The 67,000-nt window shown below is 44.7% G+C and overlaps 3 protein-coding genes and 2 long non-coding RNA genes across 5 annotated transcripts; 3 read left to right on the forward strand and 2 right to left on the reverse strand.

Moving 5' to 3' along the window:
* Window positions 1–4,264: 4,264 nt before the first annotated feature.
* LOC123988588 lies at window positions 4,265–6,707 on the forward strand. The gene is made up of 3 exons (XM_046289195.1): window positions 4,265–4,985; window positions 5,234–5,454; window positions 5,520–6,707. The coding sequence occupies exons 1-3, from the start codon at window positions 4,265–4,267 to the stop codon at window positions 6,705–6,707; spliced, it is 2,130 nt and encodes a 709-aa protein (XP_046145151.1).
* A 2,426-nt stretch (window positions 6,708–9,133) lies between these two features.
* Window positions 9,134–11,819, reverse strand: LOC114881709. Its single transcript, XR_003790316.2, has 3 exons — window positions 10,859–11,819; window positions 9,709–10,216; window positions 9,134–9,227 (listed from the first exon to the last, which is right to left on the reverse strand). It is a non-coding gene; the product is annotated as an uncharacterized LOC114881709 (long non-coding RNA).
* A 500-nt stretch (window positions 11,820–12,319) lies between these two features.
* LOC114881708 lies at window positions 12,320–15,143 on the forward strand. Its single transcript, XM_029198553.2, has 2 exons — window positions 12,320–12,675; window positions 14,510–15,143. Exons 1-2 carry the CDS (start codon window positions 12,554–12,556, stop codon window positions 14,763–14,765), a joined length of 378 nt encoding a protein of 125 aa, XP_029054386.1. The 5' UTR covers window positions 12,320–12,553; the 3' UTR covers window positions 14,766–15,143.
* Window positions 15,144–25,052: 9,909 nt separating this feature from the next.
* Window positions 25,053–28,862, reverse strand: LOC123988589. The gene has a single exon (XM_046289196.1). The coding sequence runs from the start codon at window positions 28,860–28,862 to the stop codon at window positions 25,053–25,055; it is 3,810 nt and encodes a 1,269-aa protein (XP_046145152.1).
* An 18,590-nt stretch (window positions 28,863–47,452) lies between these two features.
* LOC114881251 lies at window positions 47,453–49,188 on the forward strand. The gene is made up of 6 exons (XR_003790239.2): window positions 47,453–47,620; window positions 47,963–48,196; window positions 48,294–48,465; window positions 48,583–48,762; window positions 48,880–48,991; window positions 49,071–49,188. It is a non-coding gene; the product is annotated as an uncharacterized LOC114881251 (long non-coding RNA).
* The last annotated feature ends 17,812 nt before the right edge of the window (window positions 49,189–67,000 follow it).

Here is a 67,000-nt window from a genome sequence, read left to right on the forward strand (position 1 = left end):
TGCCAGAAACCTGCAATCCGCTCAGCAGCGAAGACCGAACGTCAGCTGAGGAGGGGTCGGTACAGTCATAAACAAGAATCGAAGCCGAATGGTGGGGTACCGAGAATCAGAATAGCACGAGGTAAGTTTCTACTATTGAACGATTCTTGGTTATGACTGTACCGACCCCTGCTCAGCTGACGTTCGGTCGTCGGAGCTGAGCGGATTGCAGGTTTCTGGCGCTTTTTACTCGAATTTTTAAACGCTAATAACTGGAAAACAAAGCCGTAAACGCTACTTCGTTATTCTTGATTTTCGTCTTATTTTGATCCGTAGAATCACCCCTTAAAATATTGCCCACCTGTTGTCGAACCTGTCGATCGAAAACTCGATCTTCATTTATACGGAAAAATGACTGGTTGAATAACGCATTTTAAGAAAATGTAAGAGAATATACGAAAAAGAATAACGCAAAAGATCAGAACGCAAAATCGTGACTCTGCTCGGAATGCGAAAAGTAATATACACACGACGGTTACAAAATTTCGTTGGTCGTCTACGATTCAAACGTCTTTCGCCAAGGACGAGTTATTGTTCGCTCGATTTGTTTCGGAAGCATACACCGAAATCACGACGCACGAAGGTCGCGTGATCGTGGAGCGCGTAGGCAAAAAGGAACGTTTAAAATTAACCGTGCAACGAGATATTAGTTTTTACGCACCTCTTAATTCGCAGAATGGCGAGCCAGTGGATTCCGTGGATGCTTCCGGTCCAGCGAGGTTTTCACCTGCGAACCTCAGATCGACAGGGGCACTGACTTCACGATTTCAAAGGATGAGAAAGTCGCGCACTAAGTCCCGACCCTCGACTCCTTTGCAGATTGAAATACGTGAATTTAAGAGTATCCGATAACCATGGATTTGCCGGAATCCGTCAACGTTCTTCCTGTTGTACGAAGCGTACTCAAGGAAGAAATTACGACTGCCAAGAGCGAGATCACGGCCCTCCAAATAGCAATGTAAAATTGCCAGAGCACACGCAAAACGAGGATGACTCGACTAGGTTTCCCTAAGAATCAACGACGTTTCGGATATGCCTGCGTAGAGCGATCTTTCAAGGGTGCTGAGTCCCAAGATAGAAGGCCACTACTAAATGAAAGGGAGATGTCCAAGCTCGGGCTCTAGTCACAACTTGCTGGATCGCAATCTTAAGACGGTTGTCTCTTGGAAGAGAGCCGTAGGCGAAAGCTTCCGTTCTGCTTGTCGTTTGGGACCAGAGTGTCGATCGATGGATCGACACTGAGCTCCTTCGATCCGGCGTTCGAAGGAGGGGATCCGCGCACGCGCTCCACTGTGAAAAATAAGTAGGGATAGCACATACCATCGCTATAGTACCGATCTCCCAAGAAAAACCTATACTACTTATACTATACTATGTAACTGTACGAATGTACGGTTACAATATGTCTTCTTCGCTTAGTGGGGGAGGATGACTTTAACTCTTGATGCGTGAGAGCGGAGGTAAGACTATCGCTGATGAGTCGGAGATCGCGGAATTGGATGGTGGGACATCCGACCTAGAGTTCAACGAATTATTGGTATAGAATGGTGGGATATCCGGCAGTGAGTTCGACAAATTATTGATATAGAATGGTGGGATATCCGGCAGTGAGTTCGTAGGGTTATCGTTATCAAATGTTGGTCTTCCAACACTATATTTTATCCTTGTTGAAAAAATAACATCGCTGCTCGGCCGATCACTTTATGATTTGCCGCTAGCTCGGATCTCTCACTCGTTTCTCGCGTTCTCTATCGTCCCGTTTAGAGAACAAAGTCAAGCCGAATAGCATATCTGCTTCGAAATAAGCAACTACTCGGTCCCGAGCCAGTTGCTTATTTCGAGGCAATCCTGTATAAGTTTAAGAACCCCTGATGTAGACAATATTATTTTTTACATAACAAAAAGCTGGTTTTTTTCAGTTCCTTATTAAGGGTGTAGACACGGGTAATGCAGCGAAGTGACATTACCGGCAAAAATGGGCCTATTAATGGGTTTACGGGAATCGGTTATTTGTCCTTATAAGAGAACACATAGGGCTGGGTGAGGACTCATTCGAAAGAGGAAGGTCCAATGCAGGGCGGTCAACTTTTGGTTGAACGAGATTATGTCCATATTTAATAATATCAGTGTCCAAAGTAGAAGAAAAAATCGACAAAATGCAGTTTCAGAATCGAAGCATTTTTAGGCCACTAAAAGAGTTCGATGACTCAAACGGTGAGTTGACCGCCCTGCATTGAACCTTCCTCTTTCGAATGAGCTCTCACCCAGCTCGAGATCTTCTCATATAAGGATGAATAACCGATTCCCGTAAAAGCATTCCCAAAGACGAGTTCCGCCATTATCTGGATACTACAGAGCAAGTCACGTACAGGCCCTCCAAGCTCCACTCTTGTGAACTTGATGCAAATTTTAACTCGGCGCAGAAAATCCAGGCACCGCTGATGTCGCTTCTCTACATGCATACCTTGTATCACTGATTTTAACATACACAACTAAAGATATCGTGACGTCATGTTCCCGCGAAATTTGTCGCCGCGTTTTTCAATTGTTTCAAAATTTAAAGAGACTGAAGAAATATGGCGCACAGTGGGTGACAGTGGTGACAGAATTTCCAGGTTAGTGAATTCCATTATTATAACTATTACTATTATTATTGTCATTACTACTGCTATTATAATTATGACTATTATTATTATTTAAAAAGATGTTTTTTTAATTTTTTCTACGTTTTTAGGTTTTTCAATAACTTCTGCTGATGAGATGCAGCAACAGGAGGAGAAGATAGAAATTAAGTAAGTACAGAATTTTTTAAAATTGTTACTGAAAGCATTAACTGTTTACATTGCTGTTTTAGTAATATATTTAATTTTAATTATTAAAATGTATCTTAAAAGAAGGAAAAAGAAAATATGCAGCATCAGAGGGTGTATTAACGAAAACAGCAGGATGTTCTTCTTCCCCCAAGAGAGAAAGGATAAGAAGAGGATGGCACAGTAGGTGGAAGTATGTGACAACCCAAAGTCTGTGCTTCCACCTGAAAACTGAAATTCCAGGTGGTCTGTAGCAGCTACTTTAAAGAAAAATACTTCATGAGGAAAAGATTAACATCAGCAGTTCCAACACTGAACTTATTTGGTAATAACTCTTATATACTTTTTATAGCATATGTAAATAATTGTTAATGAAATCTATTATTACAGAGGCTGTAATAAATATTGCATATCAGAGGCTGCCTCTATTAAAATAGAGAAGAAATGAAATGAAGAAGAAGATTGTAAGTATTCAGTTTACATATACAATATATAAAACCATTAACATAGTATTAATATATTAAGTATAATCTGTGAGCAGAGTGTGTGTTTTATTGTATGTATGATTGTGTATGATATATATATATATTCATTATATTTTTGTAAAAATTTAATATATTTTCTTTATTATACATATATTGTTGTCATTTTTCCCCTTTCATTAGTTTTATTTTTGAAAGTTTTGAATAAGTAAGACCATGCACACGTATATAGGGACCATATGCTTGTGTGTGTGTACCTCACCGATATCATCTATATGTGTTTGTATCGACACTAGCGCTGCCTGGATTTTCTGCGCCAAACTAATTTTAGTTACAGCATTAAATACGGGAGTTTGGAGGGCCTGGTTACGTGACAAATTTAGTTAAGCTAGTGGTTAGGAGATGGCGTCTACTCAGGAGGACTTGTGGCGACCTCTGCTGATGGTCGACCGTCTCGCCGAAGCGTACACTTCCAATAAATATACCGCGACATCTACTTCCGGGAAAAGCGTCGTTTTCCCGTTCCGGATGGAAGTTTTTCATTCTCGTGGGGACGTTTGAAGCGGTAGCTTTGTGTTTTGAGAAACTTTGTATTCCGTTCGTGGGTGTTCGCATCAGAGAATTTAAATGCGTTGTTGAGCATTCTAAGCTGTGTCAAGTGCATTAGGACCAGTTAAATATACATCGTAATTACAAATTTATAATAATTGACAATTAATAAAACTCTATATGAAAAGCGGTAGTGAGCTTGTTTTCCATCAATTGATAAAGTAGGAATCCTAACTCCTAAGGAATCACTTATTCCTACAATTGGTGACCCCGACGTGATCGTCGTAGTGCAACCGTTATTAAGCGCGTGAAATCAAAGCAAAAAAAAAACAGTAAATGCCGCTGGAACATTCACCCACGCGAGAGGACGGACAACAAGACAAGATGGCGGACCAAAAGGAAACGGTAAATGAGCCCGCTCCTGAGGCATCCATCAATTCAGCTACCTTACGACGGCTACCGCCGTTTTGGAAGGAGAATCCGGCTGCATGGTTCATCACAGTGGAGATGACCTTTGATCTGGCGCGAATAACCAGCGACGATACGAAGTACCGTTACGTGGTGACGAATTTGGACCACACCGTACTGCCCTTCGTCATGGACGTATTGGCCTCTCCACCGGCGCGTGGTAAATACGAGGAGATAAAGAAACGGATCATCGAAGCATTTGATGAGTCCCACGAAACCAAATTGAGGAAGCTGCTGCGAGGAAGTGATGTGGTGGACGAGAAACCCTCGCATTGTTTGCAGAGACTTAGAAATCTGGCTGGTGGGCAAGTCGGAGAAAACGTTCTGCGTACGCCCTTTTTGGAGCAATTACCGGAGAGCATGAGAACTGTTCTCGCTATTAGCGATACGGCGGATCTGCAACGGCTAGCGCTCCTAGCTGATAAGATTGCAGAGATGTCTGTGCCGAGGGTGGCGGCCATTGAAGCATCAACCCCTGTGATTCCACCACCGTCCACCAGGATAGAGGCGCTGGAGGCTAAGGTGGAGAAGCTAGTCTCGATGGTGGAGACGCTCACTACGCGACAGTCCCGCCAACCCTATAGGTCCCAGCCAAGATGGCGGCCACGCGGTAGCCCTGGAAGGGGGCGATCTGGAAGTCGGTCAACTTCACGCGAAGGGAACAACTACTGTTTCTACCACCGGAGGTTCGCTGAGAGGGCCCATCGATGCGTCATTCCTTGTGGATGGCCAGGTCCACCACCTACTGGAGCTTCGGCTAACCCTGCCACGCAGGGAAACTGATTGCGCAACCCCGGATCGAGATGGCGTCGGATGGTCGCGACAAGAACTGCCGTCTCACTATTAAGGATAGGAATAGTAATTTATATTTTTTAATTGATACAGGGGCGGATATCTCCGTATTGCCGCACAGATCGGTAAGAGGAGAACCCGCCATTACTGACTCTAAGATTTTTGCGGCGAATGGCACTCCGATAAGTACATTCGGATCGCGGAGGTTGACTCTGAACCTCGGATTGCGTCGTCCGTACACGTGGGAGTTCATTGTCGCGAAGGTTCAACAGCCTATTATCGGTGCTGATTTTCTCAAGCGTTTCGGTCTTCTGGTTGATTTACGAAATAAGAGACTGATCGACGAATTAACTAAAATACAAACCACTGGTTTTTACAGACGGCGACTCAAACTTCATTGACGACTGTTGACATAAACAACCCGTACAGACGACTGTTACAGGAATTTATTGCTATTACTCGGACAGTACAAAAACAGGAAGTTCCCGCCCATCAGGTACGTCACCACATAGTAACCAGGGGCTCACCGGTCGCGGAAAGGGCGCGAAGGTTGCCCCCGGAAAAATTAAAGGCAGCAAAAGCCGAAGTTGACCACCTTATTGCAGCAGGGATTTGCCAGCCTTCTAGTAGTCAGTGGGCAAGTCCATTACATATGGTCCAAAAAAAGAATGGTGGCTGGAGACTATGTGGTGACTACCGGCGTCTAAACAGCATTACAGTCCCTGACAAATATCCAATTCCTCACGTGCAGGATTTCGCACATAGACTTGACGGAACGACAGTTTTTACTACTTTAGATTTAACGTGGGCTTATCACCAGATACCAATCAATCCAGAGGATCGAGCGAAAACCGCCATCATCACGCCATTCGGGCTATACGAGTTTAATGTGATGACGTTTGGGTTAAAGAATGCAGCACAGAGTTTTCAAAGATTCATGGACGATGTACTCAGAGGTTTGAACTTCGTTTTCTGTTTTGTGGACGATATTTTGATCGCCTCTGCCAATGAGCTTGAACACGAGGAGCATCTGAGGTGTGTTTTTGAAGGGCTAAAGGCTTACGGGTTATCGATTAATTTGTCGAAGTGCGTTTTTGGGGCACATTCCGTACAGTACCTGGGGTACCTGATAGACTCCATGGGAGCCAGGCCTGTACCGGAAAAAGTTGAAGCCATTAAAAATTATAATAAGCCAAAGACAATAGCCGATTTGCGCAGATTTTTGGGCATTTTAAATTTTTATCGAAGGTTCATTAAGGATGCAGCTGCGATACAGGCTCCACTTCATAAATATTTGGAAGGAGCAAGGAAACGCGATAAGCGAGTTATTCAATGGACGCCTGAGGCTGAGGAAGCCTTCGATAAGTGTAAAGGCTCATTGGCGGATGCAGCACTGCTGGTACATCCACGCGATAACGCACCTTTAATGTTAGCTACAGACGCTTCCGATATTGCTATGGGAGCGGTTTTGCAACAGGAAGTTAAAGGAATGTGGGAACCACTAGGTTTTTTTCAAAGAAGTTTACACCCCAAGAGTCAAGGTACAGTACGTATGACAGAGAATTAACAGCAATTTTTAAAGCAACCAAATATTTTAGACACATGTTAGAAGGACGTGACTTTACCATACAGACGGACCATAAACCACTGACTTACGTTTTTGCACAGAAATCTGATAAAGCCTCACCTAGACAATTACGTCAACTTGATTATATAGGACAGTTCACTACTAGGATAGTTCACATTTCGGGAGTAAATAATTCAGTGGCTGATGCTCTATCACGGCTGGACGTTGTCAGTATGCCAGTCGTGGTGAGTACACAAGAAATAGCCCAACAACAGGAATTAGATACAGAGCTTACACGTATTCTGCAGGGTGGTTCTTCATTAGACCTGAAACAGCTTAAATTAGATGGTTCCGAAACTATAGTTTACTGTGATATATCCACCGACAATATCAGGCCTTATATATCAGCAGTGTTAAGAAGGCGCATCTTTGATACCGTCCACAATCTTGCGCATCCGAGTGGTAGAGCTACGAAGAGGATGATTGGCAGTAGATTTGTTTGGCCAAAAATGAATAGAGATGTAGTTCGGTGGGCCAGAACTTGTATTAATTGCCAAAGAAGTAAGGTTGCCAGACATACGGTCAATGTTCCTCAAAAGATGGTTGTTCCAGAGGGTAGATTCGACCATGTACATTTAGACATTATAGGACCTCTGCCTATAGCGAAGGGTTATAAATACTGTGTAACGATGATAGACAGGTTTTCCCGGTGGCCTGAGGCTGTGCCAGTCAAGGATATTTCTGCGGAAATCGTCGCCTCAGAATTCTACGCCGCATGGGTGGCGAGGTTTGGAGCCCCGGCCACTATCACAACCGACAGGGGAGCTCAATTTGAAGCTCAACTATTTTCTGCGTTAACGGTTCTTGTAGGGTGTAAAAGAATCCGCACCACTGCTTACCATCCAGCGTCGAATGGCATGGTAGAGCGGTGGCATAGGTCCCTAAAAGCGGCAATAATGTGTCACGAGTCACAGGACTGGGTCGCGGTGCTTCCCACGGTGTTATTGGGACTGCGATGTAGTTTTAAAGAGGACATAGGTGCATCGGCAGCTGAATTATTGTATGGTGCACCCCTTAGATTACCTGGCGAATTTTTTATGGACGTTCAACCTCTTGACAGTTTTAATATTAGTAAATTCCGTGACGCCATGAGACAAGTACGACCAAAACCCACGGTGCATCACGCACGCAAATCGCACTTTGTATCTAAAGATTTATATTCGTGCAGTCATGTTTTTGTGCGCGTTGACGCTGTTAGAAGGCCCCTGGAACAGCCATACGAGGGCCCATGTCGCGTATTGCGGAGAATATCCGACCGCACCTTCCTTATCGAGTTACGAGGAAAGGACCAGGTCGTTTCGGTGGAACGGTTGAAACCGGCATTTATAGAAATATTAGAAGAGTCAACGCAACCCTTAAGGACCTATTCGAGGGTGTCGTCTGCTCTCCCTAACGGGTCGAGAGACTCGGAAGGGGGTAGTGTGGCGACCTCTGCTGATGGTCGACCGTCTCGCCGAAGCGTACACTTCCAATAAATTTACCGCGACATCTACTTCCGGGAAAAGCGTCGTTTTCCCGTTCCGGATGGAAGTTTTTCCATTCTCGTGGGGACGTTTGAAGCGGTAGCTTTGTGTTTTGAGAAACTTTGTATTCCGTTCGTGGGTGTTCGCATCAGAGAATTTAAATGCGTTGTTGAGCGTTCTAAGCTGTGTCAAGTGCATTAGGACCAGTTAAATATACATCGTAATTACAAATTTATAATAATTGACAATTAATAAAACTCTATATGAAAAGCGGTAGTGAGCTTGTTTTCCATCAATTGATAAAGTAGGAATCCTAACTCCTAAGGAATCACTTATTCCTACAGACTGCCACCGTGGAATCATAGGAAAACCGAAGCGTTTGCCTGATACATATGTCACAGTAAAAGCGTGATGCAGGCAATGTATCTATTTTAGTAAGATTGTAGGTTAGGTTATATGTATGTTACGGACGGCTTATTTTAAAGGTCATCAGTTATTTGAAATCACTGTGGAATTTATATTGTCATTATATGGCAATATTATTTAAAATAAAAAAAGAGAGATTAGAACTTTTTTACTAATACTGGTATTATTGATTTACTGATATCATATTTTCAAAGCGTGCAAGTTACACCTAATATTTCAAATTATTTCTCTTATTATTATTCTTTTTTATTCTACTGACTATTGCATAAAACATATAGTAAACATATATGTATGTATATAAATATGCGTCTGTCATGTATGAAGGAAGAAGGGTGTATCAAAAAAAGGGTGGGCTGACGAATGATGAAAAACACTTTATTCTTTATTTCATTTAATTTATTTTATATTATTATAAAAAAATATATATATATTATTTGAAAATCAGTAACTGCTTGGCACTTCCGCCCCTTCCTCCTCTTCCACCTTTTCCTCCTCGTCCTCTTCCTCCTCTTCCCGCCCTTGATCTTCCTCCATACAATTTCTCCCGGTGGGTTCTTTTTAATTCCTTTATCTGTAATACGAAAAATAAATATAAATCTTACTCATATACTCATGCAAATACTGACCTACACTAATCGATCGTAACTGATACATACTCAAATTTTCCGAACCCACGTGCAACTGTTCAGGCATTATCGCAGTATGATAAAGTACATGGCAAAATTTATACATTGTTTAAAGTGTATAGAATTAAAACATTAGGATCATAATTCTGCAACTATATTACATATCAACATGTCTCAAGCCCTGTTTCATTCGGAAGAAGTCAAATTTATATGAACACCAGAAGTGTAATAGTCGTATATTTATGATTATAACCAAAACCGATCTCGGTATTTTAACTTGCTAAACTGGAAAAAGTCTATAGATCTTGCCAAGTACTTTATTATATTGCTATAATGCCTAAACGTTTTCACACTTTCATAACAATATAACAAATGCGTAAATCCAGTATCATCGTTTTGCGTGAGACCGCCTACGTATCTACGTACCTCTTTTTTGTATTGAGCTACGAGCTCTTTAAAAAATTCGCAATTGTCGCATTTAGATTTAGACGAGCCGGAACTCAGTGCTGGCCGGCTCCGGTCACGCGGAGGAGTTCTCCTCTCCGACGTACCACGGGACCGGCTCTGGTCCCGTCGGGGAGACCTTGACAGCTCCCGTAACGGACTCCGCTGTCCCGAAGATGGTTTTTGGGAGCGGCTCCGGTCCCGACATGGAGTCCGCATTCCCGAAGATTTTTGGGACCGGCTCCGGTCCCGACATGGAGTCCGCATTCCCGAAGATTTTTGGGACCGGCTCCGGTCCCGTCGGGGAGACGTTGACACGTCCCGTGACGAACTCCGCCGTCCCGACGATGGATTTCGGGAGCGGCTCCGGTCCCGAGATTGAGTCCGCCTTCCCGAAGATTTTTCGTCGGGGAGACCTTGACGGGTCTCGTGATGTACTCCGGTCACGTCCTGCAGTAGTTTTTTTATTACTCACTTCTTTGGTACTCATCTAAAAACGAGTGACAGTGAAGAAACAGTGAAAGTATTGGATGTAATTTGAAAGGGAAGTAAAGAAGTACACGTTTATGAAGTTTGTACATTCTGGTATAATATAGGCTTCTTTCAGTCAAAATTTAGCACAGTTAGGGAATCTATACATTTCTAAATGCTGGAATTTCTACTTTTGAGGTTCAGAAATTGTTTAATTTTCATCACTTGTCTTCAGTTTTAACTAAAGGAAACCTATATTATACCTGAATGTATACACCTTTTATAGACATATCGCGGGTAAATTATAACATTCCACGTGAAAATAAATACACGAATCTTTGAGCGTAAGAAATACACGTACACTCAAATAATCACAGTTGATAATACATTTTGCACAAAAAGCTACAACAATATTATGACGGTAATGAAACTTTATCCGGAATATGTCTAAATACACTTTCGGGTTCAAAGTAAAATGTAGAAATGTGTCAGTTATTATGAAAGTGGCGTCAGTTCAAAAAATACAACACACTACAAAATGCACTAAAAAGTATGACCAAAATTAATGAAATTTAATAAACGGAAAATTTGGAATTCAACCACTTTCATATTACCGGCACATACCGCAAAAGACAGGGGTAGTAAGCGTGAAGGTACTTACGATGTTGACTTATTGTTAGTGACGGTCACTGTTTTTCTGACGATCCAGCCCTTGCTGTCCTCAAGGGTGGACAGGGCCCAAATTGCCTTTCTCACTCACTCGATATTTTGTATTTCACTTCACCAAGGACAGGAATACGTCAGCGGCCCGCGTGAAAATTCGAATGCGCAAAGGTTTGAAAACGTGCGGCGTGCCCGCGCATACTTGCGGGGTGTTCCTTCGCCGTTAGCAAGTGGAAAAGGATAACTGTAGAACGAAATATGAATTCTTCCCTAATAAACTGGTTGATACGTCAAAAGTATACGCACAGGATAATAAAAAATTATTTCCTCTGCACATTTTTGCATTAAAAAGTATCCCCGAAAGTACATACTCTAAATGTAAATGTATCAGTATGTGTTGGCGAAATTCCCCAAATTGTCGCAGAACACGAAGTTAGCAACGAAAGTATTTTGTCGATGCGTCGTTATCGATAGCGGCAGCACCTCTCGGGCCCACTTTGTTCACGCGGTTCCCTCTCCACGCGGAACCGGCACGATCGACGCCATGATTGATTTCCTTCTTCTTGTTCGATCACTCGACTCGTGCACACGTGCTTCGCACTCACGCTTTCTTACAAGATATAACAGTCAAATTGTTGCGTATTTTGCGTGGTCAGAATGGTCAGAAATAACACGCCTGCGTAACGATCACGAATAAATTATATTTGACACGAAAGTATTTACAATAGTCACTTGCGAGTTCAGGGAACACACGAGTGGTCAGAACTGTACACAGAGTTATACAACGTTTTGCGTGGACAGAGAAACACTTAATTATTAAACTGCGTGGGCTCAAACTTAATCACTAACTAAACTATTGAATGTAAAACTACGAAATGCGCGGGCTGGACTATCAGCGTCGCGTGGACAACGAAACTGTACTTGTACAAATCGGCGAGGACAGCGTGATACGTGTTGACACGTTGAGCGATCGTACAAGAAGGACGAAATCTGTCATGGCGTCGATCTTGCGGGTTTCACGTGGAGGGGGGACCGCGTGGACAAAGTGGGCCCGAGAGGTGCTGCCGCTATCGGTAACGACGCACCACCGAAATATTTTCGTTACCAACTTCGTCGTTCGGCGTAGAATTGGAGAATTTCGCCAACACAAATCGTACACGCTTCTCAGTTCCCGCGACGCGGAATCATTCTGACCACGCCGTATTATTGACAAGTGTCCACGCGTCTTATTATTACGTTAGTTTACGTATTGTAAATATTGTGTATGTTCTGAACGCTCTGACCACGCGCATCACGTGTTTGTGATCTTTGTACATACATTGTTGTAAATTTCTTGTGTTATAAATATACTGTTTGTGTTACGTCAAGGAGAGTCAGTTTCTCTGACCTCTCAGACCACGCAAATCGCTGACAGTATGTAAATGTATCTATGGAAATGTATCAGTATACACAACTCCTAATGAGAAAGAGAGGAACAGGACGCATACATCCATCCTGTTCCGTTCTGTTTATCTTTCGTTCTGCGTCTCAGCATCTCTGATCTGTGAACAGCATTAGCTGATCAGTTTTTTGTCGCTTGCACTACGCTGCAGACGCAGAAAGAAATCGAACTGCGCAGGTATTGAAATATCTAATTATTTCATTTTTGCGTAATTCAAAAGTGCAGTGACAATTAGTGTGTGTGACCATTACCATGGAAGTACCAAACAAGGGCACAGATAAACGAAATAAGAGCTATTTGAAGAGTACCACAAGAAAGGACAAGCTGAATGTATTTACAAGGCGTTTGTCCAGAAATAAGAAACGTCGAGAAAGGTAAGTTACGTTTTATGGTATAGATTTGTATAACGTTACATTTTGTGATGTAGTAATAGCACGATATTGTTTTATGTTATAGTCACAGTGAAAATCGTTCACCTACAACTACGTTTCATAAATTGCAATAGTTATTTGATTTTGTAACTTTACCGTATCGTTCTCGAACCGAGACTTCAGCCCGAGAGAGAGAGAGAGAGAGAGAGAGAGAGAGAATGCGCGCGAATGTGAAACACTGTGTTGTAAAGTATCATTTGAAATCTGGCGCCCACCGACGTCGAGGTGCCGAAATCACGGCACACGCACCTTATTGTGGTGGGAGAAGACCCATATAATATCACGCGAAGCGACTAATCGCTCTCTTCCGCCAAGGATCGTATCCAAAAGGACTCAAGCACCGAAATCATTGATACAGCAAAATCGAGGACGATCGACGACCGGAAGGGCCCACATCGAGAAGGCGATTTCCCAAAAAAGATAAGTCAAATCTGGGACCATAAGATTGTGTTCTACCGGCAGGATTGGCGTAATTTCTCGAATCATTAAAGTGTGTTTCTCGTGTTCAAATTCTCGATAATAGATCAAACAGTTCCTTGTTTCAAAAGACCCATCGGGTTAGCACGTCGTCATCCATCCGTAACTATTTTGTAAACTGCGTTCGTCTAAATAAAATAAATCAGATATCCGCCCATTAACACGATGGTTTGAAGTGATTATTTTATTTAAACTAAATGTAAAAATCTTCGAGTCCCAAACTAAAAGGGGTTCGTTACAGTGTTAAGTACACATGTTTTATAACTCGCGATAATTTACATTTAGCAATACTACCCTCATTCGGAAAACCCCGTAACCTTCATTAATAACCATAAAATCATAATTAACCCCGCAACCCTTTTCAATTGCATTGTCTACGTTCTGACCACTCCTGTCCCGTTATACTTTCGATCGCCGATCCCTATTTTTATGACTTCCACGGTCAAAAATGCCTCAAGGGTGAAAAATTCCAAAGAACAACCATGAGTTGGAGACGACCACCGACACTTCCCTTTCCAAACAAATTCTACCCAATAGGAATAAGTTCGCAACTTGTCACCGCCCAAATCAGGGCTTAAGAAAACTACTTAAACCACGAGCTGTTAGAAATTAGATCAGAATTGAATCAGACATCAAATTGTTACTCACTTGAATAAATATATTTTAACGGAAGAAAGGCAAAGCAAGCAGTTGCTACATTATTTAAAGTTCAGTGCAGCAGTACCCACGAACTTAACACACTGAATGAGTGATCGCATGTATTTCAAACAGAGCGAATGATAGGTTTGATGAGGAAAGAGCGAGATAGAATGAGTGGGAGAATGAGAGAGAAGCGTGTGTAGCAATCGGCAATTATAAAAGACGGAGCGATCAGATTTAGAGCGAGTGGCAAACCAAACAGTTTCCACAGTAGCAATTCTTGTAAAATCAAATCGTAATTAAAATTTATAACAAGAATCTGAATTTAGGTATAATTATTATCTACAACATATGTAATCCTTTCTCATTCTGGCATTAGTGTGATTCTACGTTCATTCGGAAGCGCTTACAATTAGTGCCAAAATGAAAGAACATGTTATATTCTATCTCTTTTCAAGAAATAACATCGCTGCTCGGTCGATCACTTTATGGCTTGCCGCTACCTCCGATCTCTCACTCGTTTCTCGTGTTCTCTATCGTCCCGTTTCGAGAACAAAGTCAAACGGTATAGCATACCTGCTCCGTAATAAACAACTGTTCGAGCCCGAGCGAGTTGCTTATTTCGAGGCAACACTACTCATTACTAACACTTTCCTTGCAGGCAACAGTTAAAAAAGGCAGCATGTCTCACGGTAAGTGAAGGTACCGCAGCGGAAGCAGGTACCTGTGCAGGTACCTCCGAAAGAACAATCCCAAGTACATCTGCTGCGGATGATTTTCTTACGGACAGATTATATGAAGAAAACATAGAAAATATAGAAAATGTTGAAGAAATGGAAACTATCGAAGAAATTGTACAAGAAGGAGATTTCTATACAGAAGAACATGAATTGAATACCACCGATGAAGACGAATAAATAAATTGGGTGGTAGAGAAAGCCGAACCACAACAGCCAAAAGAACCAATTTCTGAAGGAATAGATTTTGCTGATTTTGCATATGTATTCGAAGAAATAAAAAATCTTGCAAAACATTCACCTATTGGCTGTGGCATTGAACATTTCGAAATAATTGGATGTCAACAATATGGCTTAGAAAAAACGTATAATGTACAGTGCCGAATGTGCAATTACGTAGGACACATTCCGTGTCTTCGAAAGAATGATGGCATTATGGATATTAACCATGCCGCTGTTTCTGCAACAATGGTTACGGGAGGCGGATATAATCAACTGGAGGAATTACTCTCTGGTGTGAACATGTCTTGCATGACAAAAAGGATGTATGAGAAATGTCAGGAATAGTGCTTGCAGGCTATAATATACCGTGGATTCTAGTTGTCGCAGATGGCAGCTGGATGAAAAGATCGTAACGCGGAGGAGACTAAAATTCTCTTTCTGGCGTAGGAGCCATCGTGGGATATCATACGAAAAAAGTGCTGTATATCAGCGTTAAAAATAAATTTTGTATGATTTGCCAAACAGCAGCAAAAAAGAAAGAAGCAGCGCGCGAACATCGTTGTTTCAAAAACTGGGGTCGTCAGCAAAGTTCAACCGGTATGGAAAGTGCTGCTATCGTCGAAGGATTCAAATGCAGCATAGAAATGCACGGCCTAGTATATTCTATATTAATTGCCGATGGCGATAGCAGCGTGTACAAGAAAATATTGGACAATGATCCATATAAAGATTATATGGTGCATATACGAAAAATAGAATGCACCAATCACCTGCTACGGAATTTCAGTAGGAAAATAAACGACATCGTAGCAAAAGGCCGCTACTGGAATAAAGAAAGCTGCAGAATACCGGTTCAAAGAAAAAATCAGAATAGTCGATCAAATAAAAAATTTGAAGGAGGACATGAAAAATGTACCGAGTCATGTTTTCGGTGAACACAAGGAGTGTCAGAAGTTAGCATATTTCTGCACCAAATATTCTGATCCAAACAGAGTAAATTATGGTCCACGATTGAAGCAAGGTGGTATATATCAAAGCATTGAAAAAGGGATGCAGCCAGTTTTCGCTCAAGCTGAAAGTTTGTTGTACGCTTTAAATAATAATGCTGTAGAAAGCGTTGATAATATAATTGCTAAATTCATCGGAGGAAAAAGGATAAACTTTGGACGAAGAGGCTCATATCAGGGTAGAGTCTTCGCTGCTGTCGTCCAATTTAACACTAAAGAGACCTTTAGTAAATTGAGTATGGCAATGAATAAAGAGCCTACAAACATCGTAAGAAAGATGGAAAAACGTCGGAAGCGTGCAGCAGAAATGGCATCTAAATATAAAAAAGAAGCGAAAGCATCCTCCTTCAGAAATCCGAAACAATCGTACGACCAGGATTACGGCCCCAGTGTAGCAAAACCAGATATGGAAGAGACTGTATACTCTTCCGAGTATGAAAGGCACATGGCCATACTCCATGAGTGGCAGACGATGCGGCACACAATCGAAGCGGAAACTCGCGATCAAGCGAAAAGTTAAAAGTGGATAGCTTACAGGAGAAAATTATTAACCGCATCAAATTTCGGCAAGATATGCAGATTACGAAAAGATACACCGCGGGTAAATACTTTGATGAGTATAATGTATCCGCAAATACCGAATTTACGTTCCCTCGAATACGGAAGGGAGAACGAGGCAAACGCCTTGAGGCAATTAGAAGACGAATTAGGAATTTATATTCTACCATGTGGCCTCTTCATCGATGCCGTTGTGCCTTACTTAGGTGCAACCCCTGACGGCATCGTAGACGATGATACCATCGTCGAAGAAAAATGTCCTGAATCGGCGAAGGATTTATCGCCTGCTGAAGCAATAGAGCAATTTCTTGCAATACGGCGTATTTTCCGGGGTGATGAAATGAATAAAATTCATCACTACTATTATCAAGTGCAAGGACAGTTGCACATAACGAATAGACAATGTGCTCTATTCTGTTTATGGACGCCGAAAAGAATGAAAATTGTAATAGTACCAAGAAATGATACATTCTGGGCAACAGAGATGGAGGAAAAACTGAAGAAGTTTTATAAGGACTGCATGTTGCCAGAAATCATAGATAGTAGATTCAATCGACACCAGCCGATTAGAGAACCTCCGTACATAAAAACAGGAGGAGCATGTACAAGTACACAAGTACAGAGTGACTAATACACCGACGAGTGCATTCAGCCCATATGAAGAGCTATCAAAGAAGAAAATGCAATACAAAGTGACTAATGCACCGACGAGTGCATTCAACTCATATGGAGAGCTGTCAAACAAGAAAATGCAATACAAAGTGACTAATGCACCGACGAGTGCATTCAGCTCATATGGGGAGCTGTAGAATAATAGAAGTACGAAATAATGTAAGTACGTAAAAGAATGTAAATATGAACGTATTTGGAGAGTGAAGAGGATCGTCTATGACGGGGGTAGTGGTGGGTCTCTTCACACTCTCCTAATAATTTATACTTGCAGCTACTTTTCCTTACTTTGCACAGGAAGAGTACAATGTATGACAACGTAAGTATGACACTTATACTTTTGGGATACAAGTAGTTGGATGAATTGGAAATCATCATAAATTTCATATATGAATTTGTTTTAATTATTTTCAGTGACCAGTATCAATGGTGAAAATCCTGTTCTACGAAGGGAGGAAAGGAATCGGGTCTTCGCAATGCAAGCATAAAGATAAGTAAATCACATACATTTACATGTTTATTGTATGCAGATTGATTAGAACTGATTTTAACTTTTTATCGTAGGTTCAATGACAATTAAAAATCGAAGTCGCGTATTTAGGGCACATGATCAGTAAATGTGGAGTCCGACCTGATCCCAAGAAAATCGTTGCCGTAAAGAATTTCCCGCGACTGAAGAACGCGAAGAATATCAGACAATTCTTGGCAGGTTACTATAGACGTTTTATCGAAAATTTTGCGGGAAAATCAAAACCTTTATCAGATTTGTTAAAGAAGAATGCAACCTTTGTTTTGGGGAAAGAACAAAAGAAAAGTTTCGCCGCGTAACGGAAAGCGTTGGGCCGTGCACCAATTTTGCAATATCCTAATTTCGATAAACCATCCACCCTCACTATAAATGCCTCGAATTATGCAATAGGAGCCGTTTTGAGTCAAGAAAGGAATGGTCATGATTTACCGGTAGCTTATCTTTCTCTTAGGTTAACCAAGCCGGAACAGAATTATTTTACAACGAAGGAATGTTTAGCTGTCTTATACGCAATACTCTATTTCCGACCGTATTTGTATGGCAGGAAATTCACGTTAGTAAGCGATCACGAACCGTTACGATGGATCAAGGATATAGGATCCCGGTGAACGTTTAGTACGTTGGAGATTGAAATTACGGGATTACGAATACGATTTCGCTCATAAAATTAAATACCAACGCCGATGCCCTGCCGCGAAATCCAATTAACATCGATAAGTTAAACAGTTCGGACGAATTTTCACTAACTTCCTCTTCTGATGAGGAACAGCCTACAAGACCGCTGGTCTTGGAGAGATCCCCTTGGGCTGCTCCCCTCGCGAATAAAAACGAATCTCAATCGGTGATTAAATCGATCAAAAGATTCTTGCATACGAGCGTGTTACTTAAATCGAACAAATCGCGATGTAAACCAAAATCGAAGATCGTAATGCCGATTACAGATTCACCAAGTTCATCTGATTCCGAGCAGGAACCCATAATTATTAAACGAAAACAAGGAAGACCTATAGGATCCAAATCAAAGCCTAGACCACCACCGGATCCGGATGCAATATCCACCCGTACTCGACTCAGATCCGCAGATAAACCGATATCACAACCTTCATCCTCTTCACCTCTTTCACCACAAAAACCCATCATCATAATAACATCCAACACACCAACGGATGTTGTAGTGTCGAAAGCTTTCCAACATGGAAAGATTCCGTTTTTTTGAATCCGGTTGAACTAGAATTAAATAAATGTGTACTAACAGAATAGAATAGAGGGTAGGGATCAACAAAATAAAGACACGATCAATTGAACCAACAATGAGAAAAGTTTATTGGCTCAGAGAGAAAAAACCCGAAGATAAAAAAAACTTTCGAAATTTTGGAAATACAAGGGAGACGTAGTCGCGAGCTGTATCACGTCGAATGCATGCGTGTCCGCGTGTGTATGTGTGGGTCGAGCCTCGAGTAACGTTGATAGGAGACACGGTCTCGGTGCTGGCGAATCGACTGCAGCACGACCGCGCAAATTAATTCAGGAGGAGCACGGCTCGGGCTCCTAGGGATCGGCTCAAGAAAAGACACGATCGCATTCAAATTCGGGAGGAGCATGGCTCGGACTTCTAGGGATCGGCTCAAGAAAAGACACGATCGCATTCAAATTCGGGAGGAGCATGGCTCGGACTTCTAGGGATCGGCACAAGAAGAGACACGATCGCATTCAAATTCGGGAGGAGCATGGCTCGGACTTCTAGGGATCGGCTCAAGAAGAGACACGATCGCTGTGTGGCGAGCAGGTGCCTGATTCGTGAGACGACTGCCATTGTAAGGCGTGTTCGACGTAGATCGTACGCGTGATTCTTCCGCGTTCCGAACCGTTCAAGAAACACTATGAACGACCGATGCTACTTGCGCGAGACGCTCGAGAGAACTGACGATATTATTTTCGCGAGACGTACGATAGAATGATCGACGTTATTTGCGTGAGACGTACGATAGAACTGAACGTTTTTGTTTTTGCGTTGTCGCGAGTCTTTTTTTTCTTCTCGCGGTACCGAGCGCTGACGACACGGCGCCGCGGCGCGTCGCGAGCGTGATACGGCGCGCGACGTACAAAACATAAAAAGAAAAGAAATTGATATTTAGTTATATTATTATCTCTTTTACTTTCTGGGTGATTAATACGTGGTTGAGAACGGTATTATCGCTGCCACCAGTTCCAATCGTGCTCGACGATGTTAGGTCGGTAACGATTGGAACAATTTAAAAAGAATCAATATTATTGAGATAGATTATAAAAAGATTATTTATTGAGTCCGTCAATGCTCTGGTCCCATACGGGCCTCTCGTGCGAATTTGTGCGAAGATGGTAAGCGTGAATGTATAGAAAGGAAGTGTGTTTGAACTGAAAATGAATTTGAAACTAGTTATGTGTAACAGAAAGTATAATCTCAAAAAAAGGAAAGCATAACAATAAAAATGGTTTGGTTAACAGTGAGTACGAGCTGTTGAAAATACAGAAAATTATATATATATTAACAAGATAAGTGAAATTAGGTAATAATGAAATCGATTGAATCGTAAGGCACAGAATTTTAAGATGATTCGAGCGGCGATTTCGGTGAACAATTAGTACGCAGTGAGAGGAAACGGTCCCAGGGGGAAAACTTCCAAGACCAACGGTCTCGTGGGCCGCCTCTCGTTATCGTAAACGGAATTGTTATTAAAATTTCTAAATATCTTCGATACCTTAAACACGATGTTGAACGGAACGATCTCGTGGGAAATTTCCAGAACACGCGGTTTCAAGATCGCCTGTTTTGCCTCACTAAATCCAGATTCGTCGTATTGGACAAAATGAAATAAATAACTTACCAAACTCGGTCTTAAATGATGTAAGATAATGCAAAAGTTGTTTCGTAGTCGCTATTTGCTGTGGGTCGTCTGGAAATCTGGAAGGCAAAGAAGAGATGAAAAACTTGTCACACGCACTACACGTTCGCGATCGGCGTTTGTACGGTATTACGGTTACGAGACGATACGAAAACTGATTTCAAAATGACGCGACTTGGAAAAGAGAAAAATATTAATTAACGAACGATTTAAAATTGAGAGAGAAAAAGATAGATAATTGAAAATTGTGAAAAGAGTTTAACGTATTCGTATGAGTCCTTTACGCGGAAAACGAGAATCGCAATCTCCCGGCACTCTGCCTTTTATAAGGACTTTACCGGTCAGCTAATCACTACAATTTTCACGCGAAACTATTGTTCCACGCGAACACGGGCTCCCCGTCACATACCTCACGATTTTTCGACGAAGAGTCATTTGCCTCAGTAAAGCAATCGTATCTCAGGGTTCGACCCGCGATCATGAGCCCAAAGTGGGGACATCATTTGGCAAATCAGGGTACGTGTCGAAGGGGAAGGCCCGCACGCATTGGTTTTATCTAGGCGCGTTTCCCGAGTTCTCATCCCTCCTTGACCTTCCTTCCGACTCTGTCTATCGTTGGCTATCGTCCTCTTTTTACCCCTACAGCGCTTCGTGAATTTCGTGCGTCGCAATTTCTATACTTCTGGAATATTCGAAATCTATTCTATTTGAATTTATTCGTTTCTCAATTAATCAAAGAGGCTCTTATAAATGACATTTTTGGTATCGGAGTAGGTCTAGCTTTCTTAATAGATGTTTAGCTTACTATATTGAATAACTAATAAATGAATAATGTTAAATTATTCCGCTCTTATTCGCGTTTCGGCGGTTTACGGAAAAGGCAATAGATATTTGTAATTGTTATCGAATCGCAGATGTATGCAAATACGTTACTGCATTTAATTGTCATTAATTCCGCGTACATCAATTTTTAATGATTTACGTATTTTCTAAACGTTCTACGTTTAACGTTTAGCTGTAGTTCGTTGTCGATGTTTATTGCCTTGGTCGACCTTCGTCTCGAACGTTCTTGAACGTCGGTCGACAAATTTCGAACCTCAGTGGTTGTCACGCAAACCTTCGCATTCCATAGTCATTCAAACAATTTCATTCCGTTCCATACTGATTGTTTCGTTCTTAATTGCACTCATTCCTTGTGGAAAGGCCGGCTGACGCATGCCTTGCAGGTAGGAGAGGTATCTCGCTAGTAGGGTAGAACAAGAATTTTCTTTATACAGCGCGGTTAGCTGGGAAATTTCCAAGTGCGTCGCACTGCTTAACCGTGCGGCGAAGGATGTTTATGATACCTCTTCCTTAACGGTTTTGACTTTCTATGTTTCCGAACTACGCAGTTTCGGCTAGGCAATCATCCCAAGGAAAGGTTGATTTGTATTATTTGAAAGAGCTAAATATAGCCTCCTTTGTGTGCCTCGCCTGGGATTATTTCCAAGTACAGTAAAACCTGGATAAATGCAACGAAAGAATGCTTGGATAAGTGCAACATCGCTATCCCCTCCACTTGAGGGGATCCCCCTAGACGAACCGAGCCGCTCGACGAGGAAACCGTGTAATATGATCCGACCGTAATATCGGTGTGACTAATACTAATTGAACGATAAAACTTTTTTATTTTTAACTTTTTCTTAATGAAACTTTTACTAACGCATTTGTGAGATTTTTCTGATTAAAATGACACCAAACACGATATAGTTTGAATTATATTTATAAACAATAGTAGTAGAATAAACAACATAGAATTGACACCACGACTGAATATAAATGATGTCGGCTGAATACAAAAGATGTGTACGGACACAGAATCGGCATGTCGGCTGAATAGAAAACATGTGTACGGACACAGAGTCGGCATGTCGACTGAATAGAAAACATGTGTACAGACGCAGAATCGACACCTCGCTTGGATAAATGCAACATTAAATGCCCAGAATCGACACCTCGCTTGGATAAATGCAACATTAAATGCCTAGAATCGACACCTCGCTTGGATAAATGCAACATTAAATGCCCAGAATCGCCACCCTGCTTGGATAAATGAAACCTTTGAAACCAGAGTCAACACCGCGACTGGTTTTGATTTCGATCTCTGTTGTTTTTCGCCAACCTTTAACATCAATTTTAGCAAGTAACTATAATTGAAACTATATCGTATTTGGTACCATTTTAATCAGAAAAATTTCACCAATGCGTTAGTAAAAGTTTCAATAAAAAAAAGTCAAAAATAAAAAAGTTTTATACTTCAATTAGTATTAGTCACACCGATACGTTTCGGCTCTTTCCTTTGATCATCGGACCTCTCTCTTTCCGCCACAGTCTGTCTCTTTCTACGTTCACGCTTGGCTGGTCGTCGCGTGTAACCCGAGATTCCACACCTCGCTTGGATAAATGCAACCACTGGGTCCCAATGTTGGTTGCATTTATCCAGGTTTTACTGTACTACGCACTGGCGAGGTACGCAACCTTGGTATATTAACGGTTGAACTATTGAAACTAATAAGAGAAAAGAAAAAGAAGAATTATTATTTTAATCTCAAACCCCCTTTTCTGTGCTTCTCGTGTGGAATATTTTTAAGTGCAGCGCACTCAACGAGGAGACACAAGTTCGGGGGAGCGCGAACAGGATAACGAAAATAAGAAAAGTCAAAATGCCCTTCCTTGCAGCTCCCGTAGGGGAATTTCTTCCAAGTGCGGCGCACCGGGCGCGAAACGCAAGGTCGGGTTATGAAAAATTAACCCGGACGTAACAACTTCTAATTCTTCTTCTCCCCATTTCCATATCTCCTTTTTTTTTCTGACTTCTTCCTTTCTTGAAAATTATTATCTTCGACTTTCCAGCGTTTAGCATTAACTCTCTTCTTTCAAAGTATCTTTTCATCCTGTTTATCATTTCCTTTAAGTCCTGCGGATGTTTTGCTAATAGTACGATGTCATCTGCGTACAACAGTGACCAAAACTTCTCTTTTCCGATCACCATTCCTCCTGTTTGTTCTTCTCTCAATTTCTCTTCCAGGTCCGCCGTATATAATGAGAATCAGGTAGGGCTTAGTGGGCATCCTTGCCTTAATGAGAGCGTTGACCGCTGAACGGAACAGACGTGTTTTGATCCGCTCTGCGCTAGCTTACAGTTTTGCTCCATAGTGTTGGTTACTTTTAGTGTTATTTTCAACTTTTCTATTAGTTTATATATTCCAGTGTTCGTGGTTTTTTGTTTTTTATTATTTAATTTGTCGCAGCCTGGCTCCGCCGCCTAGGCGTTCCAGGCGAAACCTGAAAAGGGTTGACTTATTCAAACGAGCGCCGGGTCCGTTTACTGGACCGGCGCTCACTGCCGATCACATCCGGCTTCTTGCCAGTGCAACTTCCGAGGACGCTAAAAATGCAAATCAGTCGAAATTAAGTGACTCTTTTCTCGACCAAGTGCGTGACTCGGATCAGACTGTGCCTAAAACTCAACTGGATCTACGCCCAGCTTCTCCGACATTCTCTGTGGGTTCCGTGGAATCTGATTCTGCTGCTGCTGCTGGGGCTATGAGTGATAAATCCAATTTTAACAAAGTTTCATTAAGTTGTTCGCTTGGCCAGATTAACGTTTCTGACAATACAATGTCCTCACAAGCTAATGCAAACAACATGGATATTGAAACGATTCCTGCAGTCCCTGTATCTAATCGTTTTTCTTTGCTAGCAGCGTTCCAGCGTGCCGAGACGGCACAAGCTAGCTCCTTGAAGTCGACCGCTACTGTTGTTGTTGACACTTCTACTAGTAGCGCGAAACCCAGTCGTGCTCAACCAAAGATTATCAGTATTGATAATAATTTCAGTAAAAAGATCACTATTTGTTCAGGAATGGTGGAAATCCTGGATGGATTGCGCTGGGAAAGAATTTACACTTGCTGGGTCGGTTTCACAAATTGATTTATTTGAGTCAATGATAAAATTGCGTGAACACGATGAATTGACAAATAATGATTAAGCTTACAATGATCAGCTGTGAATCTTTGGGTACAAGAAAATGAATCGTCTGAATGATTTTGATTACAATTACAATGATTCGTCGTGAAGAATGATCTTACTTGAGTTGAGACATATAAATTATTGATTTGATCTGTCACCTGATCCGTTGAATTGATAATTGAATTGATCGGCAGTCGTGAACAATAAGCCCCGTTAATTTTATTAATTCGGCCCGCTATGGTGATGGTGCCCGTGAGCGCGTGCGAGATTGACACGTGGTTGGCGGCTCACGTTTCAATGAATTATTTGTAAGAGAACATTACCTGGTGATCCTGGTCGCTAGCACTGTTGCGAGGGATCGTGAGCTGAAGATTTGACTCGTGAACTGGAATGAATCGCACTTGAACACTTTTTTGAGACGCACGTGGTGATCGGTGTGATTCAGTGATCGATAATGGCGGCGTTGCGCGCGAGCCGGCGAGAAGACCCCTGCTCACGCGTTACCTAGATGGGCAACTCCCGATCGATAAATCGATCGACCGTGAGCGCCATCATGGCTGAGCGGATTCTCAAACATTTCCGCCCGCCATCAGCAACTCGTTGATGATGTTTCTGCAGAGGTGAGCTCAGCTTGATGGTGAACAGGCAGGATGACAAGCTTGGTGATCGGTCTGACGAGAGTCGTGGTTGCAGTCTTCAAGGTTGCAACCCTGGTGAGGGCATCCTTGCCGGGGTGAACTTCGGTCACTCTTGCGAGTGGCCACTTGCTTGGTGGAAGATGCTCGTTCGTGAGCAGCACCAACGAGCCTGTCTTGATGTCGTTCGATGGATGATGCCACTTTGAGATCGATTGAAGTCTCTGCTGGTACTGTCGAGACCACTGAGACCAGAAGTGTTGAACCCTCTGCTGGATCAGTTGCCATTTCGACAATCTACCTGGTGAGACGTCGAGCAGTGATGGTTCTGGTATCGTGTTGAGCGCTGAACCGATGAGGAAGTGTCCTGGGGTGAGCGCAGAGATGTCGTCGGGATCGTCACTGAGCGGCTCCAATGGTCTTGAGTTGAGCACCGCTTCGATCTGTGTGAGGAGAGTGGAAAACTCTTCGAATGTTAGTAAGAGCTCACCAATTGTTCTCCTGAGATGGTACTTGATTGATTTCACCACAGCTTCCCATTTTCCTCCCATGTGAGGAGCAGCTGGTGGGTTGAACATCCATTGAGTGCTGTCAGCTGACAGAATCGATGCGATCTGTAGGTGCTCCTGTGAACTTGACGTGAACAGGCGTTTGAGCTCTGCCTGTGCTCCAATGAAATTTGTACCACAGTCAGAGTACAACTTGTGAGCGATCCCTCTTCGTGATGAGAATCTTCTGTAGGCTGCCAGAAATCCCTCGGTTGAGTAATCGCTGACAACCTCGAGGTGAACAGCTGATGAGGAGAAACATACGAACACGCAGATCCATCCTTTGATTGTTTTCGAGCCTCTTCCCTTTGAATTTTTCATTGTGATCGGTCCTGCATAATCGACACCGGTGTGAGCGAATGGTCGTGATGGTGTGACTCGACAGAGAGGTAGTTGACCCATCATCTGACGAGCACGAATCCCCCTCTGACGAGCACACACGACACATCTCAAAATGTGAGATTTTACAGGAGCTCTGCCACCGATGATCCAGTACCGTTGTCGAATATATGCGAGCGTGAGCTGCGTTCCTCCGTGAAATGTTCGCTTGTGAGCATCTTCAATGATGATCTTCGACAGGTGAGCGTCCCGTGGGAGGATCGCTGGATGTTTTTCATCCCTGCTGAGCGCTGTGTTTGTGAGTCTTCCTCCTACTCGTATGGTTCCCTGCGAATCGATGAAGGCGGTGAGGCGACTGAAGGGGTGAGTTGCAGGCAGGGTTGAGCCTGAGTTGAGCGTCTTGATTTCGCTGGTGAAATACAAGTGTTGAGTCGCGTGAATCCAGAAGAGCTGCGCCTTCTCCATGTCGCAGGATGGTATGATGATCACAGGAGGAGTTTCGAGCTTTCTCTTAAGCCGTGAGGCAAACCTGAAACAAAGTGCAGTTAGTCTATACAGCTTAATAAGAGATGAATATTTGTAAATGAGATCCCAATGATAACTTAGCTTTTGAGCTGAAGCAAAGAGTGAGACATTATTGGGTCTCACTTCGAGCTCGCTGTTTAAAGTTGAGAATTCCTTTTGCTCTGGCCAATGATCTTGATTTCGAGCCATCCATGGAGGACCTTTCCACCAAAGCTCGAATCGTTGAAGTTGATCTGTCGAAATGCCTCGGGAAGCACAGTCGGCTGGATTAGAAGTACCTGGAACATGCCTCCAATGCGCATTTGGAGTGAGTTCTTGGATCTGAATGACTCTGTTCCGAACATAATCCTTCCAACGTGATGCTTGCGATTTGATCCATGTGAGCGAAACTTGAGAATCCGTCCACAGGTGCGTTGCATTGATCTTTACCTTGAGCGTTGATTGAACATATTTTGTGAGTTTTGCCAATAGGAGTGCTGCAGACAACTCCAATCTTGGTATTGTGAGCCTCTTCAGTGGTGCAACTTTTGTCTTAGAACAGACAAGTGACGTCGTTGAGTTGTTGGACGGAGAGCTAACGGTGATGTAAATCACCGCTGCCATGGCAAGTTGAGAAGCATCAGAGAATCCATGAATTTCTACAGTTGATTTGCTCCATGTGTTGAACCATCTTGGGATCGATAGCTTGGCCAAGCTGTTGAGATCTTCTCTGATGATGAACCATCGTGATACAATTTGAGACGGTAATGGATCGTCCCAATTGATTTTGTGTAGCCAGAGTTCTTGCAATAGTATCTTTGCTCGTACTATTACCGGTGAGACGAAACCTAATGGATCAAATATCCGAGCCACTTCGTACAATACGAGGCGTTTTGAGCACTTACTTGGTTGATCTGTGATCGTGGATGAAAAGCCAAAATTGTCGGTTTGAGGCATCCATTGAATACCGAGTAATTTGGTAGTGCAGTCGTCAAATGATATGGGAGCTGACGATTGTGTGGATGACGAAACAGCCCGTAGAAGATCTGGGTGAGTCGCATGCCATTTTGCGAGTGGAAATCCGCCCGCGTTGCACAATGCAATCAGCTGTTGAGCGACCTCCACAAGTTCCAAAATTGAGTCTGCTCCTCCGAAGATATCGTCCACATATCTGCCATGTGTGAGCGAAGGCGTTGCCAGAGGGAATCGATGACCCTCATCGTGAACAAGTTGCATGAGTGCTCGTGTCGCCAGGAAGGGAGCCGCCTTTGTACCGTACGTGACAGTTGTGAGCTGGTAAGGGATGACATTGCGGTCTTCATCGATCCAAAGGATTCGCTGGAGATCCCAATCATCCTTGTGAACTGCTACCTGGCGATACATTTTTGTGATGTCTGTGGCAAAAATGTGGTGATAATGGCGAAGCCAAATTAGAACATCTGTAACATTCAAGAGCAAATTAGCACCAGTATGCATTAAATCGTTGACTGATTTGCCTGATGTCGTAGCTTTTGATCCGTTGAATACAACCCTGAGCTTCGTTGTTGAACTGTCGAGACGTAGAACTCCATGGTGAGGCAAATAATATGGTTGAAGATGAGCAGAGGTCTGAGGTGTTGAACCGTCAGAAGAGACCCTCAACCCTCCTGATGCCGAAGCATCATGTGCCAAGGTCATCTCCCCATCAGGCCCAACGTTCTCAGCCTCTCTTGATGAAATTCTTTGGTGATCTTGAGCCTTTACCATGTGTCCTAATTCTTCGTACTCTTTCATGAACTTGAAGTAGAGCTGGTTGTATGTTGAATCCTTGGAGAGTCGTCGCAAAGTGCTTTGTAGACATCTTTGAGCAATCTTGTGTGAATTGCCTAAGAGCGATGCTGGTGCCTTGAGTGGAATGCGAACGATGTACCTTCCAGTGTGATCACGAGTGTGAGTCGCACAGAAATGTGATTCGCATTCTTCTTCCTCCGGAGTGAGCGTGCTTGGAATATCCATTGGTGATTCCTCTTGAACCCAGAATTTGGTGAGCAGCTCTTGCAGATTGCTCTGGTCGTCTTGAGCAACTGCAAAATGTGAATAATGAGTGTTTGAATGTGATTCGTTGACTGGGCCAATGACGAGCCATCCAAAAATGGAAAGTTGAGCAATTGGTGTTGTTGGTGAGCCCTTGATGATATTTGGCTTGATGATCCTTCCGTAGAAATCCGCTCCAATGATTAAATTGACTGGTCGTGGTGTCAAGAAATCATTGTCCGCCAACCTCAATTTTCTAATGTGAGGCCAATCCGGAGTTCTCATTGAGAACGATGGCAGGATTGTCGATACGGCTGTGAGCACGTGAGCCTGGATGCAGACAGTCTGTGGTGAATGCATCGATTGGAGTATGACAGTGACCACACCCTTTGTTTCAGTTGATTTTGTTCCACCAACACCAATTATTGTGATGGATGATCGGTGTCTCCGAAGGTTGAGCTGGCTGGTTAATTCTTCGGAGATGAAAGAGAGTTCTGATCCGGAGTCGATGAGCAGACGAACGTTGTGGAGTGTTGAGTCGGTCTTGAGGCGAGCCTGAGCCGTTGCGAGGAGCGTGAAATGAGCGGTTTTGTTGACGACTGCACCTGCATCTTATTCTGTGGTTTGAGCAGATGAGGAGACCGATCTTGATGAGCCGGCTTGAGCTTGAGCTGCTTTCGGCTCGCCTTCGTGAATCATCGTATGATGTTTCTCCCCGCAGTGCTTGCACTTTTGAGCTGACTTGCACGAGCGCACGCTGTGCCTGCCCAAGCAATTGTAGCACAGGCGCTTGTCCTCAATAGTTTGAGCTCGCACTTTGGGCGTCATGCTCCTGAAGAGCGCGCATGCCACAATGTAGTGTTGCCCTCCGCAGCAGTCGCAACACTCGAAGGGCGATGGCCGTTCTAGGTGGGGCCTTTCGGTGGTGCGAGGAGCTGACGGGCGAGCTTGAGCTGCAGGCCTTGCTGCGACTGCTGCGTGAGCTGGCCTGCTTGTGGTCGTCTGCTGAGCCTTCGGTTGAGCGGGCTTACTTTGAGCGGTCTTGCTGGCCGACGCTCTCGCCTTATCATCGGCCAACTGCTCTAGTGTTCGGATGCGTGAAGTGATAAACTCCATGGCCTCCTGGAACGATGGGTACTCGGTGGTGACTCCGAGGGTGGTCTCCCATCGCTCCTTTGTGGCGTGGTCCATCTTCCGGCACACCTGATGGACGAGCAGGCAGTCGCCGAGCTTGCCTGGCTCGATCAGATTCTGTACTGCGTGCCGAGTTTCCATGGCGGTCGACATGAGCTGACTCAATGCCTTAGCGTGATCTTGATCCATCGGCAGAGAGACCAATTGGTCAAGGTGAGCCTGGACGAGACGCCGCTTATTCTCATAGCGCTGCTTGAGCATTTCTAGAGCTGCCGAGAGTGATGAGCCGATGAGCGGTAGGCTGGCCACAATTTGAGCCGGTTCTCCTCGCAGGCAACCCTTCAAGTAGTAGAATTTCTCTACTTGATCGAGCTCAGGTTTTCCGCACACAACGGAAGTGAACAACTCCAGGAAGGACGGCCACTCCGTGTAGTTGCCCGTGAACCTTGGCAACGCGATGTCGGGCAGCTTCGACTTGGAATAAGTCACCTTTCCTGATTGAGCGGACGGTTGAGCTGGCAGTTCCGCTGATCTCTTTGCTATGATCTTTTTTGCCTGAGTGCCGATCTGCTGCATTTGATAGTGGCAGTCCTCTGTGAAGTACGGGTGATCTGCCTGGGACTTTGGCCACACCACCTCAAAGTGTGCATGTTCTTTGTTGAACACTTTGATGGCCTCGTCGAGTTGAGCCTTGGCGTCGTCCAGCTCCTCCTTGGAGAGACGCTCTGCTTCTTCCTTGAGGGAAGTCAGGATGTCGTGAGCATTGCGGAGCCGTCCCTTTTGAGTCCGCACTTTGAGCTGCAGCTCGATCGGCAGTTGATCCGTGGCCGTTGAGCGCGTTGCATGTGAATGCGGCGACGGTGTGCGGCGAGCTGGTTCCGTTGCCACCAGAGCGGGCGATGAGCGGCCTGATGCGCTCTTTTCTGGCACCTCCAGCGACTCCTTTGAACTGTCCATTTCGCTCCATTTCTCTGAGCTTTTCCCTTGGTGAGCCATTGATGATCAGTGATGAGCGGGTTGATCAGACTTGGTGAGCGTTCGTTGGATCGATCTTCCTTATCGACTGCGGGTGATTCGTCTGAGCGCCACCTGGTGAGTGGCGAGAGTGTCAGTGAATTTGAATGGAAGAGAAATGCCAAGATGGCCGACCACCAAAACCGTTACGAACACGAGACAAAGACTTGAGACGAACAATGATCAATGAGCAATTTTTGTGAAAACCGAGTCCAGCAAGGGCGCAATCCGGCTCGAAGGACCAAATGTTCAGGATTGATGGAAATCCTGGATGGATTGCGCTGGGAAAGAATTTACACTTGCTGGGTCGGTTTCACAAATTGATTTATTTGAGTCAATGATAAAATTGCGTGAACACGATGAATTGACAAATAATGATTAAGCTTACAATGATCAGCTGTGAATCTTTGCGTACAAGAAAATGAATCGTCTGAATGATTTTGATTACAATTACAATGATTCGTCGTGAAGAATGATCTTACTTGAGTTGAGACATATAAATTATTGATTTGATCTGTCACCTGATCCGTTGAATTGATAATTGAATTGATCGGCAGTCGTGAACAATAAGCCCCGTTAATTTTATTAATTCGGCCCGCTATGGTGATGGTGCCCGTGAGCGCGTGCGAGATTGACACGTGGTTGGCGGCTCACGTTTCAATGAATTATTTGTAAGAAAACATTACCTGGTGATCCTGGTCGCTAGCACTGTTGCGAGGGATCGTGAGCTGAAGATTTGACTCGTGAACTGGAATGAATCGCACTTGAGCACTTTTTTGAGACGCACGTGGTGATCGGTGTGAATCAGTGATCGATAATGGCGGCGTCGCGCGCGAGACGGCGAGGAGACCCCTGCTCACGCGTTACCTAGATGGGCAACTCCCGATCGATAAATCGATCGACCGTGAGCGCCATCATGGCTGAGCGGATTCTCAAACACTATTAAACCTCCTCCCATATACATTTCGAATTTCTCATATAATATAGCTAAATTTGAACGCGAGCTGGCTGAAATATTCGGTAAAACTTTTAAAATTAAATTCCTTGGTACTAAAATCCATATACAATTCGAAAAAGTTGAATCGTTTAAGCAATTTCAATCAACGCTTCGTGAGGGCAAAGTTCCCTTCTTTACGTTCACCCTTGACTCTGAGAAAGCCCTAAGTATGGTGCTGAAGGGATTGCCAGATACTCCTTCCGAGGAAATTTTGGAAGAAATCAAATCGAAAGGATTAAATCCGGTTTCGTGTCTGCAAATCCGTCGTCCTGGTTCCACGTCCAACAGGGACTTTGCTATTTATCGTATCAATTTTCCCCCCGGCACATCAGCTAATGATGTCAATAAAATTAGTTATCTATTCAGCGTCAGGGTTTATTGGGATAAATTTTGGTCCAATAAAAAGCATACTCAATGCTTTCGTTGTCAATCTTTTGGCCATTCAGCTTCAAACTGTAATTTCCCCCCTCAATGCGTTAAATGCGCTGGTAAGCATCACTCGTCGGAGTGTAAGAAGACGTTGAGCGAACCACCTAAGTGTGTCAATTGTGGTGGTGCTCATACCGCCAATTTTTCGAAATGTCCATCGCTTGAGGCATATCTTCAAGCTCGTCAATCTGGTGCCAGAGCTCCTCGCGGTCTGACTTTTCAACGCCCTCCTGTTGCCACTGCTCAGGCATTTCCTTCCCTTGTCTCGGTCGCGCCTCCACCTGCTTCCGTTTCGCGTGGATCCTACGCGGATGCGGTTGCTGGTGTGCGTCCCCCGAGGTTCTCTAATGTCTCTTCGACTCCTTTAACAGGTGGGGGGATTGGCACTATGGTCGAGTTGGTTGAGGCCATGAAAGAATTGAACTCGTTGGTCAACATCGACCAGATGCTTAGTTTAACCAGAGCACTGATCCAGCAGCTCCGCGCGTGTAGTACCATGGCTGAGAAGTTTCAAGCCTTTTGGTCAGTGTTCCAAAATCTTAAATAATGTTCCCAAAGCTTCTTCTTTGGAATGCTCGTTCGTTAAGGCAGCGTCGGAACGAACTAATTCTTGCCATCGCCGATCTGCAGATCGAGATAGTCTTAATCACTGAGACTTGGCTTAAGCCCAACGATTTCTTCTCAATTCCAGGCTATACTGTGGTCCGATGTGATCGAGATTCCCCCAGGGGAGGAGGGGTGGCTTTGATAGTCCATAACTCGATAGATTTTACAGTCATTGACAACCCGCATTCAGCTGGTTTTGAGGCTTGCTTCATTAGAGTTAGGTGCCCCAGTGTTGTGGTGGGGGTGGTTTACGCTCCTCCTGGTAATCGCCTTTCCAACTATGACCTTAATGCTATTGCGCGAGTTGGCTCTCCATTTATTGTGGGGGGTGACTGGAACGCAAAGCACACTTCTTGGATCAATTATTCGTCAAATTTGGCTGGGGTAAACCTATATAAACACATGTTGAAGTCAGACTACAGGATTGTTCATCCTGACACTTTTACTCGTCTTGATACCACCAGGAGACCTTCCACTATTGATTTTTTTCTAACCAATCATCATCATGATTTTGCCTGCGTCGCTGATGATCGCTTTAGCACTGATCATCTGTCCATTATTTTAACTGCCAAAAATACCACTCGCCCTGGCGGGATTGACAGAGTAGTACACTGGAATCTCTACTCTAGTCTTACCAAAACTTTTAAAATTGAACCTCGGTTTACTTCCACCCAGGATATTGACGACTCTGTTCGTACTTTAACATCCTTTATGCACGCCTGTCATCGTCGTTCAACATCGAAAGTTGACAACTCTGCGACGAAACACTCACACCTTGTGACAGATAGTGTATTGTTATCCCTGATCAGATACAGGAGAAAATTGCGTCGGCGTGGCCAAAGATATGGAAGTGATTCTGTCGCTGATCTTATTCGCGACGCATCCAAGGCAATTAAATGACGCATTTTTTACCTGCGTCATCTTAAGTGGGAGGATACTCTAACCTCTTTTCAACGCACTGACCCTACTTTTTGGGCAACATTTCGGGCTTGCAATTCCGGGCGTGAACCCCGGCATTTGCCCCCGCTGGATTCTGGTGGTGACATTGCATGCTCTAACAAAAGTAAAGCGGAGGCTCTAGCCAAAAGTTTTGCCAACGTTCATGTGTCTGCGTCTCGATTACCCTCTCCTTACACACCTATGGTCGAGGATTTTATGGCTACATTAAATAATGATACTGATGGCATTCCTGGCGGGGCCTGGTTCTCCCCCTCCACAATTACTGGGATCATTGCTGGCCTGGGCAATCGCAAGACCCCTGGTCCTGACAGGATCACTTCCTCGATGTTGAAGCATGCCTCAAAAAAGATCGTTCTCCAGCTGTATTATATTTTTCGTGGTTGCGTTTTTTTAACTTACTTCCCGCAGGCTTGGAAAGTGGCGAGAGTCACTCCTGTGCCTAAACCAGGGAAGCCGCCCGATCTGGTGTCGAGTTACAGACCGATCAGTCTCCTCTCCATCCTGGGCAAAATATTTGAAAAATGTATTTTTATCCATCTCACTAAACATCTCAATGAGAATAATGTCATAATTAATCAACAGTTTGGCTTTCGGCAATGTCACTCCACGATTCAGCAGGTCATTCGAATTGCACAGGACATCTCGTTTGCGCTTAACGTTCGGCGCTGCCTGGCAATGGTATTGCTTGACCTGGCCAGGGCCTTTGACACGGTATGGCATGATGCCTTATTGTTTAAATTGCACTGTGTCGGTCTCAGCCGTGGTTTTATCCGCTTAATGCGGGCTTATCTCAGTGACAGGCACCTGTTTGTGCATTATAATGGTTCATGCTCTGAATTTTATCTCATCCTTGCCGGGGTGCCCCAGGGCTCCATCCTGGGGCCAATCCTCTTTAACCTGTTCATTAATGATATTCCTTCTGCAATTAACTGTTCGCTGGCCTTGTTTGCGGACGATACCGCGATCTTTTCTATTTCCTCGCGATTACCAGCGCTCGTATTGAGGTTGCAGAATTATCTTAATCTTATTCTTAAATTTTTTTATTCCTGGAAGCTGGTTATAAATCCGGATAAAACCGAGGCCATTCTTTTTTCACGACGTCATTCTCGTTACAGGCTCAAATCATTATTTCAATTTTTTATTGATTCTCATCCAGTTCCATGGTCGAGCACCGTGCGTTACTTAGGCGTTGTTCTCGATGAACGCTTGAGATGGATGGCCGCTGTTAATGACCGGATTTCTAAGGCGACTAAAGTGTATGGCTTTTTATCGTCACACTTACACCATAAATCCTCCCTCAGGGTTGAAATTCGCATTAACATCTATAAAATGTGTGTTCGCCCGGTCTTGACCTATGGAGCTCAGATTTGGTGGCCTCTCATCCCCAGGTATTTGCGCAAACGGGTGCAAATTTTCCAGAACAAGATGTTAAAGATTATTTTAAATAAACGCAGGCGAACTCCTACTCTTGAGCTACATGAAATGGCCTCGGTTCCTCTAATTGAGGAGTTCGTCGTTAAACTGATTTCTGGCTATAATGTTGCCGACCATGCTAATCCCCTGGTTCGGCTTACTGGTTCCTTTCGATCTGATAATATTCCGTTTATAGATCGGGTCCCTTTCCCCATGCTGGGGGCTTAGATCGTGTTGTTTTGTTTAGTTTTGTTTAATTATGTTAATTTCATTCGTTAGAGCTTTTTTCATTTGAGTTTAATTTATTTCATTTTTCTTATGCAGTCACGGTTGATGACTGCCACGGTTGTGGGTGCATCGCTCATGCACCCTCTGTCCTGCTACTTCGTTTACAATTTTCATTTAGTTTATTTTATTTTATTCCTTCCTTCATTTAACCGCGGTTTTTTTGAAAATTTTTCCGTGGAAATCTCATCTTCGTTTATCACTTCATGTGGGTAATGCCATAATACTTTCTTTTTTTGTTGGTGAGTGGGCTTTCGCTCGCAGGTACAACTAAAGAGAGTTGGGTAGCTGGGCGAGGTTATCTTACTCTCACTTATCGTTATAAACAAGAAAAAAAAAAAAAAAAAGTGGGCATCCTTGCCTTAATCCTTTCGTTGTCCAAAACTTTTCAGATACTTTCTCATTAACTCTTATCCTATTCTCTGTTTCTTTGTAAATTTCGTTAATTGTCGTTCTTAGAGTGTTACTTATTCCTTTTTCCTCCATAACCTTGCTCAGTTTTTCTCAGTTTACTTTATCGAAAGCCGCTGTTAGATCTGCGAAGAAAGCATATAGCTTTCCTCCTTTTTCTTTGATTTCTCTGTTTACCGCATAGTTCAGCATAAAAATGTTGTCCATTGTGCTTCTTCCTTTTCTGAAGCCTGCTTGTGTCTCTGGTATGATTTTCTTTTCCTCTAGTTCTGCACTTAATGTGTTCTCCAAAATCATCGCGTATATCTTGTATGCCGTATTTAGCAGCGTGATCCCTCTGTAATTCTTTACATCATCCCTGTCTCCCTTCTTAAATATAGGGCTAATTATACCTACTTTCCATCTCCTTGGCATTCCGTCTCCCTTCCATACTGTGTTTATCAGTGTTGTGATTCTGGTGAGTACCTTTCTTCCTCCATGTATCCAGACCTCGTTTTCTAGGCCATCTTCCCCTGCTGCTTTTCTTTTTTTCAGTTTCTTAATTTGCCTCTTCACTTCTTGTTCCGTTATAATTTCATTTGTATCCTGCTGTTCCTCTGTTTCCTCTAATCTCTCTTCTTCTTGGTCCTTTTGTTCTTTTCCTTCTAATGATTCCATGAAATATCTTCTTCAGCTCTGTATGTTTACTTTGTTTGTTGTTCCTATGCTTCTTTTCCTTTCCCGTCTGATATATTTCCATATTTCATTTGTGTTTGTAATTTGTTCTATTTCTTCTTCTTCTTTCTTCTGTTGTTGGTCCTTCTTCTTCTCGCAGAGTTTCTTGAATTCTCTTCTTTTCTGAATGTATGTCGTCTTTTCTCCTTTCCCTTTTCTCCATTTTCTCAGCTCTTTTCGCGTTTCTCGTTTTCTCTCTGTGCATTCTTTATCCCACCATTTCTTGTACCCTAGTTTCATTTTCACTACCTTTACCACTTTCTTGAGTACCGTTCCGTTGATCTTATGTACCATTTCTTCCATCATTTCGTTTGGATCCTCCTTTTCGAATTCAATTTGTTCCACTTCCTCCTGGTAGTGTCTCTTTCCTTCCTCCGTCCAAAGCCGTCTCTCCTTCCATATCTCTCCTTCTTGCTTCTCTACGCTGGTTTCTTCATAAATTTCTAATTTCAGTGGTAAATAATCTGACTCTATCCTATCTTCTATCCCGAAACTTCTGATATCTTCTTTAATTGCTGAGTCTATCAGTACATAATCGATTACTGAGTTTTCTTTGCCCCCAATGAAAGTATATTCACCTTCTTCGTCTCCTTCAAAATTACCGTTAATTTCCCATCCGTTGTCTTCTACCATTTCTGTTAGCCTGGTTCCTTCTATGTTTTTCATTTTATCTCTCGATTTTCTTGTTTCTTTGTGTTTCCTATCCTCATTGCTAAATGATCCTTCTAAACCTATTCTTTCATTGAAATCCCCGCCGATTATAAGTCTTTCTTCTTTCATCCTTCCGATTGCATCTTCTATATTCTCTCTCGTCTTTTTCATATCTCTGCTGTATACCGTGATTATTCTCCATATATTACCTTGAATCTTAATCTTCCCTAACCCTAACCTAACCCTGTTTTTTTTCTTTTTTTTGTAGGAGAAATCTTCCAAAGACGCCCCCAGCCCCCCTGAGGAGGGGCCGGGGGTAGTGCCGGATTTTTACCGGCTAAAACCCCCACAGTGATCTGCACAGGGCTGTGGTGAGGGCCCCGGGACCTCTAACGAACAACACCGGGACCCCCCCACTCTTGGCGCATAGCGCCCCATCTCAGGGAAGGATCTAACCTTTGACCCTCCCCCTAAGTGCCTGCTCCGCTGACGTCAGGGGCCAAACCCGACGCCGGCCACTCCTCGGGCCGCGTCCAATGGCGACCGAGGCCCCAGCCCCGGCCACCTGCGGCCCAGCGACTCCAAAAAGGAGCCGCTAGATCTGCGATTGGGGAGGCAGGAGCCTCCTCCCACTACATCTGCCTTGGGGATGAGCCAAAGCTCCCCCCCAACCTATCACCCTGGGGGAGGCCGAAGCCTCCCCCCACTACACCTACTTTGTAGAGTAATGGCCCGGGGGCCAGGGGTGGCTACCGTCGATCACGAGGGAACAACGTGTCCACCACCTGACCCAAGAACTGGGGGTCGAGGCTCTCCGTTACGGGGGGCGCCCAGGTCCTTAGTTTCCCCATAGCCCGGAGGTAGGGGCGCCCCCACGGATCGGCATCCAGAGAACCGGGGATCTGTTGCCATGCCCGGGACTTGGCCTCCTTAATGGCCAGCTGCACGGCTACCACCAATACACGGTAGCACCCGTACAGCTCTTCCTCCCCCGCTGGGTCGCGGTTCCTTCTCCGACGGGCCCTTTGTCACTGACGTCGGGCGACATTACAATTCTGCCGAATATCGGCGATTTCGCCCGACCACCAGTAGGCGGCCCGTCTGGGGAGGCATTTGGCCCGGGGCATGGCGACGTCACAGAGCGCCTTCATCGTGCCCCGGAACCATATCACCTCCTCCCCTATATCCGCGACCGAACCGACCGGTTGCTCCGGCCAGGTCACAGCGAGGGCTGCGGCCATCAGCGCGTCCCTGTCAAGCCTCTTCAGCGCCCATCTCCGCGGCGGTGGGCCGCTCGGCGGGCGACGGTCGGGGGTGGAGAATCCGAGGCGGATGTAGCGATGATCGCTAAGCGTCTCCGCCTCCTCTACCACCCTCCAACTCCGCACCATGCGTGCGGCCGAGGGAGTCGCGAACGATAGGGCAACTATCGACTCCCCCCGAGCGTGCACGCAGGTGCTGACCGAGCCCCGGTTCAAAAGCCGGAGCTCGAATTCGTCGCCCACTCGAGTACCGCCTCACCCCTCGCATCAGTCCTCGAGGCCCTCCACGATTGGGCATGGGAGTTGAAATCCCCGCGGACGAGTGTCGGCCGGGGGTAGCAACGGAAGATAGCGTCTCCCACCCGGCCTAAACACTCTTCGAACGCCGCGAGGGACCAACTGGGTGGGCAATAGACGCCCACCACCGCGGTATCGCACCAGAGCACCGCCACAAACCCCCGCCCCCGTCGTGTCTGTCAGGGACTCGGTACGGCTCCGCGGCCACAGCCAACCCAATTTTCCACTCGGCCAGGTGATGCAGAAGAAGATCTTCCGCCCTGGCCGGGTGGTTCAGGTTGCCCTGTATTATGGGCCCTTTGGGCCTCATTGCTTTTTGGAGGGAGGGGCCGCCTCCACGGCCTTACCTACTTTTGGGGTGGCGGGCCTGCCACCCCTCTTCTTTTTAGGCGCAGCAGCCTTAGTTGGCTGCTGCTGCGCCTATTGGGTGGGTGCTACACCCCCCTGGACGGCGCCCTTCTCCTTGTTGGGCGTCCGGGACTTGGGGGCGCACGACTTCGCCCCCAACCGGTGCCCCGCTGGTCGCCCCAAGTCGGTGCACAAGGGGCACCGCAGGGAGGCGCTGCATGTGGCGGCCTTATGGCCCGACTCGCCGCAAACATAGCAGCGATCGGACCGATCCACTACGCACGTGTACCGCTGCCTCACATGGCCTTTTTCGAGGCAGCGGAAACACTGCAAAGGCCGCGCCGGCAGCGCCTCGACCCTGGCTGACAACCAGCCAACCAGGATCCTCCCGGAGGCGGCTATTTTATTAAGCGTCGTCAGGGGGCATTTTGCCCAGACAGTGCACAGCCGGGCCGGGGAGATTCTGATCTCCCCGACCTTAACATCGGCTAGGGCACAACCCCCCACAGCGGCCAAGGCTGCCGCAACCTCCACTGCGGACACCGGCTAGCGCAGCCGCCCTGTCGGTGCGCTCCTCGCCCGGTATTTCGAGCATCAGGCCGCCAGTGACCGCCCGCCGGGGTCGAATCTCCGTTATTCCAATGGTCCGGAGTTCGACCCTTTCCCGGGCGGTGGCCATCACCTCGGCGTATGTGGCCTTGGCCTCTGGGGCCAAAGTCAAGGTGACGGCCGCTGTGTTATGCGGCCTGGTTACCTTCCTCTTCGGTGCGGGGACTGAGGCAGCTGGCTTCTTGGGGGGGGGGGGGGGGCCCTTGGCACTCTGCTGCGCCCCTCGCACCGCTGTGCCACCGGGTGTCGGTAGTGGCCCTTCCTTCTTCTTCTCCTGGGCCCTCTTGGCCTTGCGGCCGACCACTGTGGTCCAACTTTCCCCCTGAGCGACAAGGCGGGTCTCTTCCTGGACGCCCCGCATCCTCGCCTCCAGGGGGGACTCCTTCTTCACCTGGGGAGGCTGGCCTCTCCCCACCTGCTGGCCCTTGCCGCTGGTTGTACCTTCCCCTTCTTCTTAATGGTCGGGACTTCCTTGCCCCCTCTGGACTCCAGCGCCCCCATAAACTCTGCCCTGAGGGAGGAGACCTGCTGCATGAGGGCAGCAAGGCACACCCTGATGTCCCCCCCCCCCTCGGGGTCGATCGCCTCCACCCTGGAAATCCTGGGCACCCCCTTGGATGGAGCGGAGGCAGCCCTCTTGGCCCGGCTGGGGGCGGGCGACGCCACCTCCCTCCAGGAGGGGCCAGCCACTGGCTCTGGCATAACCACCTCCTGTTCCGGCCTCCCCTTCTTGATTCCTCCCTGCTCAGCCAGGGGGGAGACCGGCCTAGCCGCCTTTTCGGCGCTGGCGGGGGGTAACGAAGATGGGGGCCTCAACCGCCAGCAGGCGAGCCCGCACCTCCGCCAGCTCCTTGGTCAGGGTGAGCAGCTGCTCACGCTGTTTGCTGATCTGCTCCTCTCGCTGGCGGAGCTGAAGCCTCAACCCTGCTAACTCCTCCGCTCCGCTGTCCGGCGCCGTTCGCTTGGCCATCTCCACGTTGATGGCCCTTATACGCCGGGCAGCCAGCCGGAGGGACCTCTGAAAGGTCCCCTTGAGCCCTTTGGACACGGAGGCAACCCTCTCTACATCCGCAGTCAGCTCGAGTGTCTGCGCTGCCAGAGCCGTCATAGGCTCGTAGCGGAGCTCCAACTCGAGCTGCTCCTGCTTCAGCAGGGGAATGCTGCCCTGACTTGGGGCGGGTGGAGGGAGAGAGCGGTCCAGCACCCTCTCCTCATCCGACATGAGGCCAGCATAGTTGCCGGTGGTCGACGGCCTTCCTCTCCTTGATGATCTGTCCAGCGAGGCAGCGGACGCGTACGACTCATCAGAGTCATCCCCGCTGTCAATGCGGGCAGGAGATCCCCTCCCCGATGCCGAGGACCTCTTTCTTCCACGGGAGTGCGAGCCTCCCATTTTCGCTCTCTGGGGGCGGGGTGCGGCGAACAAATTCGCGTTACCCTCGGTGCTAACCTGCACCGCCTGCTCTTTATCCGTGTCCTTGTGCATAGCCGCTTCCGTCATAGTCACAGCCCGTCCAGTTTCTTTTTTGTTTTGTTTTAAGTCTTCCATAATGTTCCCACGAGTGGTTCGGTCCGTGGGTCCACCCGGGCAGAGCCGCCTTACCCGGGTAAGGCTAGTACACGGTCGGGGGGTCGCCAGGTACCCCGGGGATGGCCGCTGGAGACTGATGCACCCATCAGGCATGCCCGGCGCTTACTCCGGGCGCGCCCTCCTCACTGGGCACCGCAGCTTGGGGCTAGGGATTTTTTATAGAGGTTGTCATCCTCGCGGGCCGGCCAATGAAGGCAAGCCCGCCGTTCCAGCGAGACGTGGGCACTGAGTTACGGTATAATTGCTAGGGCACACCGGGTTCGCTACCCGCACCAGACCGCCACGCAGCCCGGCCCCTGGAGAACTCAACGACGCCGCAGCCACCTTTTCGCCTCTCCGACCCAGGCCTTACCGGCAAGGGAGGCCCTGCCAGGATCCGTAGATCCCACCGGCATCGCCCCTGCTCATCTGCGAGGCTACTTCGACAGCAGCAAGCGCCCCCCTTTTAGTCGCCTCCTACGACAGGCAGGGGTTACCGTATCTGTATTCTGTCCCCCAGTCACAGGGGAGGTTTTGATGGGTTTTCCTTCCTTTGGCGTTTGGTCCGCGGGAGCTATTTTATTTCACTCCTACCCTCCATGCACTCCGAAAAAGTGCATGGCGGGCATTCCCCTTTCCGCCACCTGGGGACGCGCCACGTCGGGGTATCACCTCCCCGCCCAGCCAGTACACTTGGCCAGGTCCGTGGACCTAACCCTTTATATTTTTTTTTTTTTACGTGGGGGAAATCTTCGAAAGACGCCCCCAGCCCCCCTGGGGAGGAGCCGAGGGTAGTGCCGGATTTTTACCGGCTAAAACCCCCACGGTGGCCTACGCTGGGCATTGGGAAGGGCCCCGCGACCTCTGATGAACAACACCGGGACCCAACACCCATGGCGCGTTGGTGCCCCTTACTCGGGGGAGGGTCTAGCTTTGGCCCTCCCCCTACGTGTCAAACTCCGCCGCCAACGGGGGCCACGCCCGATGACGGCACTCCTCGGGCTGCGTGCAATAGGGACCGAGGCCCCAGCCCCGGCCCCCTGCGGCCCCGCATAAGTTTCCCGGGGCCGCGCGATCGGTGTTGGGGGAGGGGCGGTCGCCCCTCCCCGGTCCTCCTCTTCCGGGGGGTGACAGGTGTCCCCCCCCATAGAACTCCTCTCCAGGGGGAGCGAGTGCTCCCCCCATCCTCTTCTCCCCGTTGGGGGCGGCGGGCCTGGTATGTACCATCTTCACGGCCCACTGCCCCATCTCCCTCAGGTGACGCCGTCAGGGGGTCTCCCCCGACGACGCCCCCTCCTTCTTCTGCGGATGGGGTCGGTTCTCTCCCGACCCCGCTCCGCTTCCTCCTTCAGGGCGATGACCGTCTCGCAGTAATCGGTCACCGCCCTCCACTGATTCTCGCTGGTGAGCATCTCTTTGACAAGTGCCGCCGGCGAGAAATCACCCCCAACTTCCCACCGCAGGGCGTGACGGGCCCGCGCAAACGCTGGACAGTGCTCCAGGGTATGTTGCGCGGTGTCCCGCCCCGCCCCGCAGTGATGGCACGCTGCCGTCCCCTCCGCCCGGATCCAGTGCAGGAACTCACCGAAACAACCGTGTCCGGTGAGCACCTGTGTGGTCCTAAACGTGAGCCTTCCGTGGCCGCGGTCCCACCGACCCAGGGCTCTCTGCCAGGCCTGGCGCCTAATCCTAGCAACAGCTTCGGTCATCTCTTCTGGCGGGGTACCGTCCAGACGAAGGGCACGCAGACGCCAGAAGACTTTGGCGTCACCCTCCGCCTGGAACTTGAAGGGAACAACCCCCGTCAGGGTCCGTGGACCTAACCCTAACCTAACCTAACCTAACTTTTTTTTCTTTTTTTATTTGACAGAAGAGGAAAATGCATCTATGGACGTGCGGGTTATCCCCTGTTCGTCTATTCGGGTAGAGGGGGACGGGGCAGTGTGGGACTCATCCCCTGAAGGGGGGCCTGGCGCCCATTGGTGGGGGCAAACCCAAGGAGGCAACCCAGAAGGGGCAACAAGCAGCCCAACCCTGAAGGGCGGACCCAAGGTAAGGGTCACAGCCCAGAAGGGGCGACCCAGCGGCGCCCAGATGGGGCATCAGCGGCCTGATATACTACCCACTAAAAACCTCTCCCATGACGTAGGCCACCGGTACCCTTTCATCTTTTGCGGATATCCCAGTGGTACCAGCGATAGCCGCAAGGGCGCTTCAGCTCCCTAGCTTTCATATGCGATTTCGTCTACCCTTAATCCGCCATGCGCTAGGCAACCAGAGGGGATTGAGGATCCACGCCGTTACACCTCCGATCAAGCGGTAGGATATTTCAACCTGCACGACATATGCACAGGATTTTTCTTCGGCCACGATCAGGATCCGGAGGACTTTCCCACTCAACGGGTGATCGCGCCATGTCTTCACCCACCTGCAAAGCGATGACGGGACTTTTTCTTCGGCCACGACCAGGAACCGGAGCACCCTGCTCAACGGGTGGTCGCGCCCCATCTTCACCTGCCTGCCATTAGCGAGGACAGGAGCTTCCTCTTCGGCCACGATCAGGAACCGGGACACCCTGTCTCCCGGGTGATCGCGCCATGTCTTCACCTGCCTGCCATATGCGAGGACAGGGCTTTCTCTTCGGCCACGATCAGGAACCGGAGGAATCCCACTCAACGGGTCATCGCGCCACGTTTCACCCGCCTTTCATGCGAGGACGGGTCTTGTCTTCAACACGGTCAGGTCCCGGGGTGAGTTCTTCCCCCGGTCAGCCGTGCCACGCCTTTTAGGCTGCAATCCTCGGTGACTTGTTCCATACCTGCTCGACACATACACACACACACGGCCCCTAACAAGCATAGCCACAGCCGACTCTAGTACTAGCCATGCTGAAGTAAAAATGGCAACACCGCGGGAGTCCGGTCTGAATATATCAACACCTACCCTACTCTATCTACCTCCCGGACTCCCAGACTCCCAGCCAATCAACGCCCTTAGACTCCCGACTACACTTTCTGGACTTCACATAACCTCTTTGGTTTCATTCCAATAACTTCGCTTGTTTCAAGGTTTTTATTAACTTATATACACGTTTATCAATTCTTAAATGTTTCAATTTGATCCAAAGATGGTTTCATTTTGCTTCATACCTAAATTTTCTTGAAACCACTGCAAATATTTCAAATATCATGCTTCACAACACCAAACTACTTCGAGAGTACACAAAATATATATCACATTTGTAACAATTTTATACTACCACATCACTTCTACTTGACATAATTAATACAAAATAGTGTATATTACTACAGCTTTTAATTAAAAAAGACGTTAATTACAATTCCAAGCACAGCACTCTGTTTTTGAAAATAGGACTCACGATTGTCACATGAGCGGTGTTGCCACGTTGTTCAGCATGGCTAGTACTAGAGTCGCCTGTGGCATAGCGCATCAGATGCCCAAACAAGCCAAAAAGTAAGAGGAGGCATGCAGATTACCCTTAAAGAAAGTAGGCACATGTGAACCCAGCATAATACGAGTAAACTTGTTCAAGAGAAGCGTCAGCACTAGTACCAACAACCAACAAGACCGAGCTAAAGCCTACTGTTGCGCGTGGATTTCAGGTGTCTAGGGATTTTTGGATGTTTGCTACGTGAGTAAGATGCCCGTGGAGCGCTAAAGCACTCTGCTCGCGGCGCGGGTTTTAATAAAGTACACTTTATTTTTAAGGAAGAATAATAGTTTGTATTTCTTTATTTTTTGAGACTTTATCTTTTCACGAAATGGATCTAGACGGGTTGAAGCTTTGAATCGTTCTGAGCTTGGCGGTGAAGATCCTCGATCGAAGTTGGCTGCCATCTCCTCCTCACTGGATCCTGAATCCTCCCTCAAGATCATCCCTGGTCCAATGGTGGAGGGGCCCATCCCTGTCCGGAGGCGGTCCCTCTCCCTGGCTTCGGTCCACCCTTAGGCGAGCGGAAGATGGTGGTGCTCCGCCAAGACTCGAGAACGATTCTGTGCACACGTGCTAAGAGAAAGCGTGGGATCCAGAGACAACGGAAAATAACAAAAGGTCTCGCGCTAGCGAGCCAAGGCAACCCTTAAGAGAATTTACGACCCTCTGTAAATAAACAGGATGTCGAAGAGTCTTCGACAGTTTCAAGAACCAACATGATTTTCGTTACGAGTAACGAATCAGATACGGCCCGCAATAAATTAGCTCTTTAGAAATTTCAAGTGTGACAGTCTTATTTCTCCGGATTTCCAACTCTCTCCCAGCACGATCACCCGTGTTGAAAGTTTTACAGTATCTTATCTCTTGTTTGTATATTCCTTTGAATTTTGGCTCCTAATTTATGAGCATTGATATAACATAATGCAGACATGCTGCAGTCATACTCTTATGGCATCGTCGCCATATTACATTTCATTCAGCGCTAGTGATTACAAGCTTGCGGCTAAATTCACATGATATCACACACATACATACAAGCGAGGTTCGCAACACCTCCCCCCTTATCAAAAAGATGTTTCCAATGGGAACAACTTTCCTTAAGGGGGTAGACACAGTACGTGACGTCACCGATTCGGGACGTCGGTATTACAGTAGTTTTTTCGTTGGGCCTGGTGGAGCCACTTGCGTGTTTTGTTACGAACTTGAAAGGTTTAATTCTCAGCTAGCGTGCGCTCAACACGATCTAGGAAGGCAACAGCGCCTCAAGTATTCTTACAAACACATTCAAACGCTCATCTCGCCAGAGGCATCGCCACGATACGCCTGAAGAACGAAAGCGAAACATTGGCGCGCGTTTAGAGTGAGATGTATGGTGATCATGCTATCCTTCTTTCAACCCAAATGATAGAATTGTCCCGCTCCGATAAATAGTGACTGACCAAACGCGTGGATTTTATATAGCGCACCGTAGCACTCCTCGCTGCTGAAAAATATATGCCTCCTCCGAAGGAACGGGCAATCTGAGAATTATTTTTAGAAGAAGTTATTAACTTTTTAAATAAATGTTTTTAATTAATAAAAGTATACAGGATACGTCATGGTATGATAATGTATATTTTTCTGTGATTTCATTTTCTTCGTGAATGCAACGATGCACTCAAAAAATGCAAATCCACTTTTTATTTAAATGGATTGCATTTTTTTTACTTGTGTCAACTCCTTGAAATATTCTGCATAAAAAAGTACTATGGTACTATTAGAACTAATAAATGGAGGGACCTCGCGTCTATACAGTAAAAGTTGAATATGTGCAACAATTCATATATGTATTCAGCCGAGGTGTCGAATCTCGGATTATATGCGATGGCCAGCCAAGCGTGAACGTAGAGAGGGACAGACAGTGGAGGAGAGAGCGAGAGGTCCAATGATCAAAGGAAAGAGCCGAAACATATCGGTGTGACTAATACTAATTCAATTATAAAACTTTTTTATTTTTGACTTTTTTTAACCGAAATTTTTCCTAGCGCATTAGTGAAATTTCTCTGATTAAAATGATACCAAACACGATATAGTTTGAATGAGGCGAGGTTTGTTATGGGGCGCTGTGAAAAATCCAGGCGGACGGCAGTCAAATCTTAGAGAAAAGGGACAATCTCAACATGCAGAATGAGAGAAGGACAGCATGACTGTAGTGCGTCTCACTCAGGGTTCGTGCGTTGTTGCCTTTTTCGCTTGCCTTCGCAGCACAGTTCGAGTGACGTAATCAAGCTGACGCTTGATTCTGGCTACGATTCCAGATCGGCAGCCTTTCTACTTAGACGCCACCTTATAACTACTAGCTGAACTAAATTTGTCACGTAACTTGCTCTGTAGTATCCAGATAATGGCGGAACTCGTCTTTGGGAATGCTTTTACGGGAATACACTTTTCGTCCTTATATAAGAAGATTTTGATCTAAATAAGGGTTCATTCGAAAGAGGAAGGTTCAATGCAGCGCGGTCTGGTCACGGTTTGAGTCACAGAACTGTTTTAGTGATCTAAAAAATACTTGGAATCTGCGAATGTATTTTGTCGATTTTTCCTCTACTTTGGACACTCATATTATTAGATATTAACACAATTTTGTCGAACCATGACCAGACCGCGCTGCATTGGACCTTCCTCTTTCGAATGAGCCCTCACCCAGCCCCAAATCTTCTCATATAAGAACGAAAAGTGTATTCCCGTAAACCCCTTTTTAGGCCCATTTTTGCCGGTAATGTCACCTCGCTGCATTACCCGTGTCTACCCCCTTAAAGTGTTTACGCTAGCCTGAATTACATTATTCGTACGGAAACTTCACGTTGCCACACCCTTCCATACAAGTGATTTTTCAGTGAAGCATTTCTAACGTCGCATTAACCATATAATAATAATAATACGTTGTAGATATAAGTTCTCAGAATACATAACTTAAACTCTAAAGTAAGAATAGATAATAATTTTCTTTATGTTTGTTTTTTTTTCTCTTAATTCTACCAAAAATATAATATACTTAACGCACGCATTTTCTTAAGGAGAATCTAGTCTTATACAAGCTAACTTAAGTTTATTGGTGTGTACTATTTTAAATTTATTTATTCCTATTTCTATTTCGACATTTAAATCGTTACATATTCTAGTGACCTTGAATGGTCCTGGCTAGGTGCAATCAAATTTCGAGGTTCTGGGTTCTTTAAGTAGATAAACATTGTCACCTACAACGAATCTGCGAGGGTTTGTATTTTTATCATATAATAGTTTGCTCTTTTGTTTTGCCCTCTCCAGGTTTACTGCTGCTGTAGATTGAGTTTTTGTAATTCTGGAGAATAAGTCGTCCAAATAACCTATGAAAGTACGTGGTGGTTCCTGCCTAGAAAATTCAGATGGAATGGTGGCTTTCACACCAAACACCAGTTCGTGTGAGGTGAACCCAGTGGCTTCATGTACTGAGGTATTATAGGAGAATATGCCAAATCTAATCCACTCGTCCCAATAATTCTTGTTGCAAAAATGTTTCAGGTAATCTATGAAAACACGATGTGCCCGTTCTAATGAGCCTAATGACTGCGGATGGAACGCAGTGGAGGTTATTTTTTGTATTTTTAATATTTTGCAGAAATTATTCATGATTCTGCTCACGAAATTCGTTCCCTGGTCTGTATGAATGGCGCGAGGACAACCAAACCGGCTGATGAACTGTTCGGCAAGGGCTATTGCTACAGATGTGGAATCAATATTAGAAAGTGGAATGGCATCTGAGTATTTTGTAAGGTTGTCCTGGATAGTAAGTAAGTAGCGGTTTTGGTTTTCTGTCACAGGTAGTGGACCAACAATGTCCATTTGTACCTTTTCGAAAGCCTGTTTTGGGGTGTCTGTGATTTTCATAGGTTGTCTTGTTTTTGCAGAGAGCATTTTATACCTTTGGCAACTGGGGCAAGTACGTGTAAAATTAGCGATTTCCTTGGTCATGTTTGGCCAAAAGAAATCTGCTCTAATTCTTTCATAAAGTTTATGGGCACCTTGGTGACCACCTACGGCAGACTCATGGTACTCTTTTATAATGAGAGGCCTATTTGTTAGAGATGGTAATATAATTTCTCCAGTGCAAACTGTAATGGTGTACTCGGGATTATTTAATTTCTGCTTTAAATGATATTCAAGAAAATTCCAACTAATTGGTTCAATACTATTATTATGTTTAGAGATGCTGATATCTTTTATATCTAAAGAATCCATGAGATGTTTAAGGGAGCTTAAAGAAGATTCAAGGTGAACAGGATCTACTTGTTCATTCGAGGATGCTTTTACCAAAAGGTAAAAACACGAAACCTTTCATCTGTGAAAACTAACGTTTCCCCAACATTAAGATTATACTGTTTTATTCTTTCTACAGAGAATTTTCCGTGAGTTACAAGGTCTCTACTTGTTTGTGACGTGATTTCAAAGTCTGTGGAGAAGAAATGGATAAAATTATCCTTACGCATATGAAAATGGTCCTTTGTATAGAGGATGGTGAGTTGCTGGTATTGGTGAAGATGTATCTGTCAACAAAACTGTTATGTCATTTCGTCCGTGTAAGTCACTGTCTACTGAACAACAATTCCTATAAAGTCGTGTCTCATTCATATCGGGCGTCCCCGATGATTCACCCCCAATGATACCGCTTTGCAAAAATCTGGGCTCCTCAGCCTCCATCCTGATACCAACAACAGGTCCCGGGCTGGAGGTTCGAAGCGGGGTGCTGTGGTATAGCCTATCCGATATCAACGAACCCACCAGAGCCCGGGCACCCCAATCATAACAAGCCCCTTCCGTATTATAACCAGCGTGACTCAGGTGGGAGATCCGAAGCGGGGTACTATTATATAGCCTATCCGATTCCAACGGATTCACCCGGTTCTGAGCACCCTTTACCACATGGACGACATTCCGACCAACTCCCGAGCGGGGTGCTTTTGTATCGCCTATCCGATTCTCGATAAGAGTACCTGCAGGTGCCGAACCACGTAACGGAGTCCTTTCTTTATCCAACCAATCCTTCCTAAATCCACTAGCGGCATCAAAAGGGGTTTCATTCTTTCTGGACACTTCTGTCTCTAAGGAGAGCGACATTTCCCCTTCGTCTGCTGTTAAATATGCGTCGCTGTCAACAGAACTAATGTCAGAATCGTTAATTTCCATAACAGTCCCAATTTGTCCATGTGTAAGGAAAACGGCGGCTATTAATTTTTCGTTATTTCCTGATGCATCATCTAAGTCTGTATTCTCAACCTTTCCAGAGTTTATGGGAGGCAAATCGTTGGCGCCTACGACATCCTCCCGCAACCCCCAAAAAGGAGAGGCGTCTGTATCGTCTGTTTCAATTTAATTTGATAAGAGAGCGTTATTCGGACAAGAGGACATTTGCTGCATTTGAGAAAGGTTTAGAGGATTGCGGAACAACGCATCGGCGTTCAGCGAAATCTACCTTACAAACGTTCGCGTTTCCGATAAGAGGCTGCAAAGATAGAGACAATCTTGACCCTTCGACCGTTACTGATTCTAATCTATGTGCAATGTCGATAACAGCTTCAAGATCTGGTATTTCTTGACTATTTTTATTTTTAAGCATTACTCTTAACATTCCGTTCCGAAGGCCATTAATAAATGTAGCTATAACCGTATTATTCAATAAATCAACAACACCGCTTAACTGTTCAGAATTGTACGTGTCCTTTGCTACTTCTATTCCGGTATTTAATATTTTACTTACTCGCGATCCGAAAACCTTTACCGAATCATTAGTTCCCTGTTTCAATCCCGTAAATTCCTCGTTGATACTATGCATGTTAAACGAACGCACGTATGCCCTTTTAAGTAATCCAATTAACTGATCTAATGTACTTGGTTCCCGGCGATTTGAAAGTACTAATTTTGCATGCCCCCCGATTTTACCACGAATTAAAAACAGAAGACCGGCTCTATCCTCAGGTTTTATTTTGGAACTAATCAGTTGACACTCCTTAATAAATTCAGTCAGAGAGGTGGATTTGCCATCAAACTGAGGTATCAAATCCTTCACTAGAGAGAGACGAAGATATGACTCTGGAAGCATACTAGATGACTCTATAGAGGTTGAAGTATTTTTAGAAACAGCAGCAGCAACCGTAGTCGAGGACAAAGGTACATCAATTTCTGTGCTATTAAAGGGGATAGAAATATTATCCGTCATAACTGTATCAATCCCCTGGGATAACTGTTGAGTTGGGACTAATCCTAATTCTTTCGATTGCAGATCGGTAGAAGATGCCCCGGAAGATGAAGAAGATTCTGCATTTGATGAATTTATGTTTAATTCCTCTACCAAAAATGTATTTTCCCGCAGGCCGATTTTGCGACTCCTTTTGGCGCGCATGTACTTTAACTTATACGGCGGCATTTTATCAAATTATTTCTAACGGTAATTATAAAAATAATACTCTATAGTCCAATTACTTATAAGCTAGACTTACAGTTTGGTAAGGCGATCGGCTAACGCTTCGCAATAAATCACGTTTAGGTTTCACTTAACGAGTTTTCTATTTTCAAACACCAAATTCCGTCCGTCGGTAATCCGTTATCTCGGTTGGGCTTGAATCACGGGGAGATCCTCTGGTTCTGCGATTTGATGATGATCTCTGTTTCCAAGTCGAGGAGAGGTCCAATGATGATGTGAACAAGGTGCATGTGATTCCGGTGGATGGCTTGCACGGCAGCCGAAATCACCTGTCTCCGGTATTCACCCTACGCTCTTGAGGAAACCGTGCCAAAACTCAAGAGGGAGAAGTTGCACTAATGTTAACAATGTTCACTTATATTATAAAAGCTCAATGAAGCAGTCCGTAAAACGTTCAGTTATTTATTTAACACACGCCCGCGAGCCGGCAAAGTTATTAAAGCGTACACAAGTCTAACACAATCACTTTGTTTTGTTTTGCGTTATTTGCAGTTACTACACTGAATACACCTTTTTAAAATTATGCCGTTTTGAATTTATCACTTTTAAAAGTTTATCCCTTTTTGAATTATTCCCTTTTAAACATCCCACCGCTGTCACCAATTTGTTGCGCGTGGATTTCAGGTGTCTAGGGATTTTTGGATGTTTGCTACGTGGGTAAGGTGCCCGTGGAGCGCTAAAGCACTCTGCTCGCGGCGCGGGTTTTAATAAAGTACACTTTATTTTTAAGGAAGAATAATAGTTTGTATTTCTTTATTTTTTGAGACTTTATCTTTTCACGAAATGTATCTAGACGGGTTGAAGCTTTGAATCGTTCTGAGCTTGGCGGTGAAGATCCTCGATCGAAATTGGCTGCCATCCCCTCCTCGCTGGATCCTGAATCCTCCCTCAGGATCATCCCTGGTCCAATGGTGGAGGGGCCCATCCCTGTCCGGAGGCGGTCCCTCTCCCTGGCTTCGGTCCACCCTTGGGCGAGCGGAAGATGGTGGTGCTCCGCCAAGACTCGAGAACGATTCTGTGCACACGTGCTAAGAGAAAGCGTGGGATCCAGAGAAAACGGAAAATAAAAAGGTCTCGCGCTAGCGAGCCAAGACAACCCTTAAGAGAATTTACGACCCTCTGTAAATAAGCACGATGTCGAAGAGACTTCGACAGTTTCAAGAACCAACATGATTTTCGTTACGAGTAACGAATTAGATACGGCCCGCAATAAATTAGTTCCTTAGAAATTTCAGGTGTGACAGTCTTATTTCTCCGGATTTCCAACTCTCTCCCAGCACGATTACCCGTGTTAAAAGTTTTACAATGTCTTATCTATTGTTTGTTTATTCCTTTGAATTTTGGCTCCTAATTTATGGGCATTGATATAACATAATGCAGACATGCTACAGTCATACTCTTATGGCATCGCCGCCATATTACATTTCACTCAGCGCTTGTGATTACAAGCTTGCGGCTAAATTCACACGATATCACACACATACATACAAGCGAGGTTCGCAACATTATGTAGGAATAAGTGATTCCTTAGGAGTTAGGATTCCTACTTTATCAATTGATGGAAAACAAGCTCACCACCGTTTTTCATATAGGATTTTATTAATTGTCAATTATTATAAATTTGTAATTACGGTGTATGTTTAACTGGTCCTAATGCACTTGACACAGCTTAGAACGCTCAACAACGCATTTCAATTCTCTGATGAGAACACCCACGCACGGAATACAAAGTTTCTCAAACACAAAGCTACCGCTTCAAACGTTCCCACGAGAATGGAAAAACTTCCCTCCGGAACGGGAAAACAACGCTTTTCCCGGAAGTAGATGTCGCGGTAAATTTATCGGAAGTGTACGTTTCGGCGAGACGGTCGACCATCAGCAGAGGTCGCCACAATTATACTCCAGGTGGCGCCATCTCTATTTAACGTTATGTACTATAGATACCAAACAGACCTAGTTATCCATAGATCTTTATTTACGATATTTATTATTAAAATCAGGGAGTTCCGCAGTTATATGTCACCCTCTAGTTAAAATAAAGCCATGAAACGAAGTTTTGGCGGCAGGCCTCGCCATAAATGTTGGGAAAATGAACATTTTCTACCAATACAAGAGGAAGGGAAAACAGTTGTGTGTCATGTCCGGCAAATTTTGCAAATTTGTCCACCTCACGTTCCCTTATTAAGCCTTCGGGTTGTAGCGGTCTCCTCATGTAAGGGGCGTGAGGGAAACAAATTACTTCTACATTATTTCAATTTTGAAACTATCGTCGTACTCAACTGCGTAATAACAGAATTTGAGATGGACAAAAACTCGGTTTCGACCGAGGTGAGCTATCGTAAACAGCGTTCGCTGCGCAGTTAGCCAGTGCTTCGCATTATAGGGGTCTCCTCAGGTTAACTGCGCAAAAGCGTAAAGATCAATTTATCTTTTAGATTTTCAATCGATACTGTCCTCTTTTTCACGCGGGGGTTGAGTGTTGGAATGAAAGTATGAAATAGCATGAAATTCAAATATTCGAATGAGTGCAAAGGGCGAGGAATGAGAACCCTCACCAGCGAACGTTAGCAACATTCGAGAACTGTTTAGAGACGAAGGGTCACACAGGGTAATAAAAGTCATTATATCGAATTCCAAGAATTACCTGAAACTAAGGCCCAACGGTACGATTTTGAACAGAAAGAACGTTCTCGAACAAAGTTCGCTGCGAATACAGGAATGAATATTCGAATATCGAACAATTGAATACTGCTGAAATTATCAGTTAAATCATCGTATGCTATTAGGATTTTTAACGAACAACTTGCGCTACCACCGCAATTCGTATTGTTGATCAATTTCTTTGCGAACAAAATAATTATGGATAGAGCCGATTGTTAAACAGAAACTCTTTGATTGCTAATCCGTTAATTACATATAATAGTTTGATATTCATACTTCATGTTCAGATTTAACTCATTAAATTATTAATTATATCATTCTTATAGAATATTCTGGAAAACGTACGGCGTAAAATCGCCGAAAACCGTTAAATAGAGATGGAACATTAAGAGAGAGAGAAAGCATGATCTAGAGGATTTCGTCTGGCACGCGCCCTTAACCAATAGCGACGCACGTGACGCTACCGTCACATTCTATGATTTGTTGGAATGTCCCCACGCAGGACATCGTCCTCGCGACGGGCCCTTCCGGCCAGGATCGCGACTAATTCTGATTACTCTTCGTCGAACAATCGAGTAAGTCGTGACGGGAGCCCGTGCGTCTAGAGATAGAGTTGTAATTGTACTTCACGTGATTTAGCTGCGCGGCAAATCCTACCCGTAGGCAGAGTGTCGCGAGGGTGAAATTCGGAATACATTGCAAAGACTCAGTGACGCACACGTTAAGCTTTCATACTATTAAAATTCTATCTTTTCTCTTTCTTTTAATCCGTTTGATCGCGTATTTTTCGTATTAACTTCATTCGCGTTTAATTGTTCTATTTTCTGAAAACTTGTAATCGTCTTGTGTATCGTCTAGTTAAATTCATATTCGCAATAAAAGGGCAATCGGGTGCGCGACAAGTGCTAGTGCGACACAATCCTCTCAACTCTCTTGGTGTTCCAGATTAACCAGCGATTATTCAGCGAATCTACCAACGATTTTCAAAGCGATTTATATCGTATATCTTATACTGCATTTAACGGTAAGCCTGTTCTGTACTAATTTGTCGAGCACGGCATTGTGATAATTTTCAACAAAGCAAAACGGGCGATCTATTAAGACTTCGGGTTATGAGAGTTTCTCCATTTTAGATCGTCTCGATTTTCACGTTTAGGTACCGATTTATAAATAATACGCCAAATTAATTTTCCGAATTCTGATTTATCGCGATTTTGTGTGTGTGTGTGACGATTGTTCGACTACGATATTTTATCAGGAGCGACCTGTAAAGCCCTTTCGGGGGTTGTGAGAGCCTCTCCATTCAGCTCACGGATAGATACCGCTAATTTTTCCATCTTCCTATTATATTTGGTCGAGCGAGTCGTCTAGCACTAAGATTTCAACAAAAATCCGTTCAAAATTATATTTGAAAGTCCAACTGTAAATCAAAGGAAAAACACCTTTCTGATCAAACCACGTTATCAATAGGTTAAGCATCTTTACCCTTGTAAACCAGTATTGTTCTAATTTGAATTCATTTAATAGTAACTATCAGTATTACCAGTATTAAATTCAATAGTCATTTTCAGTTTTGTATTACTTTTAATAGTTCGAATTATATTATTTTCTTGCACACTAAACAGTATTAACATTTCTTTCAATTACCATTCTCATATCAATCTACGTTTCAAAATCCACGTACGCCAACACAACGTTTCAAGGAGGGACCCGTACGGGACCCAGAACACTGACGAACCCAACGGAAATAATTACTATCTAAATTTCCGTCTTTTAAATTGTTCTGATCGTAGAGGACGTTAACGCGTCATACGCGGTCAGGACTGGTGGCAGCGAGACCTTTCTCATCGCACTTTCAATCCTAATCAATCAGATTAACACTTGTTATTCCTTTTACGTTGCGCGCTCGCCTCGCGCGTCGCGCAACGTAAAGCCGGGTATCCACCGGTATCAAACGCCCGTATCGTATCACCGTTCCGAACCCTTTTGAATAGGCAGACGTTGCCTCGTTGCATGCAACTGCGTGCTGCGGCTCGGACAACATTTCTTCGTTTCTTTATAGAAACGGTCAGGCAATAGGACTGGGCCACTACAGGCGAGGAGTTTCGTTTTGCTGCGTGTCGTTCCAAAGGAACGGAGGCAACGGACCCATCCGAAAAATTTGTCGATTCTTTGCCGTTGCATCGAAGGAAAGGTTCACGCGTTTGCACTTGACATAGCATTTCGTGCCATCACTTGGGTTTCAATGTATTTGAAATCTTGCGTTATTATTGGATTCATTTCAAAAGCGATGAAATTATTTATGAATTTAATCTAATTTAATTTAGACAGATTTTATTGTCTAAATATATTTAAACAGATCAATTATCTTCGGTGCTACGCTGTACATAAAAGAGCAATGTTAATAATCACCTGTGTGATTATTGAAAAAGGACAATGTTAATTTTCCAGAGATTTTTCCGTTACCGAGTATCGAAAGTTTGCCTATTGGTCTGTGATACGGAGGCGAAGGAACGGGCCGATCCGAAAATTGTTGGTTTTTTTGTCGTTCAAAGGATTGGTTCGGAAACCACTTGAAACGTAAAAACAACATACCCAGGCGAAGGCCCGTAATGCTATGTCAAGTGGAAACATGACACTTGAGGCACGAGATAATATGATTTGGAATTGGATATATCAGTGAGATAATACTAATGCAACGACTGAACTTTGTTATTTTTCATTTTTTTCTTAGAAAACTGTTACCAAGATATTTGTGACGTTTTTCTGATTAAAATGATACCAAACACGATATGGTTTGGAGAATTACAATAAAGAAACAGCATGCAGCAAATCGAAACTTCTCGCCTATAGGAGTTTCTTTCAAGAAACGAAGAACTATTGTCCGAGCCGTAGTACGCCGTTGCATGCAACGTGGCAACGCCTGCCTATTCAAAAGGATTCGGAACGGTGATACGATACGGGCGTTTGATACTGGTGGATACCCGGCTTTACAGTGTATTGTTGTTTTTGCGAACATGTCATGATTCAAAATTAATAATAATAATAATAATAATAATAATAATAAAACATATTTCATATTTTCTCTTATTATTAACAAATTTCATTATATCTAAATATAATCTAAGTATATTTTATTTAACATACTGTCAGTAAATATTCTCAAAAAATCATTTTTCCAATAATGAACAACGATTACTTACGCAAGTATTTTTATTAGTAGAGGAGTTCATTTTTTGTGGACTATATTCTGTATTCTGTAACATAAATACATCTTTTTAGATAAATTAAGGCTATCCTGTGATTATTTCTTTATTTTTCAATTATATATTTTTAAAACAATCGAACTTACCAGTCACTTTAACTTGAATTTAACCGCAAATGGCGCAAATTTGGTAAACACAGATGTTTGGTTATGGTTTGGTTAAGTTGATCATAGTGTAACGTCCCGAAATTATTCACGAGCACGCTACTGCGCCGACGCGTAGGGAGAGCGGTTCCCTAAGAGAAGGCGACTCGTATTCTTTATATTTATATTGTGACCCTTTCGTGGGTTCACTCTATACAGAGGGGGTGTCGCAAAATACAATTTATCGTTGGGCGCCAGCCACGTAACGTGGCAATCGAAATCAGAAGAAAAGAGAGAAAGGGGTATTGGGGAAATTCACAGTAGCGGGGGGTCTCGGGCACTTACGTCCGTACACTTTCGCGGGGGAGTGCGCGAGGAGGAAATAGCTTGGGGTGGGAAGGTACAGGGTCAGGATGGGTTCTCGCGGAGGTCTCTACGTTACGCGTAGTTCACAAGAAAAAAAGGGGGTTGACAAAAAAGGGGGTCGAAACAAGAAGGGGTACGTTGCCAATCTCAAACAATACCGAGATACAATTAATATTGAAAGGGGCTCACCCAACACACCTCACACGATCACACTCCTCACTCAAACGCTCCGCAAAACTCACTTTCTCAAAACTTTCTAAATATTCTTTATGACGATCTCTCAAAACTCTCTAATGGTAGCCTAGGGCTCAATGATCGTCGCGCTCGCAGCGGCGACGACGAGACCGTCGCGGGATATTTTGGGGGGGGGGGGATGGGGTTTTGGAAGGGGGCCTTTTTCGGCACGGGACTGATCGATTATCGATCTTCGATACACCGGTGATCGGGGTCGATGGGGCTGACGGACTTCCTGCTGTGACGGGTGGGCTGAGGTCTTCGGGCTCGGCGACAGATGGCTCTGGGTGGACGTTTTCGTCAATTTGGGCCGCTTCATCATCATTTCTGGAAACTCCACGTTGCTCCTTATTTGCTGGAGGGGTGGATCTGTCGTCGGCCTCGAAGCTCCTGTTGAGGGTGGTCCTCGTTGTGTCAGTCCGTCGCCTCCATCTGTCCGACACCGGTGGGTGGGAGGAAAAGGGGTGAGGTGAGGGAAGGGTTATGGGTTAGTGTTAGGTGGGCGTGTGGGTGGGGGAAGCGCAGCGATTGTAACGGGGGGGCATGGGTGTCACCACGTTACAATATATATATATTATATATATTAAAGGAAGGGATTATAGGTTCGGGTGGCACGCGGTAAAGGAGTAAAATCCAACGTTAATTCCTTTCTCAAAATAATAAGTGAATTTATTCAAGAAATTATGTGTTGTTCGTTTATAATATAAAAATAAAAGGTGAGTAATATAAAAAGATAATATTGAATGTAATTAAATATCGTAGTTAAATTATGAATTTAAATAATGAATTGAAGTAATTAAATATCGAATTGAATTAAGGGGTTAGACACGGGTAATGCAGCGAGGTGACATTACCGGCAAAAATGGGCCTAAAAAGGGGTTTACGGCAATACACTTTTCGTCCTTATATGAGAAGATTTGGGGCTGGGTGAGGGCTCATTCGAAAGAGGAAGGTCCAATGCAGCGCGGTCTGGTCATGGTTCAACGAGATTGTGTCGATATTTAATAATATGAGTGTCTAAAGTAGAGGAAAAATCGACAAAATACATCCGCAGATTCCAAGTATTTTTTAGGTCACTAAAACAGTTCTGTGACTCAAACGGTGACCAGACCGCGCTGCATTGAACCTTCCTCTTTCGAATGAACCCTTATTTAGATCAAAATCTTCTCATATAAGGACGAAAAGTGTATTCCCGTAAAAGCATTCCCAAAGACGAATTCCGCCATTATCTGGATACTACAGAGCAAGTTACGTGACAAATTTAGTTCAGATAGTAGTTATAAGGTGGCGTCTAAGTAGAAAGGCTGCCGATCTGGAATCGTAGCCAGAATCAAGCGTCAGCTTGATTACGTCACTCGAACTGTGCTGCGAAGGCAAGCGAAAAAGGCAACATCGCCCGAACGCTGAGTGAGACGCACTACAGTCATGCTGTCCTTCTCTCATTCTGCATGTTGAGATTGTCCCTTTTCTCTAATTGTAAGATTTGACTGCCGTCCGCCTGGATTTTTCACAGCGCCCCATAACAAACCTCGCCTCATTCAAACTATATCGTGTTTGGTATCATTTTAATCAGAAAAATTTCACCAATGCGCTAGTAAAAATTTCATTTAAAAAAAGTCAAGAATAAAAAAGTTTTATAATTGAATTAGTATTAGTCACACCGATATGTTTCGGCTCTTTCCTTTGATCATTGGACCTCTCGCTCTCTCCTCCACTGTCTGTCCCTTTCTACGTTCACGCTTGGCTGGCCATCGCATATAATCCGAGATTCGACACCTCGGCTGAATACATATATGAATTGTTGCACATATTCAACTTTTACTGTATAGACGCGAGGTCCCTCCATTTATTAGTTCTAATAGTACCATAGTACTTTTTTATGCAGAATATTTCAAGGAGTTGACACAAGTAAAAAAAAATGCAATCATTTAAATAAAAAGTGGATTTGCATTTTTTGAGTGCATCGTTGCATTCACGAAGAAAATGAAATCACAGAAAAATATACATTATCATACCATGACGTATCCTGTATACTTTTATTAATTAAAAAACATTTATTTAAAAAAGTTAATAACTTCTTCTAAAAATAATTCTAAGATTGCCCGTTCCTTCGGAGCAAGCATATATTTTTCAGCAGCGAGGAGTGCTACGGTGTGCTATGTAAAATCCACGCGTTTGGTCAGTCAGAATTTATCGGAGCGTGACAATTCTATCATTTGGGTTGAAAGAAAGATAGCATGATCATCGTACATCTCACTCTAAACGCGCGCCAATGTTTCGCTTTCGTTCTTCAGGCGTATCGTGGCGATGCCTCTGGCGAGATGAGCGTTTGAATGTGTTTGTAAAAATACTTGAGGCGCTGTTGCCTTCCTAGATCGTGTTGCGCGCACGCTAGCTGAGAATTAAACCTTTTAAGTTCGTAACAAAACACGCAAGTGGCTCCACCAGGCCCAACGAAAAAACTACTGTAATACCGACGTCCCGAATCGGTGACGTCACGTACTGTGCCTACCCCCTTAACGAGCGAGCGAAAGCCGAAGCTCCTTGGATGCGGCCTATCAGTACACTGGCTCTAGAGCGACGATACCGTCTTGCAGAGCTCGCTACCAAGCTTAACGAGCGAGCGAAAGCAGAAGCTCCTTGGATGCGGCCTGTTCAGTGACGGCTAAGTTGCCCAGAAACCGATTATAGAACTTGAATTTATAATTTAATATAATTTAATATAATTTAATATAATTTAATATAATTTAATATAATATAAATGATTTGAATGATTTGTCGGGAAATTGGCCAAGATCCGTTCTGACGCTGTAGGAGTTGGCTCGTTCGGCCGCAGTTCGGTTTCTGGGCAACTTAGCCGTCACTGAACAGGCCGCATCCAAGGAGCTTCTGCTTTCGCTCGCTCGTTAAGCTTGGTAGCGAGCTCTGCAAGACGGTATCGTCGCTCTAGAGCCAGTGTACTGATAGGCCGCATCCAAGGAGCTTCGGCTTTCGCTCGCTCGTTAAGGGGGTAGGCACAGCACGTGACGTCACCGATTCGGGACGTCGGTATTACATAGTTTTTTCGTTGGGCCTGGTGGAGCCACTTGCGTGTTTTGTTACGAACTTGAAAGGTTTAATTCTCATCTAGCGTGCGCGCAACACGATCTAGGAAGGCACAGCGCCTCAAGTATTTTTACAAACACATTCAAACGCTCATCTCGCCAGAGGCATCGACACGATACGCCTGAAGAACGAAAGCGAAACATTGGCGCGCGTTTAGAGTGAGATGTACGATGATCATGCTATCTTTCTTTCAACCCAAATGATAGAATTGTCACGCTCCGATAAATTCTGACTGACCAAACGCGTGGATTTTACATAGCACACCGTAGCACTCCTCGCTGCTGAAAAATATATGCTTGCTCCGAAGGAACGGGCAATCTTAGAATTATTTTTAGAAGAAGTTATTAACTTTTTTAAATAAATGTTTTTTAATTAATAAAAGTATACAGGATACGTCATGGTATGATAATGTATATTTTTCTGTGATTTCATTTTCTTCGTGAATGCAACGATGCACTCAAAAAATGCAAATCCACTTTTTATTTAAATGATTGCATTTTTTTTTACTTGTGTCAACTCCTTGAAATATTCTGCATAAAAAAGTACTATGGTACTATTAGAACTAATAAATGGAGGGACCTCGCGTCTATACAGTAAAAGTTGAATATGTGCAACAATTCATATATGTATTCAGCCGAGGTGTCGAATCTCGGATTATATGCGATGGCCAGCCAAGCGTGAACGTAGAAAGGGACAGACAGTGGAGGAGAGAGCGAGAGGTCCAATGATCAAAGGAAAGAGCCGAAACATATCGGTGTGACTAATACTAATTCAATTATAAAACTTTTTTATTTTTGACTTTTTTTAAATGAAATTTTTACTAGCGCATTGGTGAAATTTTTCTGATTAAAATGATACCAAACACGATATAGTTTGAATGAGGCGAGGTTTGTTATGGGGCGCTGTGAAAAATCCAGGCGGACGGCAGTCAAATCTTACAATTAGAGAAAAGGGACAATCTCAACATGCAGAATGAGAGAAGGACAGCATGACTGTAGTGCGTCTCACTCAGCGTTCGGGCGATGTTGCCTTTTTCGCTTGCCTTCGCAGCACAGTTCGAGTGACGTAATCAAGCTGACGCTTGATTCTGGCTACGATTCCAGATCGGCAGCCTTTCTACTTAGACGCCACCTTATAACTACTATCTGAACTAAATTTGTCACGTAACTTGCTCTGTAGTATCCAGATAATGGCGGAACTCGTCTTTGGGAATGCTTTTACGGGAATACACTTTTCGTCCTTATATGAGAAGATTTTGATCTAAATAAGGGTTCATTCGAAAGAGGAAGGTTCAATGCAGCGCGGTCTGGTCACCGTTTGAGTCACAGAACTGTTTTAGTGACCTAAAAAATACTTGGAATCTGCGGATGTATTTTGTCGATTCTTCCTCTACTTTAGACACTCATATTATTAAATATCGACACAATCTCGTTGAACCATGACCAGACCGCCCTGCATTGGACCTTCCTCTTTCGAATGAGCCCTCACCCAGCCCCAAATCTTCTCATATAAGGACGAAAAGTGTATTGCCGTAAACCCCTTTTTAGGCCCATTTTTGCCGGTAATGTCACCTCGCTGCATTACCCGTGTCTACCCCCTTAAGCTTGGGTGCAAACCTGACACGTAAGAGAACCGCTGCGAACCGATAGTTGAGCGCTCCGGGTCTGACGCGGAACCTTTGCCGCTTTGCCGACAAAAGAGTCTAAGATTACTGAATTCTATACAAATCGTATCATAGACCCGTCTCGGACTACGATCAGAATCGAAGTGTATTAAGGTATTCGAAGTGCCCGCGTAGAATGTCTGAATACGCCTTTTGTTTTTTCTGTAACCGACTGCGTTGCCGGGCCTATTTTTCTGGCGCGCTGTTCTTTTTCTGTAAGCGTCCCTTTTTTGCGCGCGAACCGGCACGTTCGTGTTTTTCCATATTATAATAAATCTTATTAAATGTAGTGCTGTGCTTATTACACCTGGCCACCGAGGGTATTGTCCCAACAAAGTGAAAATTCTTTGCGCGGCACGCTCGTATTTATACTGGAGAACTGCTGACGTAGCAGTTTTTTCTACCTGTGTTTTCGATACCGGAAGTGTTTGGACTTTGACCTGCGCGTACGTGACTCCGTGCGTATCGCTATCTCTGTCTACGCTGTTGCTGTCTCTTTCTACTCTGCGCTTGTTCCTATCTCTTTCTATTCGCTATTGGTGTCTCTATCTATTTATTTCGCGCGCTGTGTCGATCTTTTATCGACGCGGTAGAATTATCGACGTATATTTTGAAGTATATAAAATTCTTGTTAAATGTAAATATTAATAAATATAAGATTTTTAGTTATTAAATATAAATATAATTATTTAAATCAATGTTGTACAATAATAAATAAAAAAAAATTAACTGTTACAAATTTTAATTATAAAAAACGAAAAATGAATAAATATTTTAATAAATACTCATTTTTAAATTTCTTCTTATTTATTTTTCTTCCTGCTGGATGTTACAATAAGGTATTATACGTTTTATACTGTAACGTGAAACGTATCACGTGAATATGTTTAGAGTGGTATGGCGATACTGCCATGAGAATATTTATCGATAGTCTGTAGTATCGATATGTCTCGAGTATCAGTCGAGGACCTTTTGTATTGATGGTTATAAATCAAGAGCGAAATTTAAACACCATCTACGCGTACATTTATGTAAATAGACAAAGCCTAAATTGTAAACCCCTCGACGTGGGTGATCGAGCTGAGAGAAGGCCGGAAATCCAGAGAATGGGATAGTTTTACTTCTAAAATTCCTGAAAGATTAATTTATGATAGACCATATCGAATTCGTTGTTTTCGACCAAGTCACGAGGGTCTTTAAAAGTTACGAAGTCTTTTCCAATATCCTGTCTATTCATGCACTCTGAGAGGGTCGGAAATTTCCACAAGAGTTGCCTTTGGCAAGTACAAGGTCTTGTCGTTTCCTAGTTTCTCTGGGTCCCACGCTTTCTCGTAGTACATGTGCGCTGCAACGTTCTAGCGTCTTGGCGGAGCGCCTCCACTTCCACGCGCCTGAAGCTTGTTACGGGGAAAACGTAACGTTGATGATTGATACGCCTAACGAGCAATATCCGTAGATATTCGCTCGTGGCGAAATAAATAACACGATGAACTTCGTTTGAGAGTGAGAAATAATCTGAGCCTTTATTCTTTTTGTGGCCTGCTTTTATACGTTCGGTCGCAGGGTTCGGAGTACAAAGTTCGAAGGGCTTGGTGTTTCATCTAATCGTGTCGAAGATGATTCAGTTATATCGAAAATATTTGACAGTGCGAAAGCTATGTTATTTGAAATGACTAATTTTGTTATCGGTGATGAGCCGTCTGTCTGACCGTTACACACTCCCCTTCTTAGATTTGATTTGGTCCTCCAAATCTTACGCAGGTTTATTTTTCTTACAATTATCATTATATATAACTCCTATAACTATCATTATTATACTATTCTATGAGTTTTTTTTTTTTTTTTTTTTTTTTTTTTTTTTTTTAAACCTATTTCTAGTTCGTCTATTTGTACGCTATAACGTTTGCTTACAATTAGGTTTATCGTGAATATAATTGGTTTCTTTAATAATAGTGTAGAATTATAATACATTATAAGTCATCCTTATCTAGCGTACCAAACAAGAATTTCGAAAATGTTACATTTTAATCCGGTTCCAGTGTCCAGAATGGAACGTCCGATTCTTCGGGTCTCGAACCGTACTCTAATAAATCGCGATTTTCTTGATAATAGTTTTCTATCGCAGGTTCATGAGAAACGCGTTTGATTCTGGAGTTTCTTTCCCACACCTCGGCCTCTAAGGCCTGGCTCCGTGCTTCCGAGATGCTGTTGGGCTTATTGGAATAAACTAATACGCCGATTTCATACCGCAAATTTTTAATATAAGTCTTGGTCGCTTCCTTATCGCAAATACTAAGAACAATTTTTCTAGTGGTAGGCAGCGTATACCCGTTTTGTATGGCGTACCTATATTCGTTTAATCGCTGTCCGAAGCGAAGAGTGTAATTAATGACACTCTCAGTTTTACCTTGCACAATGTTACACATTTTGTCTCGCGCGGTATCCGGGGAAACGGATGGGAACACGTATGTCCTTAATGCCTCGAAAAATTCGTCGTAACACGTGATTCGTAGATGTCGAATACTTCTTTCCGCGTTTTCAATAATTTTTGTCGCAAGAATCTTATCAAGCAAAATGTCAGGTTCGAAGCAACGTGACTTAGCGCGCGTGACCATTCTAGTAAAATCTTCCACTCCAGAGTCGTCTCGTCCTCTGAGTGGTTTAATCGTATCGAGCAAATCTTTGGCGGATTTTAGCTGACACTCTTCATACCTGGTCTCCTCATTTCGATGGTTGTTTCCGCTTAATGCGGCTACCTCGGTGTGCCGGCGAGATGTACCTGGTCGGGGTGGCTGGAACTGGTGCCCTGATGACTGATCTCCTTCCCCTAGCTCCTCTTCCTCCGGGTGGTGCATGCCAGACGCGCCCGTGGTAGCATCGTTGTCCGTAAGCAGTGGTTTCAGGATCTCCTGGATGGCCTGGTTCTCCAATCTTCTCCTTTCGTTCTCGGACCGTAGTACCGAGAGACTTTCCACACACTGCTCTTGCTGGGCAGCGAGGGTTTGTGTAGCTTTAATAAGAGCCTGAAGGGCTTCCTGAAGAGAATTGGACATCTCTGATTTTTCTTGGTCCGCGATACCAGTTGTGACGACCTTCTAGACGTGTCCCTCGGCTTTCAGCAGGTTCCGTAGATCTGTTGGTCTTCCAAGTTTTCCGATCGTCCTCTCGTGGTATCCTGGCAGGATCGCCAAAATGTTACGGGGAAAACGTAACGTTGATGATTGATACGCCTAACGAGCAATATCCGTAGATATTCGCTCGTGGCGAAATAAATAACACGATGAACTTCGTTTGAGAGTGAGAAATAATCTGAGCCTTTATTCTTTTTGTGGCCTGCTTTTATACGTTCGGTCGCAGGGTTCGGAGTACAAAGTTCGAAGGGCTTGGTGTTTCATCTAGTCGTGTCGAAGATGATTCAGTTATATCGAAAATATTTGACAGTGCGAAAGCTATGTTATTTGAAATGACTAATTTTGTTATCGGTGATGAGCCGTCTGTCTGACCGTTACAAGCTGGACCATGGCCAGGAGAAGGGGCCTACGCAGGACGGAGTGGACTCCTCCACGATTGGACGAGGGATGATCCTGGGGGAGGATCCAGGATCCATCAAGGAAGGGGAATCAACCGACGACGCGCGAAGATCTCCTCCGCCAAGCGTAGAACGTTCAGAATGATTTTGTCGCTCAATTAGCAAAGTTGTTCTCACGCTGCAAATCATAACGCATATTTTGAAACAGTTTGAATAAATAGTTGAAACTCAAGTCGTAAACAACTGTGAAGGATAATTTATTTGTTTCATTTTCGCGCCTTGCGAGCGGAGCGTCTCCGCGCTCCACGAATCACCTTACCTGCGCCTTGAATCCCGAAAATCCCTATTTCCGCGAAACGGACACGCAACAATACCTATCTTATCGTTGTTACGTGTCCGTTCACGGTAAATAGAGATTTTCGGGGATTTAGGCGCAGGTAAGGTGATTCGTGGAGCGCGGAGGCGCTCCGCTCGCAAGGCGCGAAAATGAAACAAATAAATTATCTTTCACAGTTGTTTACGATTTTAATTTCCAGAATTTAATCAAACTGTTTCAAAATATGCGTGTTGATTTGCAGCGTGAGAACAACTTTGCTAATTGTGCGATAAAATCATTCTGAACGTTCTGCGCTTGGCGGAGGAGATCTTCGCGCGTTGTCCGTCGATGCCCCTTCCTTCGTGGATCCTGGATCCTCCCTCAGGATCATCCCTCGTCCAATGGTGGAGGAGTCCACCCCGTCTCGCGTGGGCCCCTTCTCCTGGCTGTGGTCCACCCTCAGGCGCGTGGAAGTGGAGGCGCTCCGCCAAGACGCTAGAACGTTGCAGCGCACATGTGCTACGAGAAAGCGTGGGACCCAGAGAAAATAGGAAAAGACAAGACCTTGTACTTGCCAAAGGCAACTCTTGAGGAAAATTTACGACCCTCTTAGAGTGCATGAAAA

The sequence above is a fragment of the Osmia bicornis genome, chromosome 2 (genome assembly GCF_907164935.1).
Source record: "Osmia bicornis bicornis chromosome 2, iOsmBic2.1, whole genome shotgun sequence".
In the NCBI taxonomy this organism is placed as follows: Eukaryota; Metazoa; Arthropoda; class Insecta; order Hymenoptera; family Megachilidae; genus Osmia; species Osmia bicornis.

Coding starts and splice junctions, on each gene's coding strand:
- LOC123988588 (XM_046289195.1), top strand. CDS start 4,265: ATGGCGGACCAAAAGGAAACGGTAAATGAGCCCGCTCCTGAGGCATCC. Junction 4,986..5,233: donor TGGAAGGGGGCGATCTGGAA/GTCGGTCAACTT, acceptor TAATTGATACAG/GGGCGGATATCTCCGTATTG. Junction 5,455..5,519: donor TCAAGCGTTTCGGTCTTCTG/GTTGATTTACGA, acceptor TGGTTTTTACAG/ACGGCGACTCAAACTTCATT.
- LOC114881708 (XM_029198553.2), top strand. CDS start 12,554: ATGGAAGTACCAAACAAGGGCACAGATAAACGAAATAAGAGCTATTTG. Junction 12,676..14,509: donor AATAAGAAACGTCGAGAAAG/GTAAGTTACGTT, acceptor CTTTCCTTGCAG/GCAACAGTTAAAAAAGGCAG.
- LOC123988589 (XM_046289196.1), bottom strand. CDS start 28,862: ATGCATTCACCACAGACTGTCTGCATCCAGGCTCACGTGCTCACAGCC.